This window comes from Coregonus lavaretus (genome assembly GCF_964263955.1).
Source record: "Coregonus lavaretus genome assembly, chromosome: 1".
In the NCBI taxonomy this organism is placed as follows: Eukaryota; Metazoa; Chordata; class Actinopteri; order Salmoniformes; family Salmonidae; genus Coregonus; species Coregonus lavaretus.
In genome coordinates this window covers 51,816,930-51,889,018 of record NC_139988.1, presented here as the reverse complement: position 1 = coordinate 51,889,018, position 72,089 = coordinate 51,816,930, and the positions used below count along the sequence as shown (strand labels likewise).

The following is a 72,089-nucleotide window of genomic DNA, read 5'->3' as shown; positions in this document are numbered from 1 at the left end:
GTAGAGAGCTAGAGGAGGAGGGAGCAGCAGCTGACATATGGGGAGATTGCAATCAAGGCGTAAGAGAAGAAAGATATAGGAGAATAGGAGTAATAGGAGAACATTGAGAAGGCCTGAAAAATATAAGGGACAATATCCAATTCTGATAAAAGGTACCCAGGCTCACTATGCTCCGTGGGGATCACAGGACCTGGAAGGATTGGTTGCCCGTCTGCCAGATTTGCATGATGGGGCGGGAAAATGGATTAGGATTTTTGAGGAACAGACCATGGGGAAACTGCTGGCTGTGGGGGATCTGAAGGCACTGTTGGCAAGGGTGGTTGGAAAGGCAAAGATGGAGGATATACTGGGGAACAGTGACCTGAGTAGAGAAGTGAGTGACCCACAAGGAGATGGGATGGACTTTGATTCACACCGCCCCGAAGTCTGGCAAGCACTAAGACTGGAATACCCGGCGAGAATTGACCCCAAGTCACTGAAAGGGGGGACACTGGGAGAAACTGAGAATCCAGCTGCCTATCTACATGAACAGATGAAACAATGGAGACTGGAAACGGAACGAGATCCAGAAGGGGACCCACTGATGACAACTCTATTCCGAAACTCCATAATAGAGGCAATGGCCCAATCTGTAAGAAGCAGGCTGGAGGATGTGGTGGGACTAACCTCAAAGACACACAAAGAATTCTGTGACCATGTGATACATGCAGTAGAAAAACACAGAAAGGATGAACAGAGACTTATGGAGCAGGGGAGAGACATTCAGAGGAAACTGACACAACTCCAATTGGAAGAACTGACAAACAGAGGGAAGAAGAAAATCCAGGCCCCAGTAACAGCACCTGCGAATGAAACAGGAATGATGGCTGCAGTTACTCCAGGAGGGCCATATCTGCCTCCCGCGCCACAGGCCCAAGTACAACCCACAATACCAGTAGTGAATGTGTATGCACAACAACCCCGGCAATGGAATAATAACAATAAACAACAAAAATTTCAGCAAAATAATCAAAAAGGAGGAAATCAGGGCCCACAAGGGCAACCTGGAATTTGCTGGGGATGCCAGCAGCAAGGGCATATCAGACGAAACTGCCCCACAAAACCCTGGCAACAACAGGGGAACAAAAACCAAAATAATTGGAAGCAACCTGACGGCTGGCAACAAAATCAGCAACAAATCCAAGGTCCTGTGAATCCATGGGCTGGGCCTAATCAGGGGTACTAGGGGTGCCCAGAGAATCCTACCGGGGAGGGTCAGTTTACAGTACTAACTACACAAGCTGATCAAGAACCTATGCTGCAGGTTCAAATAGAGAACAGAGGCACACCAATGATGGTTGATACTGGAGCCACTTACACTTGTGTAAGTCCAAATTATGCCTCTCACCTCCCCATGTCTGGCAAATATGCAAAAACTATAGGATTCTCGGGACAAACGCAGTTAATTCCAATGACAGCTCCAGTTCGCCTGACAGCGGATGACAAATCCGCAACCCTCCCTATACTTGTATCAGAACACACCCCTGTCAATCTATTGGGAAGAGATGCCCTATGCAAAATGGGTATACAAATTCGATGTTCCTCTGAAGGAGTAATTATAGAAAGGGCAGGGTTGAACTTACAAATGGTAATGAAACAGGATACAGCAAATGTCTATTGGTTAGGGGATATTGAGACAGAAGTAGATAGAGTAGTAAAGAAATGGGGTAGGTTTATTCAGGCTCAGATACCAGAAGCGGAAAGAGGAAAGTCAGAATTTCACTGCACCATGCAATATGATCCCTATCGTGATGATCTTTTAGAGCAACTGTGGTTGTTAAATACAAATGGGAAATCAGTACCTATAATGTCTCAGTACATAATTATAGGAAATCAAGGAGCAGCAATGGAGGTGACGGACATGGATGGCTCAGACTTTGTGGCAAAATGGTATAATGTTTCTAAAGCTGCCGCACACATTACCTTGCTGGTGAACAAGGGAATGGAGGCTAAGGATTTGGGCACCATGATGATGCGAGCAAAAACAATTCAATGGAACAAAACAGAAAATCCACTGATTCATCACTCGAAAGATAAAGCCTTAATCAAAATACACCATACTACAATAATGACTGGGGACCCCAGGGCAGTGGAAGTTACATCCCAACAGCTAACACAGCTAGGGGAAGTAACAGAATTGGAGGACAAGCTAAAACAGGAAATGGAGAAAAACATACCTCAGGAGGTATGGTCACAACATGATACAGATGTTGGATTGGTAAAATCGGCAAGTCCTGTGTTTGTCAAAACAAAGCCACATGTTAAGCCCCCTTGGAGGGCTCAATACCATATGAAACCTGAAGCAGAAGAGGGCATCAGTGGCACAATTGAAGGACTGATAAAAGCAGGAGTACTAATAGGAACACAAAGTTGTTGTAATACACCTTTGTTGCCGGTCCTTAAAGCAGATGGGAAAACGTGGAGGCTGGTACATGATTTAAGGGCCATAAATGAAATAGTACAAGATTGGCCTGCTGATGTTCCAAACCCTCATACGCTACTCACCAATGTTCCCCCAGAAGCAAAGTACTTCACAGTGATTGACTTATGTGGAGCATTTTTTTGTGTGCCCCTGGCAGAAGAATGCAGACACTTGTTTGCATTTACCTACAAAGGTAAACAACTTACGTATACTCGAACTCTACAGGGATTTAAGCATTCTCCTCATTTGTTCAATCGGGTGTTAAGAGTAGATCTAGAAGATCTAATACTTGAAGGAACATTGATCCAGTACGTGGATGACTTGTTGATCTGCGCTACCTCCTTAGAACAATGCCATGCTGATTCTATAAAGGTTTTAAAGCGACTGGCAGAAGGAGGACACAAGGTGTCAAAAAAGAAACTTCAGTATTGCCAATCCCAAGTTGAATATCTAGGAAGAACAATTGCACATGGAACAAAGGCAATAGCACCAGGACAATTGGAAGGAATCGGCAAGGCACCACTACCTCAAACAGTTGCTCAGATGATGACGTTCTTAGGGATGACTGGATTCAGCTCAGACTGGATAGAGGAGTATGCGGTTAAAACAGCTCCTCTGCGAGAAATCATGAAAGAAGTAGGACAACTAGGCCTTAGAGCAAGCCTGGAATGGAACACTGATGCATTAACTGCATTTGAAACAGTGAAGAAGGAAATGCAGTCAGCTCCGGCTCTAGCAGCCCCAGATTACACAAAACCATTCTTGTTATATGTGGCAAACAGATGTGATAGGTATGCAACAGCGGTACTTATGCAAGAGACATGCAGTGGAAGACGAAAACAACCTATTGCGTATTATAGTTCTAAACTAGATTCTGTTGCCCAGGGATATCCACCCTGTTATCAAGGTCTAGCTGCATTACAATATGCATATGACAAAGCGTCCACAATTACTATGGGATACCCGGTAATAATATATACACACCATAAAATAGTGGAACTAATAGAACAAGGGAAGTTTGTCCTTACCAATGCTAGAACTTTGGAATACTTGACTCTATTGACACATCCAGATGTTTCCATTAAACGATGCAGTACAGTAAACCCAGCTGAAAGAATCCCCTTAGAGTTTGAGGGGCAAGCACATGACTGTGTAGCAGATTCATTGACATTTACTCGACTAAGGCCAGATTTAGAGTCAACCCCGTTGTCTGGCCTAGGGGAAGAGTGCATAGAAGAGTATTTTGTTGATGGATCCTGTTATAAAGATCATGTGGGAAATCATGCAGGCTATGCAGTAGTGCAAAAACAAGGAGAAAGTTTCAAAGAGGTGATAGCAGAGTACTGTCCACAGCCATGCTCAGCCCAGTTGGCTGAACTAAAAGCACTCACTGCAGCTTGCATCCTAGGAAAACGAAAAACTGTTAATATCTATACTGATTCAGCATATGCACATGGGGTGTGTCATTTATTTGGGGCGGTCTGGAAGCAGCGAGGGTTCAAGAAAAGCGATGGTACACCCATACAACACCACGAGCAGATTGTGGAATTAATGATGGCGTTAATGTATCCCACTAAATTGGCGATAGTGAAATGTCAGGCGCATAGAAAAGGAAAAGGATTTATAACTAAAGGAAACAATGCAGCTGATGAAGCTGCAAGAAAGGCATCTAGATGCACCGTCCCAGTGTTAACAGCACCAATGGTCATTATTGAATCCATACCACAGCCAGATGATATAATAAGGATGCAGGAAAGAGCAGGACCTTATGAACAGACTATGTGGCACCAAAGAGGGGCCACCAAAGATGTGAAGGGATTATGGAGGTCTCATGAAGGAACCATAGTAGCACCCATTGTGTTGCTCAATTTACTGATAACTGATGCGCATGGTTTTGACCATTGCGCAAGGGGGGAAATAGTAAGGAAAATTAAAAAACAAGGATACTGGTCTCCATACCTACAGGCAACAATAGATGAGGCATTAGCAAGATGTGAGGTGTGTGCACAAAACAATGTAAGGAAAGGGATAACAACGCCTATAGGGCACATACCGGTTCCTGAAGGACCATTTCGACATTTAGTCATGGACTATGTAGATATGGTAAAAAAAGGTGAATGGCAAAAGGTACATGCTAGTGATCATAGATAGATTCAGTAGATGGGTAGAAGCGGTACCCTCAGTAGATCTAGGATCAGGAACAGTAATCAAATTTCTAACTAGAGAAGTAATACCCAGATTCGGAATACCAACAGAAATCAGTTCAGACAATGGATCAGCGTTTATTCAGAAAACAGTGAAGCAAGTATTACAGCAGCTAAGGATTAAGCAAAGATTAGGGTGTGTGTATCATCTGCAATCTCAGGGGATGGTTGAGAGAATTAATGGCACCCTCAAGGCTAAACTGAATAAAATCTGTGCTAGTGCAAAGCTCAATTGGGTGGATGCACTACCACTAGCATTGATGAGTTATCGCATGCAAACTAACAGAAATACGCATCTAACCCCGCATGAAATGCTTACGGGTCGACCCATGCCAGTGCCAGGTCTAAGAGGGCCCTACAAAGGACCCTCATTGGAACAATTAGAGATGGAACTTAAAGCATATGTAAGACAACTAACTGCTATACATAAAGTGATCTATCTCCAGGAAAAAGGGCGAGAACCGGAACCTGGACCAGAGGAGCCAGGACCGGTGATTCCAGGAGATCAAGTCTACATCCGAGTGTTTCGTAGGAAGTGGAACGAGCCCAGGAGAGAAGGACCATATACGGTGATCCGAGCGACGCCCACAGCAGTACAGGTGGAAGGAAGTACGACGTGGTACCATCTAAACCACTGCACCAGGGTCCCGAAGAGAACCAGTCTGCCATCGGCGAGCCATGGGGAAGAGGAGGATGTCGAGGCACCAGATGGAGTCCAAGAAGAAGAAGCAAGCACGAGTCCAAGTGTCAACGTCGAAGGACAACAGGTACTCCCACCTGAAAATCCGGAGAGTCGGGAGGTGGGGCCTGATGATGTGGGGAATACTGCTGATAGGATGCCTGCCATGGCAGATCCCCCAAACACAAGCAGACACCCAGGGAGTGGAGGGACAACAGGAGAAGGAGGAAGAAGCAATCTTTCTACCATTGAAGGAAGAGACTCCCCTGCTGTTGAGGAAAGAGACTTTCCCACAATTGACTTCTCTGCCCTCACATGATCTCCGACAATTTAAGAACTGTGGAATTGCTCTAACGGTAATAGCAGTTAACCTAGGAGAGATGGTGGTGGGTCTGCCTACAACTATACAATATTCTAGAGATAGTCTTACTGAGCCAGGAAGAATTGCTGTTGTAAACAAAGAACAAGTATTGTATACAGGATGGCCTAGATTGGGGAAATGTCAGATTGAAGGATATGTAATGTTCAGAATAAAATGTCTAAAAAATCATTGTGTAGAAGTTGAGCCAAAAGTAAATAGACATGGAAAAATAATGGATATAAAACAAGCTAAACATCTCATGATTCCATCAGTGCTTAAGAAATTAGCCCCTAAAGTTAGATTGAAGAATATAATAAAAAAGCATGTACCATTGGGGATAGCTCGAACTAGTATTTCTATTCCAGCGCAAGTACTGACAGTTGAAGAAACTCAAAGATCCTTTTCAATACGTAGGATAAAACCTCTGCCAGAAAAATCACTTTGTGGGTGGGCTAAACATCAAACAAGAGGAGAAGCAATATGGGATGAATATGGCTGCCAAATAGAAGTTAACAAAGGAGACACTAGTTGGGAAATTACCTTTAAGGAATTGACTCAAGAAAATAACGCAAAGTACATATTGGAAATAGATAGTGTTAAAGGGTTAGAAGGAAATAGTATAACAACAATGGACATTGATCCTATTTCCAAACACCAATCTAGACAGGAGGAAGAACCTGAAATAGTTAATGTAACTATGACCACTACCCAAGGACCACTAATTACTATAGCAGTTGAACCTACAAAGACAGGATTAGAAAAAATAGGAACAAATGGGTTTTTTCAAAATGTATGGGATTCTTTAACAAACTGGGGAAGTCAGGAAAATAGACAATCTACCTCAGCCCCAACATTAATACCGAAAGTAATAATAGCATCACCAAAAATAGAAAGGCTATGGGAGGGAGCCATGCAAAATGATTGGTACAAATGGGCACAATATTCAGCTAAAATAATTAATAGAAAAACAAATTGTTTAGTATGTGCTCCTTCTCTATTAAAAGAATTGATAGTAATACCAAGTCCACACAGTTACAAGGACAGTGCTAACTTCCAACGAAGCTACTGTCATCTTAAAAGAGGAGAAAGGCCCTACTGTCCTGCAGAATGTTTATCATTTTTGGGAAATCCCTATCATTACAGATTCTATAATCAAGCAGGATGGGGAGAGTGGTGTAAAAAATTAGATATCAGAATAGAGCCCAGAAAAATGGAAGCACCGGAAAAATACCGTATAGACTATAATCTAAATTATGAATGCTACAATAAAACGGATGGGGAACACGATTTGGGAAAATTTAAGGGAAAGTGTGAGACCACATGGCACCTAAATAATGATACGTCCTGGAATGCAGATACCCCCCACAGAGCAGTTTATCAGGCAGCAGGATCAAGTACTGGGGTAATAGCTACAAATGGAGGGCCGGGTGACCCTGGGGAATGTGAGAAGCAAACACTGGCAATGCCATTGATTTCTCCTTATGAGGATCAATCGGTGGCAGTGGCAGATTTATTTTGGGTATGTGGAGAACAAAAGATTAGAGCTACTTTGCCTAAAGGATGGAAGGGAGTATGTGCTAGAGTACAAATGCTTCAGGAGGTGGTTATATCAGAGTGGGAGGTAGACAAAACAACAAATAGGGATGCACAGAATAATAATAAAAGGGTAAAAAGATCATATGAACATGACCCCAATGTATACTTAGATGCAATAGGTCAACCCAGAGGAATTCCAAATGAATATAAGGCAAGATGAAATTAAAGCAGGATTTGAATCAATACTTGTCTGGATTTCAGCCAACAAAAACCTAGAATGGATCAATTATATTTATTATAATCAACAAAGGTTTATTAATTACACAGACTCTGCATTATCAGCTCTAGGAGAGCAAGTACAGGCTACCAGTAGAATGGCATGGCAGAATAGGCAGGCTCTAAACTGGCTATTGGCAGAAAAGGTGGAGTTTGTGTTATGTTTGGAGATGAATGTTGTACTTTTATCCCCAATAATACTGCTCCGGATGGTTCATTCACTGAAGCAATGACTAAGCTCAAAGGACTACGAAAAGAGGTTAAGGATAATGCTGGGTATGATGCTCATGTTTGGGACTGGATGGAATTAACTTTGGGAAAATGGGGTGCAATGTTTACAAAAATGGCAATAATGATAGGAATATCACTTGTAGTAATGGGAGTAGTGTTTTGTTGTATACTACCTCTGTTAAAATCACTTTTGATTCAAACCACAGTAAAACAAATGACTGTACAGACAATTGTTACTAGTTCAGCCAAAGAAATACACCCAGTTCAGGGAGCTCCAGGACAGTATGTTAATAAATATGGGAAATCTTGTAATGTTAAAGGAGGACCAATGGACTGTCCATTTGGGAATCCTCAATGTCTGTATGGAGTTGTTCCTGGGGGTGGATGGGCCTGCCATGGTTACAAAGCCCAACAGGAAAATGGGGAGGTTAATTTAGAGAAAAACCTTGCAGACTTGTATCCAATACCTGACTGGGCTATGGGTCCTCATCAGGATGGGTCAGACAATGAGGAAGATACATTGGTCTGAATATATATTCTTATAAAATGTAACCACAGATGGCAAGGCTAAGAATAAGTATATGCACATGCTTACACTCATTTTATGTTATCTTTTGTTTTATTGGTTGGGACTTAAAAGTCCCAGAGGGGGGAAATATATAGATGATTTTCAAGTACATATGTTGTAGAATTAAACACCTATATGCCTTAAAATGTTTATGGATTGAGAACCAGTTGAAAGGTTAATACAGAGCAGAGACATTTATGTGTTTATCATAAACTCCCTGCAGATGGTCTGGGCATGTCAATGACATGTGATGGAGATACAACTCCTCGTGGTGGCTGTGTGGAGATTGGAGTAACAATGGAACTAGTGTTATCATTTCTTTGTGCTTATGACCTTATGACCTGACACATGGCCACATGCACATAATCTCAAGGGCCAGGGAGGATGGTAAATGATAAATGTTTAAATCATGTTTAAGTATTAATGGATATGTTTTATAATGTGTTATGAAATGATAATGGTGAAACAGAATGAACATGATTGATACTTTGTACTCCAGATGCATGCCTGGATAGTGAATATAGTCAATACAGAGTGTGATTGTTCTTTAACGTACGTATGTGCATAATTTTTTGAGTCATGCCACTAATAAGACACAGTGGCCCCACTTAGAGAAGCGCAAGTAGCCCTCGTGAGCAGCCAACATGTGATACTGAAAGATGCTATTGATTCACATAGGGAGGAGTAACCATCAGTTGTATCAATGTTTCTGTATAAAAAGGAGCACTCCAGTTCAGGACAAGCAGTTGCTTCATGGAGCAAACTCTGGCTTTGTTATGCAATAAAGTCTAATTCTTGAATTCACAAGCTCCGGTGTCTTGAGAGATATTTTTGAGTTGATTATCTCTTAGTCAAATATTTCTACGACACAATATAATTGATTAGGCCTAGTCCCAACAATGCACTATAATGCGCACAGACTATTTTCTGTTCAGTTTGAGAAGGAGAGCACGAAGATGAAAAGGAGGACCGTAGGTAAACTTTGATAGCTTGCTACTACTATTATATATTTTTTTTAAACAATATGTTTCTTGCCAATGATGTATTTATCAGAGTTATTGACCTCACAATAAGCCAGATTCGACTAATTTACATTGTGGTGCTGAAACTTGAAACAGCATCCATGGCACAATCCCTCGGAAACGGACAGCTCAGGTGCTTCATTTTAATTAGACTTTACTAACAACAAGAGGGCTTTGTGTTGGAGACTATTTTCTTCCTATTGAAGAAATAAGAGCTAGGCCTACCTATTTGACAGATGAAATTAGGCTATAGGCTGCCATATCCATAGATTTGTCATCAACTCCTCCACCCACCATGCACTCTTTAAATAGCCTACCTCCGTGTCAGTGACGGGCTGTTCAGTTAAAACCAAAACTCGAATTGAGGTGGTATGAGAGGTCTAACTTTTATTAAAGAAAATGGCAAAAAGCATAGGCCTATCTCTCTGTCCATTCTTAGCCTGTATTTTCAGTCATTTGTGTTGTAGGCTATTAAAAAAGATTCAGCCAATTTGTAAAATTATGTAGAATTGCATGACATTTTTATAAATGGCAATTGTTTCTCGGACCTACAAACACGATGATATACAGTGGGGAGAACAAGTATTTGATACACTGCCGATTTTGCAGGTTTTCCTACTTACAAAGCATGTAGAGGTCTGTCATTTTTATCATAGGTACACTTCAACTGTGCGAGACGGAATCTAAAACAAAAATCCAGAAAATCACATTGTATGATTTTTAAGTAATTAATTTGCATTTTATTGCATGACTTAAGTATTTGATCACCTACCAACCAGTAAGAATTCCGGCTCTCACAGACCTGTTAGTTTTTCTTTAAGAAGCCCTCCTGTTCTCCACTCATTACCTGTATTAACTGCACCTGTTTGAACTTGTTACCTGTATAAAAGACACCTGTCCACAAACTCAATCAAACAGACTCCAACCTCTCCACAATGGCCAAGACCAGAGAGCTGTGTAAGGACATCAGGGATAAAATTGTAGACCTGCACAAGGCTGGGATGGGCTACAGGACAATAGGCAAGCAGCTTGGTGAGAAGGCAACAACTGTTGGCGCAATTATTAGAAAATGGAAGAAGTTCAAGATGATGGTCAATCACCCTCGGTCTGGGGCTCCATGCAAGATCTCACCTCGTGGGGCATCAATGATCATGAGGAAGGTGAGGGATCAGCCCAGAACTACACGGCAGGACCTGGTCAATGACCTGAAGAGAGCTGGGACCACAGTTTCAAAGAAAACCATTAGTAACACACTATGCCGTCATGGATTAAAATCCTGCAGCGCACGCAAGGTCCCCCTGCTCAAGCCAGCGCATGTCCAGGCCCGTCTGAAGTTTGCCAATGACCATCTGGATGATCCAGAGGAGGAATGCGAGAAGGTCATGTGGTCTGATGAGACAAAAATATAGCTTTTTGGTCTAAACTCCACTTGCCGTGTTTGGAGGAAGAAGAAGGATGAGTACAACCCCAAGAACACCATCCCAACCGTGAAGCATGGAGGTGGAAACATCATTCTTTGGGGATGCTTTTCTGCAAAGGGGACAGGACGACTGCACCGTATTGAGGGGAGGATGGAATGGGCCATGTATTGCGAGATCTTGGCCAACAACCTCCTTCCCTCAGTAAGAGCATTGAAGATGGGTCGTGGCTGGGTCTTCCAGCATGACAACGACCCGAAACACACAGCCAGGGCAACTAAGGAGTGGCTCCGTAAGAAGCATCTCAAGGTCCTGGAGTGGCCTAGCCAGTCTCCAGACCTGAACCCAATAGAAAATCTTTGGAGGGAGCGGAAAGTCTGTATTGCCCAGCGACAGCCCCGAAACCTGAAGGATCTGGAGAAGGTCTGTATGGAGGAGTGGGCCAAAATACCTGCTGCAGTGTGTGCAAACCTGGTCAAGACCTACAGGAAACGTATGATCTCTGTAATTGCAAACAAAGGTTTCTGTACCAAATATTAAGTTGTGCTTTTCTGATGTATCAAATACTTATGTCATGCAATAAAATGCAAATGGATTACTTAAAAATCATACAATGTGATTTTCTGGATTTTTGTTTTAGATTCCGTCTCTCGCAGTTGAAGTGTACCTATGATAAAAATGACAGACCTCTAGATGCTTTGTAAGTAGGAAAACCTGCAAAATCGGCAGTGTATCAAATACTTGTTCTCCCCACTGTATTAACGCTTTTACTATAAAGGAGATCTTTCCACCCCTACTCTTGTCCGAGGTGGTCAGCGAACCCACAACCTTCTGGCCCGCAGCCCTGTGCGCTATCAAAATCCCCGCTGTGACATGTAATGCTACATGATGAAGAACAGATTCTAAAAAACAGAATATCCAAGGCTCTGGTCTGTGTCCAAGAAGTGAGAGTAAACAGTAGACATATTCTCTGCTATCTACTTTGTTTTAATTTGCCTATTATTTTGGGTATAGGGGAGGGTCATTTTATTTTATTTTTTTCAAGCTGGAGTGTTTAGGTAAAATATACTTTGCTGAAGGGAGGGCCATCCTTATTCATTTCAGAGAGGTCCGATTTTCACCATGTAACCCTTATTATAAATAACGTTTACTCCCTAAGCTCCTAATTGTCCATCATTTCCAGTCTGATGGATTTTCCCGCCAATGAACCTTTTACGTAGGGTTTCCACCACTTCTGAATTCGCCAGACGAAGTTCTGCCCCCATTCATTTTCAACGGCAGCACACGGAGCAATACGCAGGGGATTGTGGGAAGGGGAGTGGCGTGAACCCTACTAGCGGAGCGATAGAGAAAGTTCAGCTCTACTCTAGGCTACTTAATGCAAATTACACGCAACCACCACTGCTGTTAACCAATCAGGTGAGGAGCAGATGTTTGCTTGAAAATCTTCCCTTCATGAAACATAGTTCCGCCTGTCATTAGTTCCAGGCAAGCACAACCAAAAATGATGGAGGAAAGCCAATCAGTCTGGTTTTCCAATTCTATATGTGTCACGCCCTGGCTCTGGGGACTCTTATATGTTGAGCGAGGGTGTGTAGGGTCTATGTTTTGTGTTCTATGTTCAGTTTCTAGTTCATGTGTTTTCTAGGTTGGCCGGGGTGGTTCTCAATCAGAGGCAACGAGAATCAGCTGTTGCTTGTTGTCTCTGATTGGGAACCATACTTAGGCAGCCTGTTGTGCACTTGTGTTTTGTGGGATCTTGTTCCGTGTTGGTTTGTATTGTAATACCGAGGACTTCACGTATCGTTTTGTTGTTTTGTTATTTGTATCGTGTTTATAGTACACTATTAAAGTAAGATGTACGCATATCACGCTGCGCCTTGGTCCACTCATTATAACGATCGTGACAATATGATTTTGCTTTGCTATATGATTTTGCTTTGCAACAGAGACAAAATCATAAGGTCAATGGCATGGAGGAGGATTGCAGAGATTGTTGGGTGAAGAGAGATTTGCACACAAATGTTTGCTTGTGCTGCCTGCTAGCTATGAACATCAAACAACATAAACCTCAAAACTGTGATCAAAGCCACCATTTGTGAATGTGTTGAGTGACTTAAATTGGGAAATTTGCCCACCAAAGGACAGACATCACCAGTAACACGCATTATAACATTGTAAATGATACACTAAGCTTGAATTTCCAATGTAATATGCTACCAATTAGATTATGGTATCTTAACATTATGATTCTCATATATTATAGCTTATGGCTCTTTCATTATACTTGTGTCATGACATTGATGATTATAGCTCACTTCCTGTCAAATACATAGGCCTACATGGACATGAATGGGTACTTTGGTAAAGGAAATTGTGGCTTTGACTTGCAAATATTGTTGTGCAAATCTCTCTTTTCCCACCATCAACACCAACATCTCTGCAATCCTCCTCCATGCCATTGACCTTCTGACTTTGTGTCTGTATTCAATAATCATTCTCGGCAAATAAACGAGGTAGAATTACAACGCCACATTTTTTTTTTTACATTTTTTATTAGCCTACAAATTGTTTCTGTGGAGATGGGATAAGCTTCCAGAAGGACAAACATCTCTGCAGCACTCCAACAATCAGGCCTTTGTGGTAGAGTGGCCAAACGGAAGCCACTCCTCAGTAAAAGGCACATGACAGCCTGCTTGGAGTTTGCCAAAAGGCACCTAAAGGTCTCTCAGAAATTGAGAAACAAGATTCTCTGGTCTGATGAAACCAAGATTGAACTCTTTGGCCTGAATGCCAAGCATCACGTCTGGAGGAAACCTGGCACCATCCCTACGGTGAAGCATGGTGGTGGCAGCATCATGCTGTGGGGAGGTTTTTCAGCAGCAGGGACTGGGAGACTAGTCAGGATCGAGGGAAAGATGAATGGAGCAAAGTACAGAGGGATCCTTGATGAAAACCTGCTCCAGAGCGCTCAGGACCTCAGACTGGGGTGAAGGTTCACCTTCCAACAGGACAATGATCCTAAGCACACAGCCAAGACAATGCAGGAGTTGCTTCGGGACAAGTCTCTGAATGTCCTTGAGTGGCCCAGCCAGAGCCCGGACTTGAACCCGATCGAACATCTCTGGAGAGACCTGAAAATAGCTGTGCAGCGACGCTCCCCATCCAACCTGACAGAGCTTGAGAGGATCTACAGAGATTAATGGGAGAAACTCCCCAAATGCACACCCAAGAAGACTCGAGGCTCTAAATGCTGCCAAAGGTGCTTCAACAAAGTACTGATTAAAGGATCTGAATACTTATGTAAATATGATATCAGTTGTTTTTGTTTTTGTTTTTTTGTGCAAAAAATTAAACTTTTTTTGCTTTGTCATTATGGGTTATTGTGAATAGATTGATTAGGGAGAGAGAAAAAAACAATTTAATCCATTTTAGAATAAGGCTGTAACGTAACAAAATGTGGAAAAAGTCAAGGGGTCTGAATACTTTCCGAATGCTCTGTATTGCTGGCTCATCAATATGCAAATGATGTTTGAGTTTAGCTGTTCTCTGCTTCAGATGTACAATGACAAGGGGCACGTTGATTGCACATGCCCATTAGGCCAGTAATGTCATCATACTGTAGGCCTCTTGGCTGCATTGGTGATGCATGCCATTATGATAAACTGCAAAATGGGTTCACATGGCTGATATCTTGAGACAGAGTGACAATCAAATAAAACCGATTGGAGAGCTCACAACTGGACAAAAAGGTCATGTTCGTTTGCGAAAGCAACACAGAAACAGACAAATTAGAGCCAGATCCTCTTCACACCTTTTTATTGCAGAATTGTGATCTGTGATGAATTAACATTGACACTAGTCTGCAGTGTAGCTCAGTTGGTAGAGCATGGCGCTTGTAACGCCAGGGTTGTGGGTTCGTTTCCCACGGGGGGCATTATGAAAAATGTATGCACTCACTAACTGTAAGTCGCTCTGGATAAGAGCGTCTGCTAAATGTTTTTAAGTTAACAATTAAAACAAGTTTAAACACTTCACTTCAACGAATCAACATTGAATGAATCAAAATAATTTCAAAATGTACAAGTTTGTACAAAACCTGTTTGTAAATGTTAGACATCTTAGTAAGTAGGACATTATTTCTAAAGCCTAATTCCAGGTGAACAAAAAAGCAATACCAGAGGTGGCCAAACCTGCTCCAGTCCCTGACCTAATGGGTGAGCAGACCTCTATTCCAGTCCAGCAATAATACACATTAATTATCAACTCATTGGGTTTGAATCAGGTGTGTTATGCTTTGAACACACCGACTGTGAAATTACGCAAAATAGTATGCAACATCCTCTAGATATGTGTGCAACAAAAGTTCAACATTCACCTTCTGCTGCCATTTCTGTCAACCCCTATCGGCATACAGTTTGAGCCATACGTTCGTTAAATCCAACGTACACACGACACAGAAGGCTCTGCAACGCAAAGCTGCAAGGCAAACACAGCGTTCCATTGGAAATGAATGTACTTCTGGTGTACCAAAACGCAATAACACAGTCGGTGTATTCATAGCGTTAGTGCTGGGCTTTAACAGAAGCCTGCACATCAACCATACCTCGAGGAGAAGGATTGGCCTGCTACAGTTGTAATACGTTTGTAGCTGACATTATGTGTGACTTTTAACTGTATTGTTGTATACAACGCTTGCTAAAATAAGTACACATACAACCCATGGCATACAAGGATGTGCCAGCAGTCTCTTAGGACATTCATTGGGACCTCTTCTTCTGCAGACAGTCTTTCGCTGCTCTCCATATCTGAGTAGACATCACACGTAACGTCGAAACGTACCAAACTGCTTTTAGAGACAACTTCCTGGGACTGTAATCGATCTAATCCAAACTATCTATGTCTGAACTTTTGTTTAGGCGACCACACATTTGTCCTAAAGTAGCCTGTAGAATATTTGGCCTAAACTACAGTAAACTCACCGGCTTAAGAGGGAAATGTCTTATTTTACCTCATGGACATGCTCTGAATATGGTAACTCCCCTGTAGCTCAGTTGGTAGAGCATGGCACTTGCAAAGCCAGGGTTGTGGGTTTGTTTCCCACGGGGGGGGGGGGGGAAGCCAGCTAATTTAACAGTTTATAACTTCTATCATGTCACATGAAAACTAGTAGATTATACTGAAATTGAATTAGCTTATTGAGTATTTTTTCAGCCATTATCTGCCAGGACACATCCATTAGCTAGTCTTTTTCATTGAAAATCCAAAAATTCTGGGTAGGCCTAAATAAAGGCTTTCTGATGGATTATAAACAGCATCACATGACTTCACAAGAACATCGGCTACCCAGCTAGCACATAACATTCTGAGAACCATATGTTTCTTAGAGCTTGGTGAGAGTGTGGTTGTCCAATGGCTATTTTGCATATAACCTTCCCACAACTTCCTGGGACTGGTGCAGGATAGTTGCTTGGCTTTGGAACATTCTCAGCACATTTAAGGAAATTGACAAAAAGCATTACCTTAACAGAAAGTTTCCTAAAAGTCCAAACATGGTTACATTTCATTTCAATTTTGGTAATGTTCTAGGAACGCTCTCCAACTGGTTTGACATTGGGAGGTTCTCAAATTGTTCAGAGAACATTAAGAAACAACGTTCTTCTGTGGGAATTTCAGTACCTCAACAGAAGATTCCACACAAGTTCCCATGTGGTTCTATTAATATTTGTACTACATTCTGGGCAATTTCTCAAAAATGGTTTGACTTAAACTCTACGGGATCGGTGTCCCGTAGACGGGACGGTTGAGTTAATGTGCGCTAATGTGATTAGCATGACTGTTGTAAGTAACAGCAAACTTTCCAGGACATAGACATGTCTTATATGGGCAGAAAGCTTACATTCTTGTTAATCTAACTGCACTGTCCAATTTACAGTAGCTATTACAGTGAAAAAATACAATGCTATTGTTTGAGGAGAGTGCACAACAACAAAAAACGTATCACGCCAACTGGTTTGATACATTCACATCTGAAGGTAAATAATGTACTTACATTCAGAAATCTTGCTCTGATTTGTCATCCTAAGGGTCCCAGAGATAACATATAGCATAGTTTTGTTTGATAAAATCATTTTTTATATTCAAATGTAGAAATCAACACAATTTGAACCCCTGCTGTCTCTGGCTCCACACCCACCCCACCCGGCCATCTAGATGTGTGAAAGTTAGTGTTTAAGCAAATGATCCATCATGTATGACATTCCTGCGAATGTGTAAACTTACATTTTGTATTACCATATCCTTTTTGTATGTTCTCTATAGTTATGTACTTGAAAATGTATCAATTGACCAATTCGGCACATTTGGGCAGACTTGATACAAAAATAGTCCAGTATTGCAACGCTTCACTGGATCAATCACACACACTGCTGCCATCTAGGCCAAAATCTAAATTGTGTCTAAACTGCATTATTATATTGTGGCCTTTCTCTTGCATTTCAAAGATTATGAAAAAATTAATAAATTTGAAAACGCATTTTTGTTTTGTATTATCTTTTACCAGATCTAATGTGTTATATTCTCCTACATTAATTTCACATTTCCACAAACTTCAAAGTGTTTCCTTTTAAATGGTATCAAGAATATGCATATCCTTGCTTCAGGTCCTGAGCTACAGGCAGTTAGATTTGGGTATGTCATTTTAGGCGAAAATTGAAAAAAAGGGTCCGATCCTTAAGAGGTTAAGTGATGTTCTCAGAACGTTCAGAGACTGTATGGTTGGTTCTATTTTATGTCCGTTCTTGGCAATATTCAAGGAATGTTGTAAAAAATGGAATTCTACACATTAACATCAATAAGCTCTAAATTCTGTTTTCAGAACATGAAGAAAACGTTCCATAAAAACCACAAGAAAACTTTAGTAACGTTCAGAGAACGTTCTAAGAATGTTATTTAAAAACATATACATTCCATTCTCAGAACATTAAGAAAACTTTCCATAAAAACCACAAGAAAATTTTAGTAACGTTCAGAGAACGTTCTAAGAATGTTATTTAAAAACATATACATTCCATTCTCAGAACATTAAGAAAACTTTCCATAAAAACCACAAGAAAACTTTAGTAATGTTCAGAGAACATTCTAAAAATATTTTAAAACAATACATTCCGTTCTCATAACCAACAAACTCTCTTTATCCTCTGGAAAAGGAAACTGCATCAGCCACCTGCAATTTGTCAATTTTATGGAAAGGCCTATGAAAGTTCATGTTCCAAATTGTTATATTTATTGACCCTTATAAACACTAGCAACTAAAGAATTGGAACAGGGTGTGCCTCAGAGTGATATGTGGAGCCAACCGAGAAAGGGCACGTGTATTTGTATTTAACTCCGCAATAAAGATGGTGAAGCCACAACAATACAAAAAGGCATTTTAGGAGATCATTTTGTGCTACATTCTGCCCTACACTAAGACTTTGAATTTAGAGCCTCAAAGGCAGGCAAGGGAGAGGAAGTAATAATACATTACCTTAACCTTAATCCAAACCCTGACAACACAAGAAGATAATGAGGATCCTTTGTTCTTGTTTGCAAGGAATAAATGAAAGATTTTGCTTGGTGGAGAGGCTAAATTATGTTGTGCTGTGACATGTACCTATTGGTCTATTAGGTAGCTCTTTTGGCAAACACCTTAGGCAGTACAGTCTTACTCTTAAAACACCACCCACACTGTCACCCAATGGTTCACACTTGACAATGTAGAAGTTCCTGCGGCCACAAGACTATCTCCCAGGTCTCCGGTCTCCCCTACCCAGTGCAGCCCAGTGCAGGCAGGTAATGGAGGAAGCTGATTCTTAAGCAACAAATCAATTACATGGTAAGACAAGAGATTAGAGCCCAGGGCTCATCTGCTGCAAATGGGATCAGGGCTGATTAGCGGGGTTTAGGATGACGTACTGCAACTTTGTGGCTCGATCACTCTGCTACTCGCCTGGCTACCTCCTTTTGCAGGAAAAAGATCCACCCGGAATAGCTGTGTAGACCACCATCCTGTCATTTTGGGGGATTTTATGTGAATATTATTATTTTTTAATTTTGGGTGGCAGACTCCTCTACCCACCCAGCACTATGGACTTTCCTGATTTGAGGGTGGTCAGAATGGATATGAAGAGGGGAACCCCTGCCAAAACACATTCTGCAGCTCCCTTCTGGAATGGATTACAATTTTCCAACTGAAACTCTCCACAGGAACATAGTTGCTTAAGGTCATCTGAATTGCTTACCTGTTACAGGAGAAAAAACTTTGAAAAACTAGTTTTGAATATTTTGTATATTCAAATTTGTTTCTTTTTTTAAATCCAAGTTTTGATTTGTGAATAGAATACACTGAGGTAAGCATGGCGTTGATGAAGGTAAAGTTTGACTTGCTCAAACGGGTGAAGCTTGCCCAGGGCCTGTGGCTCATGTACTGGCTGGCAGTGATGACCGGCATCCTGGTCTTCAGCTTGGGGCTGTTCTTTAAGATCGAGCTCCGGAAGAGGAGTGAGATGATGGACAACAACGAAAGCCATTTTGTGCCCAACCTGTTGATCCTAGTAGGCCTAGCTGCTTGCGGGCTGAATGTTTTTGGGGGCAAGGTGTGCCACGACTCTCTGGATGCTGTGAAGTTTGCCAAGTGGAAGCCCATGGTCAAGGGCTACCTGATGGGCTGCTTCGCTTTCAACATCCTCCTGTTCTTCACAGCTCTGCTGTGTTTCTGCATGCAGTTCCAGCTGTACTTCGCCCTGGCTGAGGGTCTGAAGAATGGGATAAAATACTACAAGGATACGGATACACCTGGACGCTGCTTCATGAAGAGGACGCTGGACATGACCCAGATCGAGTTCCGCTGCTGTGGCAACAACAACTATAGGGATTGGTTTGAGGTCCAGTGGATCAGCAACCGCTATCTGGACTTCAGCAACGATGAAGTCAAAGAGTGAGTACTGAAATCAGTAGCTGAGTGAGAGCAATGTTGGGTCTTTTGATTGAGAGAAAAGGGCTATTTTAGGAAAGAAACTGTTGTTTAATTCATGCCAAGTCTTATGAAACATATCTATCATTGCTGCTACATAAGAGTCTTCCTCACTCCTAAGAGTCTTCCTTTACCCATATGGTCTCTTGTGATCTTGTGCAGGAAGCTGGGGATAGAAAATGGGAAGAGATAGCACATGCTGTTGCTCGTGTATGGTAGTGACAACTTAGTTAATGTATAACATACAAAACAAGTAGTTTAGTTAGTCACCTACTTTCAATTATTTGCTACATTTAGAAATCAACACTTTTATTGGGACAAAATGCTATATTCATGAAATGGGTGGAGTTTTTTTGGGGGGTGGAGGATTGTACCTTAACCTTTTTCAAGGTGTACCTTAAAGGGGGTCAGGACAGGATATATATGTAGAGAGCATTAAAGAATGGTGAGATGCAGAGGATACCAGTGTAAGTGGAGTCAGGTTCAAGTGCCAAGTTCTGATAAGCAGATAATCCACGTCCTTCACAGTTTACTGTCCCCCTAAATCATAATAAGACAGCCGTTAACTGTCACTAATAGACTGACACTTAACGCAAACACACTACCCCCTCTCCTCTCCCCAATAATGTGCCCTGGTGGCAACTGATACTGTATTTAGTAGATTTAGATTCTGATTTTAAGGCATTGATTAAAGGGATAGTTCACCTAGATTACAAAATGGCACATTGGTTTCCTTACCCTGTAAGCAGTATAAGCATAAAGGATGACAGCAATCCAAGCTTTGGTTTTGTTTACCTGGCCACTGTTTTAAGTGCTAACTTTTTAGCATTTGTGGCACAAATCCAAAGCAAGTCAATGGTACCTATATTAGAATTGTCGCGCTTCACGCCAAATCAACTATAAGTAACTTTGTTGAGATACACAACTATTTTAAGATTCTTTAGGATAATTTGGACATGAGAGAATATAAGAATATAATTGCAAGTGGGTGGCAATGTGTGGATAGTACATGTGTAACAGTGTGCATGTTTAAATGCATTAGAGTGAGTTTATTTACATATGTATACGTGTGTGCATGTACAGTGTAATTGACTGTGGATCCGTGTTTATATGTTAATTTACTTAAGATATACCGGCGGCCTCTCTCACTCACGAATGATCACATCAAGAGGATCCTTATGAACCCGGTTTAAACTCGACACCTGTTAATATTAGCCAGAAGCCCCACAAATTTTTCTCCTGTCAACAGAAATGCAGCCTCTATATGATACACCTGCGAAACACTGATTGATGATTTACTCATACAGTTATAGTCTAAACTGACACTTGACATGTGGCCAGTTACGATCACATACTTTGCCATGTGAGCCGTTACCTTATGTTTACTCTTCCTACCGAGGCTCATGGGTTCACTGTTCATAATCACTGCCCTTACATCATTTAAATCTCCATGCCTCATATGTCTGTGTTATGGCACTGACGTACACCTGTTACTTGAATGACATACTTTATGTGTCACATGGCTGACATTATTTGTGACGGGTCTGACGTGTCTCTCTTGGCCTTTCCACAGCCGTGTCCTGAGCAACGTGGAGGGGAAGTTTCTGATGGAGAGTGTACCATTCAGCTGCTGCAACCCCGGCTCCCCCAGACCCTGCATCCAGCACCAACTGACCAACAACTCAGCCCACTATGACTACGACCACCACACTGAGGAGCTTAACATCTGGACCCGGGGCTGCCGCGAGTCCCTGGTTGCCTACTACGGAGGCATGATGAACAGCATTGGGGGCCTGTTGCTACTGTACATCATACTGGAGGTGAGTAAGAAAATAATACAGAGATGAAAGGGAAATGGCTGGTGGCATTCTCTGGATGTCCTGTCAATGTCCTTCACTTCAGAGGGTAGCTGGCCACAAATGCTAAAGATCAATTGATGTGACCTCACACACAAGACACACAAGTAATTGATTAGCTGATGATTTGTTTCAATTACCGTCTTAAAGGCATGTGTAGGTAAGTAGCAGAGCAGGGCTAGGCCCAGGGGTAGGGAGAAGAGGATTTGAAAAAGAAGGATGTCCATAGGTTTCCCATTGTAGAAGACAACAGCCATTTCTAAGTATCTAGCTCAGTGAGTATTAGGAAAGGTCCAGCTGTTCCAGGTTGGCCACAGCTGAACAGTTCATTGGGCACACATGCCAACCCTCCTGCCTTTGACTTTGGGAGAACACGTGGCACACAACAAGCCAACTATCACTATACCTTTGCCCTTCTGGCAAACAGGAACTAAAACATGCCATTTCATGGTTGGTCTTAGCACTCACTTGGCTCGACTTGACTTCCATCTAACTGACTTTCCAAAAGACGGAAGTGTTGAAAATCTCAAGTAGAGCTCCAGTGTCTGATCTATGATACACAGATATATGAGCATGAATGCCACCCATCCACCTACCCACCAATAAATACGCCTACCTTACCTTTGTTACCATATTTCTCTGTTTTAAATGGAATTTCATTATAAACTTTGATTATAAAATTTGACACTCTTTTTTTCAAACATCCCTATATTCACTGAGTTATAAACTGACAGTGGGGAAAACTACCCTGGGCAGATTATAGCCCATAACAACAGCTAAAGGAGTCTTGGGACTGAAAGGGTGAGGGATTGCGTAACTGTGGGTGTGGTACACGCGGTGAGGGAGGATCAGAGTTTCTTAGAGGGGTTAATCTGGGCAGAGCAGTGAGCAACAGGTAGCCTTCCTGGAAGCAGGATCTCACTGTACTAACTGACAGACTGAGCACTAACTGGGTTGCTATCTGGGTCAAAACAACAACACTAAATTGTCAGTTTGGGCCAAATCCAAATTTGAGATCTGTGTCAATTGATTGATGTCAATTAATGTCCAATTGACATCAATGAGAGATTTGATCTAAAAGCCAAGCTTTAGTGACTATAAATCAATGTTGATTTGGATCAGTGATTAATACATTTAGAATCACTGTTTTCTAAATCTAAAAAAGAATGAATAGCAGAGATCTTTGGGGGTTCAGAGGCCATACAGATTGTTTAATTGCAGTGTGTCTGTGTAGAGGCTCTTTCAGTGATGTAAGTATCTTGTTTGTGTGGTCCTCAGGCAGGAGTGATGGTGGGCTTACAATACCTGACCACTTCTCTGGAGACCATGGCAGACCCAGAGAACCCGGAGAGTGAGAGCGAGGGCTGGCTCCTAGAGAAGAGTGTGAAGGAGACGGTGGCAGACTTCATAGCGAAGATCAAGGGTCTGGCCGGTGCAGGGAACCAGGTGGGGGAGGGTGAGGAGGCGGTGGCCACTGTGAGTTGAGAGGGTCCCACCCAAAGGGACTGAGGCTTGTCCTATCGATGGGACCTCAAAGAGAAAGAGGAGTGAGAGGAGAGAGATCTTCTCAGTGAAACAACACACAGACACATACACTGTAAACACATGAAAACAAATGCATACACAAACATACCTACACAGACACAAACATGGACGCACATGCACACACCCTTTGAAAAGTGAAGAACTAAACCAACTGCTCAGATGAAGTAAGAACCAAACTCAAAAATGTGAATGTATATCCTGTCCATAATAATTCTGTATATATGTTAATCAGTCTCTTTTTTTTAAATAATGAAAAATATATTTGGGTTGTCAAAACATCTGTACAGTATACACGAATTTGGGCTTGTGAATATGAAGAAAATGTAATGAATGAATGAATAATCATCCCCACCCCTGCCTGGCAATCCTCTCCATGAAAAATGATGGGCAGACCCTGAAACCATCAAGCCTGATACAGTTTATCTATGCTCATATCTAATCGTTTTACCCCTATGTCCTTGTTGCACTCCACAACTTGTGTTGTGTGGACATGTAACCCGATAGCTACACAAATATATATGTAGTTCTGTGAAGTAATGAGAATTGAGTCTGCTCAATTCAACTGAAGCTTCTAATCCAAAACTCAACATTACCAGTGCCCAATGCAACCCGGTCAATCGGTCACATGTCCCCTTATGGCAGCTTAAATTGGGCAGCTGCGGAACCGGGGTTCTGGCTGTCCCTCCCAGCCCCCTGTCACAGTGTCCCCATACAGGTCCTGGCAGTGCAGGGCCATATGCATTCACACCTATACAACACACACTTTTACATTTATTAGTTATGTATCAGTGTTGCTATTGGGTTATTTGTCTCCTTCATGTACGAGGCAGATTTAACTCTGGTTTTGTACTCCTTTGAGGGGATACAGTGGGCTGAGTGCCCAGATGAAGTGCTGGGAGCACTTATAAGAAGAATGCTCTGTACTTTTTGGAGAGCGAAAGATGATCAGATTGGCATTTTAAATCAGCATACCTTGTGTGAGTACATAGAGATATGGGTCAGTTTTCAGTGGATACAAAAAGTCTTATCAGTTGTAATATTTTTACTTTCTGTGTGAACACCATTTTTCTTCCTTTGTAATATTGAGAGTTAATATATTCTGTAAATTTGGATTTTGATCAGCAAAACTGTCAGTCTTGTGGGTTGGCTGGAGAATTTAGCAGCTCCATTGTGTAAGATAAAGATATATAACGAGAACAAGAGTGTGATTGTCCGTTTTGTCCATGGGGTTTTGTCTGACATGGGTCATTTCTAAATTGGTACTCCACACTTACAATCTTCCTGTCATAGGCATATTCTGTATGTACATTCATACAGTATTTTTAATTGCAATTTTTCATAATTTGGACAAGGTATTAACCTACCTCTCTTGTTGAGGTCCTCAGCCTTATTTCAACTTATCATGAAGCTAACAGAGAATGAGTGAAAGAATGAGGGGAGAAATGCAAATTGTAGGCAGCATGGACATGGTGAATAAGGAGTTAAGGAAGTTCACAGCAGATGAGTGAGATGAGGGTACATGTAAAGAACCCAGCAGGAGGCCAGCTTTACCTGATGGGATCAGCAGGAATATGTGGATTCCACTCAGCAGGGATCCAGTCCCTAGTCCTGTTCCAGGACAAACAGGTGACTAGTCACTTAAACTGGGCCACCCTCAGAAGAGAGGAAATCTATGGAATCCATGCTAGAAAACAAACAGATATGTTATCTGATAATTCATCTGTAGTTATCAGGTCGCAATTATGAAAGAGGTCTTCTGACATCAATGGGACTTCCTGGTTAAATAAAGCTTCAATAAGTTTAAGTGTTGGATAATGCATATTAAAAGGTTGAGGTACATTTTGCCAAGACAATTGAAAGGATACTTATGCTTACCTATTCCTTTTCAACATGTCCCCTGATATGTCCAACTAAGCCATAATCGGAGGTATCCTTTCCTGAGAGGTGGGTTCAGTTGAGCAGGTACAGTAAAGACACTTGTATACGTGAGTGGTAGTGGGGGGTAACAAGGACATCTGTCATCTGGAATATTCCCTTAATGACCTAAAGCACATAGACAGCAGATGAGGAGATAAGAGCAGTAAGAGGCTTTGATGTGCAGCTTAGCCCCGTCAGGTGATGACAAGGACAGGTGCCTCTGACGCAGGGAGATGCCCAAAGCATCTTGGGCCGGATGTGGCTGGGCAACCACCCCTCCCTCCTGCAGGATATGACCCAATTATTCTCAAATCCTCAGGAGGCCAGGATATCTGTCCAAGTGTCCAGTGCCAGAACATTAGATCTAATGATGGTGCTAAAAAACAACAACTAGGAAATGTAGTGATGCATATTTATCACTGAAGTTTCAAGTTTTATTAGTCATATGTACAGGATACATGGTATACACCGTCCAACAAAATGCTTATTGCAGGTTCCTTCTCGATAATGCAACAACAATAAGAAATAATAAAAGATAAGAATATGAACATAAAGTAAATGGCTCAGTAGAATAGAATAAACATTTTAGCATAAGTATAATACAGGAAGGCACAATTTATTGTCCAATATTTACGTGTTTTGGGTAAGCAGGGATTGGGGGTAAGTGTGCAGAGGTTTTGGTTAGTTTTAAAGAAAAAGCAACTTCTCATTTTGAAAATGGCTTATGTGGCATCGATGTCAGTCAGAAACACTTATTCTAGTGTCAAAATTGACTACAAAGTGTAAATAGGATAATTTTGGTCAAAGTCAGTAGGAAAAATGGTATGTCACGGCAGCACCCAAGTAATCATCAATTCGACGCACAGCTGCACGAGACCTGATCGTAATGCCAATGGTCAATTTGGTTTACATTCGATGTCCCTATGGGGCTAGTTAGGGACCATCAGTAAATTACACAATGCACATGGGACAATATTTTAAAAGGTCAATAGCTCCAAATTTCAATGACTTAAAAACCTCAAACCAACTATAAAATGTAGAAATTCATATATAAATATTGAAAGCATTTAATGAGTCAACTAAAAGATGTGCAACAGGAAAATACTGATAGACTACTCAAAGTCAAACCAACATTGACAGCTGGCTAAAGCTAATTGGCTAATAACTCTTTCCCACCTGCAAACAAGAGACACCACATCAAACCACACCCCAAAACCAACTCACGTCTGAATACAGTCATGGCTGCTAGCATTTCTTAATTAACCAAATCTAAAACAAGACCAAATCAGGAAGTGCAGTCACCCTTTAACCTCGTCCCCAGACTAGTAGCTATGAACGAGATTAGGTTAGTTTAATTGATCTTATATATACTATGGGAGTTAACCAAGGAAACCATATTATTTACCTATTAATAAGAATAGGAATTTATTCTGAACAAAAAAATTAACGCAACATGTAAAGTGTTGGTCCCAGGCTTTAGTTATGTATCGGTGTTTCTATTGGGTTATATGTCTGCTTCATGTACGAGGCAGATTTAACTCTGGTTTTGTACTCCTTTGATGTAATACAGTGGGCTGAGTGCCCAGATTAAGTGCTGGGGGCACTTATAAGAAGAATGTTGGTTCCTGGCTTCATGAGCTGAAATAAAAGATCCCAGAAATGTTCCATTCGTACAAAAAGCTTATTTCTCTCAAATGGTGTGCACAAATTTGTTTACATCCCTGTTAAGTGAGCATTTCTCTTTTGCCAAGATAATCCATCCACCTGACAAGTGTGGCATATCAAAAAGCTGATTAAACAGCATGATCATTACACAGGTGCACCTTGTGCTGGGGACAATAAAAGGCCACTCTAAAATGTGCGATTTTGTCACACAACACAATGCCATAGATCTCAAGTTTTGAGGGAGCATTCAATTGCTCCCGAGTGGCGCAGCGGTCTAAGGCACTGCATCTCAGTGCTTGAGGCGTCACTACAGACCCCATGGTTCGATTCCAGGCGCTCTCACAACCGGCCGTGATTGGGAGTCCCATAGGGCGGCGCACAATTGGCCCAACGTCGTCTGGGTTTGGCCGGTGTAGGCCGTCATTGTAAATAAGAATTTGTTCTTAACTGACTTGCCTAGTTAAATAAAGATAAATACAATTGGCATGCTGATTGCAGGAATGTCCACCAGAGCTTTTGCCAGAGAATTGGCAGTACATCCAACCGGCCTCACAACCGCAGACCACAGGTAACCACGTCAGCCCAGGACCTCCACATTTGGCTTCTTCACCTGTGGGATCGTCTGAGACCAGCCACCCGGACAGCTGATGAAACTGTGGGTTTGACCAACTGAATAATTTCTTCAGAAACAGTCGCAGGGAAGCTCACCAGGGTCTTGACCTGACTGCAGTTAGGCATCGTAACCAACTTCAGTGGGAAAATGCTCACCTTCGATGGCCACTGGCACCCTGGAGAAGTGTGCTCTTCACGGATGAATCCCGGTTTCAACTGTACCGGGCAGATGGCAGACAGCGTATGGTGTTGTGTGGGCGAGCGGTTTGTGGGACAACAGTCCACAGGCCACAATCAACATCCTGATCAAGTTTATGCGAAGGAGATGTGTCACGCTGCATGAGGCAAATGGTGGTCAAACCAGATACTAACTTGTTTTCTGATCCACGCTCTACTTTTTTAAAAAGGTATCTGTGACCAACAGAAATCTATAGAGTAGGGCCTAATGAATTTATTTAAATTGACGGACTTCCTTATATGAACTGTAACTCAGTAAAATCTTTGAAATTGTTGCACGTTGCATTTTTGTTCAGTGTAGTACTAAAATATTACTATGTGACTTTTCTATGAATTTCAAGTTTGAGTCTGAGAATGTTTCAAAGAAGCTTTCAAAAATATCTCACTCACCTCAAAACTATCTAACCTCAGCTTCACTGTAATCCTGGTTAACCGGTTAAATGTTCTCATTACACCATCAGCTCTTTCCTCCAGCTGGGCCTTGGGAGCTTATTGCCGCGTTCAGATGCAAGTCAGAATTAGGAAACTCAGAAATGACCGACTTTCTGATTAGTTGAACGTGCAACTTGTATAACTACAACCAGTAAGCAAGTCGAAAATGTCCAAGTTTCCTAGTTCCGACTAGCACTTGAACGCATAATCCACCTTATTCTCCTGGCCTGTCTCCATGGTGGTCATGCTGGGAGGCCCTGACCGATCTGGGACAAGTGCTTCTCACAGCAATAGGGATATTGATATTACATGGGTCATACACACACATAGGCACTCAAGGTCACACTCAATATACACTGCTCAAAAAAATTAAGGGAACACTTAAACAACACATCCTAGATCTGAATGAATGAAATAATCTTATTAAATACTTTTTTCTTTACATAGTTGAATGTGCTGACAACAAAATCACACAAAAATTATCAATGGAAATCAAATTGATCAACCTTGGAGGTCTGGATTTGGAGTCACCCTCAAAATTAAAGTGGAAAACCACACTACAGGCTGATCCAACTTTGATGTAATGTCCTTAAAACAAGTCAAAATGAGGCTCAGTAGTGTGTGTGGCCTCCATGTGCCTGTATGACCTCCCTACAACGCCTGGGCATGCTCCTGATGAGGTGGCGGATGGTCTCCTGAGGGATCTCCTCCCAGACCCTGACTAAAGCATCCGCCAACTCCTGGACAGTCTGTGGTGCAACGTGGCGTTGGTGGATGGAGCGAGACATGATGTCCCAGATGTGCTCAATTGGATTCAGGTCTGGGGAACGGGCGGGCCAGTCCATAGCATCAATGCCTTCCTCTTGCAGGAACTGCTGACACACTCCAGCCACATGAGGTCTAGCATTGTCTTGCATTAGGAGGAACCCAGGGCCAACCGCACCAGCATATGGTCTCACAAGGGGTCTGAGGATCTCATCTCGGTACCTAATGGCAGTCAGGCTACCTCTGGCGAGCACATGGAGGGCTGTGCGGCCCCCCAAAGAAATGCCACCCCACACCATGCCTGACCCACCGCCAAACCGGTCATGCTGGAGGATGTTGCAGGCAGCAGAACGTTCTCCACGGCGTCTCCAGACTCTGTCATGTCTGTCACGTGCTCAGTGTGAACCTGCTTTCATCTGTGAAGAGCACAGGGCGCCAGTGGTGAATTTGCCAATCTTGGTGTTCTCTGGCAAATGCCAAACGTCCTGCACAGTGTTGGGCTGTAAGCACAACCCCCACCTGTGGACGTTGGGTCCTCATGGAGTCTGTTTCTGACCGTTTGAGCAGACACATGCACATTTGTGGTCATTTTGCAGGGCTCTGGCAGTGCTCCTCCTGCTCCTCCTTGCACAAAGGCGGAGGTAGCGGCCCTCCTACACGTCTCCTGATGTACTGGCCTGTCTCCTGGTAGCACCTCCATGCTCTGGACACTACGCTGACAGACACAGCAAACCTTCTTGCCACAGCTCGCATTGATGTGCCATCCTGGATGAGCTGCACTACCTGAGCCACTTGTGTGGGTTGTAGACTCCGTCTCATGCTACCACTAGAGTGAAAGCACCGCCAGCATTCAAAAGTGACCAAAACATCAGCCAGGAAGCATAGGAACTGAGAAGTGGTCTGTGGTCACCACCTGCAGAACCACTTCTTTATTGGGGGTGTCTTGCTGTTCCATTTGCACAACAGCATGTGAAATGTATTGTCAATCAGTGTTGCTTCCTAAGTGGACAGTTTGATTTCACAGAAGTGTGATTGACTTGGAGTTACATTGTGTTGTTTAAGTGTTCCCTTTATTTTTTTGAGCAGTGTACTAAACCCAGTAGGATCTTCGTATTAAGGCTGGGTATTGGCCTCATGACACTAATCATATGCCGATATGTCACAATTCGATACATATTGAGATCCTATATGTATTGTGATTGGATTTTGTTAGTCACTCTCACTCAGATATATTAACATGGCATAAATCATGGCAAAATGTGGAGCATTGCAGGAAATTAGCTTTAAAAATGTCTCACCACCCTATGGCAACATTTGTAGATTGCAGGACATTTGCTGCAAAACTGCAAAATGCTCTCTACGCCTCATGGCAGTGTAGAATTGCAGCTGTCAAGAAGGGGGCCATTTAAATGTTTTGCCCCCCCCCCGTTAAACGAACATAAGCAAATATCACGATTCCAAGATTCGTAAGCCATTGAATCGATTCACTATCGCAAAAACAAGTATCATAATATTGATTTCCTTAGTATACATAGTACCTAATCCAAAGCCACCAGCCCACAAATAGACACTTAGACCTTCCTTTTCCTTTTTATTTTGGTATTCTTTTACAATATAGTACAATGTACTCATTTATACAATAATTCACATATTAACAAGTCTGTGACAATAATAATGATACAGCCTCGATATTGGGAGCGTGTCAAAGAACGGGGTGGGGATGGTTACCATGAAAACATGCCAACGGAGTGATGGGAGGAAGAATATAGGGCTTCAGGTCCCAGCATCAGAGAGACCCTGCATCAGAGAGCAGTGTGTGTGTGTTGGTTCCTCTAAAGTGCCTTGCGAGCCTGACTAATCTATTCTGTTTCCGAGGTTTAAGGATGATATTTGACCCAATGGGTCAGTCCACCCAACAGTAGCTGTGGTAATGTTACAATCCAGATGATTAGGGCTAAGACTTTTACCTGACCAAAAGATTATAACTAAGATCGAGAGTTGTATTCCAGGTCGGGTCAGGCAAACCCACTGGTCCATATATATAAAACAGTTGAGGGATATGTTTCTGCATTCTCTTCTCATACAGAAAAGAAAACATTGTTTCTGCTGAACAGTTTTTAAAAAACCAATACAAAAACAATTACCAAAACCAACAAACAAACAAACCTCATCAATGCACATGAGATAAAAAGTCAAATGGATTACAACCAACCAAACACACACATTAGCAAAAAAGGAAGGGACAGCCTTGGCGTAAAGGCTAATTTCTGTGGGTTAAGGAGTTCACTTAAATAGTGTTAAAAACAAAGCACTGACAAACAGATAGATTCAAAACGCACACATACTCAACCTGCAAAAATACTTAACACACTCCAACATAAACACTGACAAAACGAAAAACCAGAACACAGGCACTAAGGAGTAAAACACGGAAACATTCACACCAGTGTGTTACTGCACACTTCCTTACATCGGCTTGTATTCTCTGAGCACTGTGTATTTGGGTGACCATCAGACTGGAGAAAGTAACTAATGGATTGCAGCAAGGGGGATAATATACCTTTTAAACCCCCACACTACCTGTGTGGGTCAGCAGTGTCTCTGTCAGAGTAAGGACCAGTGTTTGGGTCTTTACATTACAGGACTTTAATTGAAATTCCAATTCAAAGCTGAAAAGCACAATTTATTTTCAATGAGGATTTTTCAGCTCTTGGGTTGAAATTTCAATTCATGGGAATTGAAATAGAATGGATCCCAATACCGGTAAGGGCACAATCTGGCCTCACCTCAAGACCTATCAGATGAGATTTTGGCCCAAACTCTGAAATGAGCAGTCCCTGGCTGACAAGAGCAAGAAGGAAAACATTGTGCTTACTCAAAATGTTTAGTATCAAAGCAATCCAACTGTAAATAAACCAATACATCAGCCATCTACCTTAGAAATAATTTAATGGTATTTGAATAGGCAGAAATTAAATAGCATTCCTATAAAGAAGTTACTGAGTATTCATGTTACACCCGAGCCAGTCATCAGCTGCCCAATGTGTCGGCTATATGCTTTATACATTCTCTTTTATATTAAATTACAAAGAAAATAGAGGAACAGCAAAAAGAAAAGGAGAAAAACCTGCATCCATTCATCCACATAGAGGGGGGGGGGGGACGATGACACACCCCCTTCTCCAAATGGGGGGTGAAAGAGGTGGGGCTGTGTTGCCTAGACCACCATCCCCTTTCGGTTTGGAGAAGGGGTGTGTCCAACTCCGGTCGATGTGACCTATGACATCACAGGTGCTGCCAGTCGATGCCAACCAGAGTCTGGTTGGCTTCCTGGGCATGGCCTATCTCCTCGGTGATGCTGTGCTGGCGCCACAGCTTCTGGATCTTGCGGTAGCGCTCGCGGCACAGGTGCAATGGGTTCCCCCGCCTGGAAAAACACAGAGACAAACTGCTTTAAAAAAGCGGAGCACAGCAATCCCACTACTGGGCATCTTTCAGCACAGACCAATAACATGTACAGCAATGGGTCTTAATGTTGGTTCTGGGAGACTAGTGCGCGCAGGTGTTTGTTCAAACCTTTTGAGAAGCCATTTTGAGAACCACTACTCTACTGTAATGAGTGAACGTGCAGGGTTGTTCACCTTAGGCCCTGGTCCGTCTCTCCATAGTCATCCAGGTATGGAGGAGCGTAGAAACAGCCCTTAGTTTTACCAGCCAGGAACAGAACCTGGCTCTCTCTCACTCTGCAACAGAAGGGACAGCATTAGACTTGCACACTCATGAACGGAGGCACACACACATGCACAAGGTCGGGTCTGTACCTAAGGAAGATGCCTACTCCGGCTCCGCAAGCGAAGGTGTGAGCAATGCAGGCTCCCACGTCCTCTCCCTCCAGCTCTGTCTGGCAGCAGTAGCTCTGAGAACATAGCATGGAGCCACACACCAGACACAGGGTGGGCGCACGGGACTTATCCCCACCCGACTTAGGGCACCTGGGGGGAGAGAGGAGGGCATAAACACATTCACTCTAATTGGGTCTTCTATAGCAGGGTTTCCCAAACGGGAGCCCCCCCCCCTGGGTGCACGTGTTTTTTTTATTGTCCTAGCACTACACAGCTGATTCAAATAATCAAAGCTTGATGATGAGATGGTTACTTGAGTCAGCTGTGTAGTGCTAGGGCAAAAAACGAAAACGTGGAACTGGGGCGGCAGGACCGAGTTTGGGAAACCCTGTTCTGTAGGACAGTGAGGAGAGCAATGACATCCAATCGCTCCTGATTGTCATTTTGTAAGGCTGTTGTGTTATGACATCTTCGTAGCACCAATGACAGTTGTTCTCTGGGCACTCACGTGAAGCTGGAGGCTTGGTTTATGAGGGCACTGTAGTCATCTGGGAGGTCAATCAGGCTGTTGGACTCCCGAGGATAACTGGACAGAGGAAGAATTGGTCAGCCCTAGAGCTCTTAACAATATCAACAACTAATTGAACCGTACAGTTCTAATAACACTCCGGACCACAAAATCATTTATACCAATATCCAATATAAGTAATCAGAGTTCCCCCCGGTCATATCAGGAATGCAAAGAAGTGGAGGGTGCTCAACCAACGCGAGTCGAGGTGCAACCAAAAATATATATATAATTGAAAAGGCTCAACGCTCGCTCACAATTAAACTCAGTTTTTTATATTTTTTGTAATTTAGCTTATCCAGACCGACTTACAGGTGCAATTAGGGTTCAGTGCCTTGCTTAAGGGCAAAATGACAGATTTTTCACCTAATCAGTTTGGGGATTCAAACCCGCAACTTTTCGGTTACTGGCCCAATGCTCTTAACTGCTAAGCTACCTGCCGCCTTTTATTTAAGCAAAGGTAAAAAGTTTGACCTTCATTAGAATACTCCCCAATCTTATCAGACAGTAAAATAGCAGGACTGACCTCACAAGAACGCCACCTCCCTGCAGGGTCTGCTGTACACCTGGATGAGTGCACCACCTACAGGACAGGAGGACAAAATGCAAGACAAACTTTAATCCAAAAAGTGTTACATTGTGTGACTATGACACTATCACTGAAGACACTTGATATATATATTTATTGATTTAGTGGTATGCCGATGTGTTGTTTATGACTCATTGATGATGCACTGTCCATATAGTTGGGTTGATCTTATCTTTTTACTTTTATATTGTACGACATCACATTGTATGTACGTTTCTGCATATGTCGTTGGTTGAACGCAATATATTCAAATAAACCAAAACAGTACATACAATCGGTCGCCATGTAGCTGGCACTTCTGAACCAGTCAGAAGATACAAGAAGAGAAAAGACAGGTTACTGGTGAGTGTGAGTGAGTGTAGGAGACTTTTACCCCTGCAGCAACGGCTCCAGTAGCTCCCGTTGACTGTGGAAGAGCTGCAGCAGGTTGGAGGGCAGACTGAGGTATCCACACAGCACCTCCCACTGACCAGGACACAGAGCTGAGAGAGACACAGAGAGAACGTCAACACCCACATGGCTATGCTTGGTACCGTGTACGTGTTCAAAGTGGAGTAAAAGAGAGTGTGAGTGTGTTTGTGCGCGGGTGTATGTGTGTGAGCGCACGCGTTGTATTAACCATGCAACTCTGGGGGTGTAGGGACTCCGTTGAGGTGGTGGAAGAAGAGTGCTGCTCCTCTCAGGTAGGGTAGGATACCCGTCTTCACACAACGCCACAGATGCCAACCAGACCCCACCTCAGGTAGGGAACTGTCAACACACACGCTTATTATAAATCACAGCATGGTTTAAGCACAACATGTGTATTAACATGAGAATACTGGGGAAAGGCCGGCTGCTTGGTGGATATGATAGGCGAGTTCCCTGAATGTGTCATGGCTACAGGGTTAGTGTTGCCTCACCTGCCCACGTGTGTCCTGAGGGTGTTGTAGAGACAGCAGATGGCCTCCTCCTCCTCCCGCTCTGCTTCCCCACTCTCCTGCTCCATGGTCACCTCCTCTGTTGACGCACAGAATGTCATGTTAGTTCCTTTCTCTATGCCATACAAAAGACGTTTCGCATACGACAGTGGTTAACTGCAATGACTTGGAACTACCCTCTCTTCAACTATCCAAAGGCAAGATCTTAACTGGTGTTTAGACAACTTTCCAATGGTCTGGCAAGCACACACACACAGGTATTGGGTTCGCTCTCTCCTTACCTGGGCCAGAGGTGAGCAGTATTTGGACCATGTGAGCCACAGTGATGAGGTGGAAGAGGTGCAGCTGGACAGCGTCCACACTCAGCCCTGACGAGTCCTGGTAGTGGACCGACCCGTAGGACAGCACCACACTCACCTGAAATCGGGTGAGAGGGATAGAGAGAGAGAGAGACATAGGGATTAGTGTTGACCTTACACTTATATACAATGGAAAAGGTTTTATGGTAGTGTCAACAATGGGTTTGCGTAGGATCTGGCAGCCCAGGAGATGTGATATGCCACTGGTCATGTATGCCTGTATTATTGATGTGTTGATGAGAATGAGGTCAGGGGCTCAGGGGGCACTCACCAGCAGGTGCAACATGTCTATGTCCAGGATACATGGAGTGGCCTTCACCTGGGGGTCTGGAATCAACGCTACACAAACATACACACTCCATCAATATAACTCAACACATAAAAAGTGAAGGTGGCTTCAGACACTGAATAGGCCATCCTAAATGGAGTGGTCCTGCAGGTCCCTGTTAATCGTGTCTGTCCTACCTGCTAACAGTCTGATGAAGTGGCCCTGCACGGTGGGCTGACAGGCTGCAGTCCAACACGCTGAGCCAAACCTGGCCAGGGAGCTCAGGCAGTCATCCTGTACACAGAAACACACTCAACACTGGCGTCAAATCTCTCTCTCCACCTCTCCACAAGGAACTGTTCTTACAAGACTCCTGTCCATTGATTCAAAGGTAGGTTGGAATTAAAGGAAGAATATGTTACCTGTCTGCAAGGTAAACTTCCAAATAAAGGCTTCTTCTCGTCCACCAACAGTCGCTCTGCAAAGGGAAGGGGGGAAAAAATTTAGTTGAACGGTGCATTTCTAAAATGGGAGTCTATGCTCTAGTTGTGTTTGAACATTGTGGACCATTGGCAGCATTTGAAACATTCATTTACTCGTTAAATAATGAAGACATAACTCAATCCCACATGTGTGCCTTTGATATGAGTTTTATATCACTGTAAACTATATTTGTTGCTCCAATTCTATTATTATCTTGTTTTCTCTCGGTGTGTGCGTTTTTGGTTTTACCATCCATGTGGGGACCAGAATTCCTCACAAGGATAGTAAAACAAGGATGATTTGTACAAGTGGGGCCATTTTGCTGGTCCACACGAGGAAATCGGCTATTTTAGGCTTAGGGGTTAGGTTTAGGGTTACAATTAGGGTTAGGTTTAAGGGTTTGGGGTTAAGGTTAGGGAAAACAAGATTTTGAATTGGAATCAATTGTTTGGTCCCCACAAGGATAGTAAAACAAATGTGTGTGTGTGTGTGTGTGTGTGTTGTTCTCACCTATGGACTGGATGGTGTAGGCACAGCTGCCCCAGCACATGATGGGGACACGAGGGTCCTGCTCATTGGGGTGTACCTTAAGGCCAACTTTGTAGGTCGCTGTCCCAAAAGTGGTCAGCATCTCCTTTATGGTGCTGGAGTAGGGATTCCTGTAAAAAAAAAAAAAAAAAGACACAGGCAAGTCAACATACAAGTCATTCAAACTAATCTCAAGACTTTGTCAACTGTCCTGTCCCCAAAGCATTTCTCTCATATTCCCTCAAGGGTCACTTACATGGGAATGTAGTCCACTCTGAAACCCTCAGGAGCAGGGCACTCCTCTTCCACCGTCTCTTCAACAGTGTCTGCACCTATACACACACAGTTTAGTGACATAACATGAAGGCATACACAGACATACAGTAGTGTTTCTAGCACTACTTCCTCTCTACACCGGTGTAACGGGACCTCGGTGTAATAATGACAGACATTTGTCGGACGACAAGAATGTGTGTTGCGGTAATACAATGATCTGTGTTCCAATACTCACTGATGGGCTGGAGTTTCCTGTGGGCAGAGTGCATGGCCTTAATCTGCTGACCGCTGGTAATTAGCCACTGACCCAGACTAGGCTGCTCACAACTGGAGAGAGAGGGAGACAGTCAGTGGACTGGACAATGCCTTGACCTACTCATTAATACACTTATGGACAGCATATGAATACGGGCTGGCCCTTGCTTCTTCATTTGACATGCTAATAACAAGGCTGTTGGTATAGATGAATCAAAGCCGTTCTTTGATTGATATTTATCTATTTAACCAGGTAATCACATTTTATTTTACAATATTGACCAGAATTGTATAAAAAGAACTAACATATACGTTTGCTAACTTTTTCTTTTGTTTTTCAATCTTTGAGACCTTTTCTCAGCCCTCTCTATGTAAAAGTGTGAATGGCCTGAATTACCTCTGTGGTTGTGGAGGTGACGATTGAGCCTTAGTGCCGAGTGAGCCTTGACCTCGTGTGAGAGTGGTACCAGTGACATCAGAATGCTCAAGGGGATTACACTGGTTTAACTGGGGGGATGGACTGGGGAACCGGTGAATGAGAAGCGAGTGACCAGAGGGGATTAATCTTGTGACAACCACAAAGCAGTCTGTGGTTGCTGTGGCCATGTACCCACTACCAGTCAAAGGTTTGGTTTCCTGACCGAGGGTGCATCTCAATAGTCTTAAGTGGCTTCCTCTCTTAGTCTCCTTCATCTGTACTAATCTAAACGGTATTGGACGGGGAAAGTCAATTACCATTGAGAATTCACTATAGACCTTCTGCTTTCACCTATCCATTTTCAGATCAGCACAGATAAAGGAAAGGAGGAAACAACATGAGACTATGTGTGTGTGTGTGTGTGTGAGAGAGATTGGGTACCTGCTGGAGCCCTTAGTGCGGGGGAGCAGGGGGATGACGGTGTTACTGAGGCACTCGCACAGCGGACACAGGAACTCCCCGTTCCCCACATCGTAGCTGGTGTGGACACGCAGTCGCTGCTGACGCCGCTGCTCCTTGGCCTGCACCGCCTCAAAGTACCTGCACACACGAGATGAAAACTATTGTCCAGAGTTTTTCATTTCCAGAGACCATAACCCAACCCCTCTGCAGGCCCACGGAATCCTTTCGACCTCAAGATCCAAACCTTCAATTTTACACAATCCCCTGTATGTGGCATAATGCCAGTTAGAGATCTTCACGGATTCACCTGTACCCGAATACCCGAGACCCGATCCAGAATTCTAAATAATGTCACAGGTCGGATTGGTATGTGTAATTTTAACCGACTTGTCCGGAAGGACCCATACAGATCCGAATGAGACTGCTGAGGTAGAGGGAGAAATTGTATAATTTATGCTGCTGCGCTTTGCTTTTCAAGAGAGTGGCGGGTGTAGCATGTTGTTGGCCAATCATAAGTCATCAAAGCGGCAATAGGCTACAGTCAGAGTGTCCATGTGGCAAAAGTTAGGAGATATCTAATCAATGGAAGATGGAATTAAAATGATCAAATTAAAAGTTAAAGGAGAACTGTGTAGGACGAGAAAGCGAATGCATCCTCAATAAACCTAGCTAGCTAGCTTAACTAGCCTCTCCCGGTTTGATGCAGTAGTCAAGACAGGTACTACGTAATCATATTGGATGATAAATAACCTAGCTATGGCAGCTATTAGTCTACTATAGCGCGAGTCGGCTTGGTTGGTTGCTGTCTCTCCCTCCGTCCTCCCTGTTCCCCGTGTCACTCGCTCAGTAGCCTCCCCACTCAACACGGCCCCTACCTCTCATCTCCTCTCCCTCGCGCTTTATCAGCTCTGGTTAATAAAGTAGCTTTCATTTTTTATTTTCCGCTGCTTTTCTCACTCAGATCGGGTCTGGATCCGACCAGGTATATACGGAACAGTCTAGTTATCCTCGGAACGGGTCTCCCCCAAAACATATTTATGCATATCGGGTCCTCTACTACCAGTGTGTTGTAGAACCATGAGCCTGGCTCACCTCTGCCAACAGTGAGAGTGCATGATGTGGCCACAGCTGCCTGTGTGTGTGCCAAACGACAGGTCAGGGTGCATGAAGAGAGGGTCGTAACGCTCTGGAAAACACACACCAAAGAGGTAACTCAAGCAATGCTAGTATATCATTCACAGACAAAACCCAGAAATAGACAAGACCATGGAAGGGATGTAGGATGAAGATGCCCGTTGACACTGATCTTAATCGTTAAAGTAACAATTTGGAGGAGGGAAAGCTGATCCTAGATCTGTACCTAAGGGCAACTTCTACCCATCTGTGACCTAAGGCCCTCCATTCTCTCTTTCTCTCACCGGGGTCGTGCGGTGGTCTTTTGCGGTTCTTGGACATGACGGTGGAGCGCTGGACGAAAGCAGCCAGCACCATGGCCTTGCCGTCAGCCCGGATCTCCTGCTCCTCCTGGCACAGGATACACGTAACAACCTGCCTCTTCTCCCCGGGACGTGACCGCCTGGGGCCCACACACACCAGGGCTGCATCTGACGACGTGGGGCTGCATGAGTGGGGGGGGGGATGAGAGACAGGCTTATAAAGTTTGATTGAGTTTAGGGTGGGGATTGGGTGGTGAAATACAAGTATTTGTGTGGTGGGGGATAGAGTTTAATACTGTGTGATGTCAGTACCTGTGCTCCAGTGAGGAAGAGGTGGAGGCATCCAGCTCCTCCAGACTCTGCTGGAACAGCTCCTTGTTCTCATTGATAAAGTGTCTCTGCATCTCTGACATCTGGGCCATGATCTTCTCCCTGCGAAGGCGAGCCATCTCCGCCTTCCTCTTCCTCTCTGCCTTGTCCTTATCACACACTGTCTGAAGGAGGGGAGACGCAGATGTGTCAATATATTTTTGAATTAAATTCATGAGAAACCAAAGAAATGGTCATAGATGCACTAGACCCACCTCTTCCTGACTGTGGCTGCCGCTGGCGGTCACTGTAGAGGTGGAGACGGTACGTTCCCGCATTGTCTTAATGCTGGCCACCGTCTGCACAGGGACACAATAATATTACCTCGGCAAATAGTAAAGGTACAGAATAAATTATAATAATAATAATAATATATCTTTGTACTCTGACATTGGAAGTAATCGTGGATATGTATTAGTCATGAGGACCACTGGTTGCATGCTGTCTCTTGGTGGCCATGGCATGTACAATATTGCAGTGTACCAACTCAAATGCTAGATGTCACCCTTGGATAAGATGTCTACTGTGAGTAGGGTGCCCACATGTCCCAGATTGTGCGGGACAGTCCCGAATGTTGACCCTTTGTCCCGCAACCAAACAAACGTGTCCCGGATTTTATCAACAAATAATTTTTTTTACAAAAACTGTTGATTTGTCCCGTATTTTAGGGAAACATCCAATTCATTTGACGAGAATAGACATTCCAACCTGTATCTTTTGCAGTCACATTGCACTTATGACAAGATATATCATAAGGATGTGTTACTGGTGATGTTAAACACTTCTCCAATCGTTGTTGAGATCTGATCTTCTGCACAGTGCAGGAGGCCAATGTCATATCGTCACCCAATCACATTTGTCAAATCCTTTCGGGGTAAATTCCAGATAAACTTGGAGAGGATAGTTAACTACTTACAAAAAGTGTGCGTCTAACGAAGAGCTACAAAAATAAGTAAATAGCCGTATTAGACTGAAAGATAAGGTCATTTCAGGCTCTCCATGCTCATTCAACGTATTTGCTGCTACTTCACTCAAACCCATTTCTTTTAAAAGTCTCCCTTCCTAACTGTTTACATTCCCTGAGACCAACCAGAAATGTTTCCTTGGCCAAATATTCCCAGATTTTCATAAAACAGCCACACACACACACACAAGTGGTCTCATTTATGCATCACAAAATTTTGCGCAAGGCAAAAGAGAAGGCAAAAGAAAATTATTCATGTATAGGCTACACTGTCCAGCAAAATCTTCCCGTTGTCCCACATTTGGGTAATTCAAATGTGGTCACCCTAACTGTGAGAGTTGTATTGGTAGTGGAGGTTGTAATAACGCTGCACCACCTTGAGGATCCAGCGGATCATATCCTTGTGGACCTCCAGGTGAGGGGCATTCTGTAGGTTCTCCAGGAGGGCCAGGACACTGGCTGTGTTACTGGGGGCTTCCCCTGGGCCTAGGATACACACAGGGCAGTATATACACTAGTTAAAAAGTAGTGGAAATATTACAAATGGTGCTATTTTAAAAATCTGGGTCGTTCAAACTGTCAAACTTCACAGTGTGCAGGTATTCTCCCTTTTCAGTTTCACAGATACAGTTTCAGAGTGACAGAGAGGGAGAGAAAGTTAGCAAAACACGTTCTGGATTTCAGGCTAACAATCCACTCCTTGTACTCCGCATCATGTTTAGCATGACAAGGAGTGGCAAGCAGTGGAATGATAACTCAAACAGACTGGTCCCCAGGCTAAGAGAGAGAAACTTACAGGACATTTTGAGGGTGAAGTTGAAGCAGACGTCACTGTCTTCACTACTGTTCTCTAACTGCTGCTGTTCCTCCAGTAGAGCCATGCCTATTAAGTGGAGCACCTGGAGAGAGAGACAAAGTTATGTACAGAGATACCTCTAATGGTCCCGCAAATAAACTAAGTAGGACACTAACACACACACTTTCTCTAACACATGTACACGCACACACACAGTGTGGTCCTGGTCTCCCTCACCCTCTGCAGCATGGACTCAGACCAGTGTCCTGCGCTGGGCTCCACGGCCCACTGCAGCACGGCTCCCAGCATGCCCAGCAGCACGTCACACTGCAGAATGTTAACCAGGCTGGCAAACAGCGGGCAGAACGGGGGCAGCACCGGAGGAGGGAGGGCTACAACACACACAGACTTAAACTGAGTGTACAAAACATTAAGAACACCATCCTAATATTGAGTTGCCCCCCCGCACTCAGAACAGCCTAAATTCGTCGGGGCATGGACTCTACAAGGTGTCGAAAGCATTCCACAGGGATGCTGGCCCATGTTAACGCCAATGCTTCCCATAGTTGTGTATAGTTGGCTGGATGTCCTTTGGGTGTTGGACCATTCTTGATACACATGGGAAACTGTTGAGCGTAAAAAACCCAGCAGCGTTGCAGTTCTTGACACAAACCGGTGCGCCTGGCACCTACTACCATACCCCGCTCAAAGGCACTTTTGTCTTGCCCATTCACCCTCTGAATGGCACACATTCACAATCCATGTCTCAATGTTTAAAAATCCTTCTTTAACCGGTCTCCTCCCCTTCATCTACACTGATTGAAGTGGATTTAACAGGTGACATCAATAAGGGATCATAGCTTTCACCTGGATTCACCTGGTCAGTCTGTCATGGAAAGAGCAGGTGTTCCTAATGTTTTGTACACTTAGTGTATATAGTCAGAACAAAGCAGCACTCGATTGACACAGCTGAAAGACCACAACCAATCACCACAATGTCTGCAATAATCACATATAATACTAATTTCAAGATGTTCTTGTATCCCACGACCAACACCACAGGGATGAAGGAAGTGTTTCTGGTTGAGACTCTCTACCTGTGTCCTCTCCATTCTGTCTCTTCAGCTTTCTCTGGGCTTCCTCTGCCTTGGACTGGTCAGCTCGGGAGTAGTGGTGGAAGTAGAGGTTGAACTGCTTGGCACACTCTGGCCTGAGCTCATACAGCCCTCTGCCTGTCACGCCAGGCTTCCTGTGGGCACAAAGGGCATGCGTGATCAACATGTCACACAACTGGACACAATGAGCGCATCATCCATATCCAATTTTCTGATCTTCATTTAGCCAAGTAAACAGGAACAAACTATTTTACATTAACAACCTGGGTGGTCAGTTGAATCTTAATGTAACATCAAACAACTAAAGAAAGCTACTTACTTAAACGAAGCAACACAGTCGATCACTCTCTCCATACCAGTCTCCTTGTTCTCCTAAGGGACAGAGTAGTGTCAGACACATACTGGGGTTCGCTTTAGAATAGCCTTGTTCCAAGCCATTTGTAGAGGTAATTTGGCCAAGCTTAATGGACAGACTATGTAAACATATCTGACCAAATCATGCAAGATTTTAGTTCTGGGTTAACCGTCCGAGATTACTAGCTTTTGACTTGCACTTGTTCTGCACTGCCTAGATTCACCACTAGGTGACAGGCTAGTCAAATAGATACACTATTAATTCATTTGCAGTGAAATCGTCCAACTCAAAAGTCCAGATTATGTGTAGATCATGGGAAATGGGAGCTGTCTAAGCAGATGCCAGGACAGCTTATGTCACCAGTGAAATATTTTTGCCTATAACTCGTTGTTGAGCTATTCCAAGTGAAAACTGCAGCCGGGAAGTCAGCCTGATCTAGGTGTGGTGAGACAGAGACAGAGAGAGAGACAGAGACAGAAGAAAGAGAGAGACAGAGAGAAAGAGAGAAGAGAGAGAGAAGAGAGAGAGAGAGAGAAGAGAGAGAGAGAAGAGAGAGAGGAGAGCGAGAGAGAGGATAGAGAGAGAGAGGATAGAGAGAGAGAGGATAGAGAGAGAGAGGATAGAGAGAGAGAAGAGAGAGAGAAGAGAGAGAGAGAAGAGAAGAGAGAGAGACACAGACAGACAGAGAGCTAAATGCCTTACGTTCTCAGGCAGGGCTTTGACCAGCTCGCTGTGGGCCATGGGTCTAATACACAGCTGGTGAATAATCTCCCGCTTGATCTCGTCACAGCCTTCCACCTGGCCGATACCAGCTTCAAAGCGCTCACCTGAAACAACACACATACCCATCAGGTATTGTACCGCCAGCCAAACCACAACCATTTACCCACCTTTAAAAAAGGTCAATAACATAAAGGAAACAAGTCAAACAGAGGCTCAGAGTACTCAAACAATGTATGCTGAAACAAAACAAGTCCTAATGAGCAGTAGCATAGTGTGGCACTCACCCACAACCATCATGATGAGGTGCAGCATCTCCTCTATTAGAGTGTTGTTCTGCTGGACCAAGTCCTAACAGACACAGGTCAGTCAGAGATGGACACACACTGAGTTTAAGCAAGAGTATAAAGCCTAATCTAAGTTGTCATTGTCAGTGAGAGAGCAGACCTTGTTGGTGTTCTCCCTGTTGTATCTCTTCCTGCAGTCGGCGGAGCTGAAGATGTGGTAGAGCTCGAAGCGGCTCAGGACTATCATCAGGAAGTGGTTGGGATCCATCATGGAAGCTCCGGCCTGTAGAGAACACACGAACATCGACAGACACGCACACTTGTTAAAGCCTGTAACACGATGTTTAACATTAGCATCATTATGTTGTCAGCTGAAGCAACAAACTGACCTGCAGCATAATGAGGTCCTTGTCAAACATCTCCACTCTGCACTTGACATTGTGGTAGTAGTAGATCTGCAACCAGAGTACACTATGAACTATCTTCATTATAAATGCCACAAGAACAACAACAACAACAACACACGTGTTAGTGTTCTGATAACTCTACCCACATGTACATATTACCTCAATTACCTCGACTAACCGGTGCCCCCGCACATTGACTCTGTACCGGTACCCCCTGTATATAGCCTCCCTATTGTTATTTTATTTTACTGCTACTCTTTAATTATTTGCTATTTCAATTTTTTTACTTAACTTACTTTTTATTTTCTTAAAACTGCATTGTTGGTTAAGGGCTTGTAAGTAAGCATTTCACTGTAAGGTCTATTCCTGTTGTATTCGACACGTGGCAAATAAAATTTGATTTGATATACAGCGCAGAGTAAGAAAGGTAATATAGTGATGGAAGGGGAAATGTTACCTGATTGACCAATGAGAAGCCGTTTCTCCTCCACATCCCAGCGTGCACTTGGGCACAGAGGACCAGGCAGCGAAGGGGGTGTTCTATTAGCATGGGGGGGCTTAGCTCACTCTGTAGACAATGAGATATATTTATTAGAAGACACACACGTTTTGCCAAGGCAAGCTGTTACAACAATACACAGATACACTCCTGCAAGCTTCCCACTAGGGCTGTGGCAGGCATTACATTACAGTCAAGCAAATAACTGCCGTCTCACGGTAATTGAAAAACACATTTAGCATCACCTGGCTTCTACGCATAGCCTACAAGCCATTGACGCAGACCTTTGGAACATCCACATTTTAACAAGTCTAATAAATCAATTTAATATAGCCTACACCATCACAATAAATCCATTATTTATTTTAGCCCGGTCTAAAGAAACATGATATGAAGAAAATGTAGTCCATTTCAGAAGAACAGAATAGCATACTGAGTTGTCCTTATGTTAGGCCCTGATCTGGCTGTGCCAAATGGCTGTGGGCTACTCTAGTTCATTTAGCAGACAAGATTTGCTTAGAATTCCGTGGCATTATTTTATAGTATGAAGAATACAATTGAACAAAGCTGAATAAAATAGAAAGGATATTTTCTCCAAACGATTTGAGGAAGTGCGCACATGCGGCTATTCTGTGTTGAGCGGTTAACAAAGAAACAGGTCCTCCTATATGCTTACTTTACTTATTTATGTAACATTAGTTGTGATACAAACGTTGGGCTATATGTTTTGATTTTTAATACATTCTAAGGCTGCATGATGCGACTAATGATGATTTGAAAAAAGTTTCATGAAAAGACATGAGCTCCGCTTTGTTTTTTGCGCAGGCTGTACACACTTCATCAGTCTCTCACTCACAATTTGACAAGCACTTGATAATGCCTCGAATTTCCTGGCGGCATCCCCTTTGTGTGGCCGTCTCCCTAAACAAATCCATGCCTTTTGCAGCCAGTGGCCGTTGTGCCCTTGGACTAAATATAATAATCATAATTCCCTTCTCCCCACTGTGCTCCGAAGCACCTCTCACTCACATGGCTCTCTCAGATACTGCATCTCAATTCTTATTAACCAATACCTGTCACGTGATTGGGTCCTAGCAGGCATCTAGGGTCCTTCTCACAGGCTACAAGTGAAGACAGACACATCTGTGACGCAACTGCGCGTGTCCTTATCAAATTCCGAGGCGCATATTGAAAAGAAGAACTGTCCACATTTACTTTGTCAGCCAACAAGATGAGCAGGCCTAATGCAAAAGCACTACCCTATGTCAATCTACTATCCCCCATAGTACAAAAGTTGACCTATGCTATTGGTCAACTTGTGCTTCTGTACGACAAATAAATATTCCAAACATAGTCTGGGACAGTTGTGGGATGCGACAGATTAATACAACCACTAGCATCAAAAAAACTTTTAAAAGCAATGAGGCTGACGCAACAGATCAGAACGTTTAGGTTAAAATGTTGATAAACTGGGGCCTCCCGAGTGGCGCAGCGGTCTAAGGCACTGCATTGCTTGAGGCTGACACAGCCAGCTGCGTCAGAGCTGGCCGTGACCGGGAGACCCATGAGGCGGCGCACAATTGGCCCAGCGTCGTCTGGGATAGGGAAGGGTTTGGCCGGGCGCCTGCAAGCTGACTTCGGTCGCCAGCTGGACGGTGTTTCCTCCGACACATTGGTGCGGCTGGCCTTCCGGGTTAAGCGAGCAGTGTGTCAAGAAGCAGTGTGGCTTGGCAGGGTTGTGTTTCGGAGGACACATGGCTCTCGACCTTCGCCTCTCCCGAGTCCGCAGGGAGTTGCAGCGTTGGGACAAGACTGTAACTACCAATTGGATATCACAAAATTGGGGAGAAAAAGGGGTAAACGTACAACAACAACAAACAAAAAAGATTTGAATAAAAAAAAACTAATAAAAGTTAATAAACTATTAGGCTATTTCTTCACATTATAAGCACAGCAATGCGCACACGGCAGAAGGCTATAAGCGTGAATGTTCCAAAATGCTATCAATTAGCCGGAAAACACCATTCTCAAAAGTGACTGCAATTATGCATGTAATGCTTTATTATATAGGTGCATTTTTATGGTAAAATTTTTCTTCCCCAAACTTGAAACTCATGCGCCGCCTATGTATGCCAGTTAGGCTCTACACCGGTTGATTAATCTGCTTAATTTTAAGAAGTTATTTGGCCACTTTAGTTGTAATACAAACATTATCAGAAAATATAGGCCTATGGGCTAGGCTACATGAGGTGTGCGATTAGGATAAGAAAAAGTCTCAAAAGAAAGGCATGCGCTGTTTCTTCCCTTACTGCACACAAGCTGGGCATCATTCACAAGTGATAGGCTAATATTGTCACCCATCAGACTATTCTTGATTTAATCTTGTCTTTACATATACTAAATAATATATGTGTGAAATTTGTTTTAATTTAGAATGGACCATTATCATGCACCGGTCTCGAAACAGGGGCAGGGGGGAAAAAATATGTCATCTATGCACTTAAATTGTGAATGGAGGACGCTTTTCCCATGGTTCATTTTCATGCCAGCCAGGTAGGCTATACTCCTGTTATAAAGGGAAGCAATGTGCTTAATATTAGGAAAGTTGAGAAATAAATATAATAGGCCATCAAAACTCTGTTTTCTCTCGCAATTGCATAGCCTATCGAAATGTTGCGCAACATGGGCTCATGGGCTCTCATTAATTATTAATTAATTAATTTTTTTATTTAGCAGACGCTCTTATCCAGAGCGACTTACAGGAGCAATTAGGGTTAAGTGCCTTGCTCAAGGGCACATCGACAGATTTTTCACCTAGTCGGCTCGGGGATTAGAACCAGCGACCTTTCGGTTACTGGCACAACGCTCTTACCCACTAAGCTACCTGCCGCCCATTGTTTGATTACATTTGCATTGATGTCAGAGTGATTAGAGGGACAATAGAGTGCTGAGTTACCAGGCAGTTAGCAAGTTTGGTAGGCTACTAATGACCATCAGCAGCATCAGAGCTTGGAGAAGCCTAGTTACCATGACTAAACAGTCACGTGGAATTTTCTGCGGTCATGACCCGTGACTGCCGGTGTGGCGGTAATACAGTCACCGTAACAGCCCTACTTACCAGTGGAAGCTGTTCAGGGAATCTGTAGGCCACCTCTATCTTACTGAGGAGAACGTGGAGACCTAAACAGAAAAAGCAGTGACCATATTAACAATGTGTAGACTCTCCATCAATATCATAGCCAAACCATTAATGGTCTGTCATTCAGCTGTGTGCATGTGTCCTACCTGCTAGTAAGCGGGACACAGGCAGGTGGATGCTGACTTTCTCCTGAGAGACACAGTAGCGGATAGTGTCCACAGAATGTCCACATATGCTAAGTGTGATGGGCTGCTCCCCGTCGGTGAAGCCACTGTGGCAGTGTGTAAGTGCTGTCAGGCATTTCTTATAGGCTTCAATCAGCACACGCTCCTGTACACACACAAAAAACAGTAGGAACACAGGCGAGAAAAGGCAGGTGCATGTTTGTGAGTGAGCAATAGAGTGTGAGTTTGTGAGAGAGAAAGTGTGTGTGTTCATGTGCACATGTATATGTCCAGACACTCACATCTGTGGCGCACCACTCCTGCATCATGGAGATGATGTGTGTGAGCTTCATCTGCAGGGTGAAGGCTGCCTCCCACTCAGGCTCCATCTCAATGTGCTGTCCCACCTGCCTCACAACCGGGTCCATTCCCTGATTAGGGCGAGACAGAATGCACAGACTCTCCTTAACACTACCCCCAAATGAACCAGACATGGGGAGGATCATATTAGTCTAAAATGTATTCCTCTAATCTAATTTCCTCTATCTTCTCTGATGTGAAAGAACTGGACAGGTGGAAGCAAGTTCTACTGAAGGCTAGGCTACCATCATAGTTCTTTCACCAATCTTATTTTTTAGGGCAGTGTTAGTGAATGAGGGGAGACAAAGAGAGACCTTTAGACTACCGAGATGCACATAGACACATCATCACTCTGTTCCATAGACCTGTATAGTCTCAATCATGCCCAGAGGGGTTATGGACTCCCAGTCTCCCACCACTATTGATGACTTGTCCTTACCTGCATGCACTTGAGCAGCTCCAGGAAGGTGTCCAGTCCCTCCAGGAACTTCTCCCTGAGTTGGTCACTCCACTCTGTGGGCCGACTGATGAGGACGTACCTGCACACACAACAATATTGTTCACAACACACACTGGCTTTGTACAACACTTACTCAACTAACCAACACACACACATTGCCCAGTGTTTGTGTGTGTGTAAGTGTTCGCGCATTCATCTTACTTGAGGTCTCCGATGAGGCTCTGGACGCGACGGAACTTGAAAGCCTGCTGGGCGGTGTAGCGCTCAAACTGGAAGCGGCCCTGCAGGTCGCGGTGGCGCAGGTGGTCCACAAAGGTCCTGATTATGGTGGTCATTAGGTTCTCCTCTGTGATCAGCATCCGCGCCTGGGCCATGGGGGAGAGGAAGAGGGTTAGAGGCCTCAAGTAGCAGGACATTCTGGAGTCAAATCATCTCGGCAAATCAATCTAGGCAAATCTATGTAAAAATATGACAATATACTACAGCCTTAAAGGGATACTGCGATATTCTGGCATTTAAGCCCTAATTACTCAGTCGTGGATACCATTTTTATGTCTCTGGGTGCAGTATGAAGGACGTTAGCGGTTATGCTACCCTACCTGTAGAGTTAGTCATTGCGCTAACGCTAGTTAGCATTGGCTCGTAAAACTACCACTAACATCCTTCATACTGCACGCAGAGATATAAAAATGGTATCCACGAGTTCATAAGACTCTGGGTAAGTAGAATCTCGCAGTATCCCTTTAAACTACACTACAGCATTAGCCTACAACTGGAACAGCGTACTTTTCGCTAGGGTGACGATCACAAATATTTAACATTTTCATTTAAATAATAGTTATTGTGATAAACACATGAAATGGGATCCTAGCTGTATAATGTTGTTTTACTTAAGAAAAATCACATCCAACATCAACTTGGCATGCAACAGCCTTTTCAATCGTGATTAAGATGGCCATACTTTCTCTCTATGGACATGACATCAATTAACAGTCTAACATTTTTCAGCATGCGTCCCATCTCGGGTGGAACTAACTCACGTCACCCCGACCCGTGCGGCCAGTACTCACCAGGGAGGGCACTGTGAACATTTGCACCGAGAGGTCAGTGACCGAGAACTCCCTGTCGTGGTCATCTTTCACATAGTCGCTCTGCAAGCGCTCATAATTCTAACAGCAGTGGCATGGGGAAGACAAGAGAAGAAGAGAAGGTGTGTGTGTTGAGAGGTGTGCGGTCAGGCGTGGGGTTGGGGGTACTCACCATGGTGGGGACGGTGAAGAGCTGAACTGACAGAGAAGTCACTGACACTACACGCTCGTGATCATCCTCCATAAAATCTGTCTGGAGGCGCCGGTAATTCTAAATAACAAGGGGGACATTCACTTCCTAGGCAAAGGCCGTGGGCCCCCCCTTCCCCCTCCCCCAATCCCTTTCTAAGCTCTGGTGAGCAGTTACCCCTAGACACAGATCTAGGATCAGCTTGCTTGCCAAATCGTAAGCTTAACCATTTTTGGAGGGGGAAAGCAAAACTGACCTCAGATCAGTGTCTAAGGGCAACTTCATCCTACTCCCCCTGCTAAGCCTCTAAAGCCCTCTGGTCCTTGACCACCCAGGTCTCAGAGAGCATAGATATATAATCACAAGATAGCAACAGAGACCAATTGAGTCTAATCAAAGTTTGGATTCAATATTCCTCCACGTAAGATTTTGGCCAGCCAATCTTTTCAAATATCCTGTCTAAGTCTTAGCTCGTGTGATCTAGTGAGTGCATATCTATGCTCTCAGGTTCAGCTCAGGACACCTGTAGAACTTTGGCTTTGGGTGTGTGTGAACAGAGCAGACATCCTAGGATTTTGGGGTCAGCGGGTCCGATAGGGATTGGGAGTGTGTGGGGCTGTTTTACATTCCAAGCAGGCTGAGAGGAAAGCAGATCAGAGGTAAAGCCTGCTGTCTTTCCATCCTCTCAGCTATGCCACCCAGGAGGACAGAGTAAAAGGATGTGATGGGAGCAGTTAACGCCCCATCCAGGCCTGGTGCCAAAACACCCTTGCCAGCCTCAATCTACTGTTGTGATAAGACTATACCCGCTTTGGTGTGTGTGGGGAAACTGGCAATGTGTGTGTGTTTACATGACCAAATGGGTATGGTGTCAGTCTGTCAAGAGAACTCATGGGATGATCTTTTTATGAAACACTCATATATATTCATACATTACATTTGTTTGCCACATCAATCTTCAATTCAAGACAGTATCAAATTCTCTTTAATAGCTATAGCCTAACTGTATGTTTTAGGGATGTTAACGGTTAACCGTTAAATCGGTTAGCTGACGGAAATACATTTGACCGGTCATGCTTATCGGTCTATAGGTTAATTTGCATAATTTTGAGCGGAATTAAATTGCCGCGTGTGTATATTCGTTAGTCGTCAGGCATTTCATTAATCACACGTGCTCAGCATACTCAGCATACTGAGCCTAGTTTGAGGAGCGGAATAGACTACCACCTGTCAGACATCGCGAGAGTACAGTGGGGGGAAAAAAGTATTTAGTCAGCCACCAATTGTGCAAGTTCTCCCACTTAAAAAGATGAGAGAGGCCTGTAATTTTCATCATAGGTACACGTCAACTATGACAGACAAAATGAGAAGAAAAAAATCCAAAAAATCACATTGTAGGATTTTTAATGAATGTATTTGCAAATTATGGTGGAAAATAAGTATTTGGTCAATAACAAAAGTTTCTCAATACTTTGTTATATACCCTTTGTTGGCAATGACACAGGTCAAACGTTTTCTGTAAGTCTTCACAAGGTTTTCACACACTGTTGCTGGTATTTTGGCCCATTCCTCCATGCAGATCTCCTCTAGAGCAGTGATGTTTTGGGGCTGTCGCTGGGCAACACGGACTTTCAACTCCCTCCAAAGATTTTCTATGGGGTTGAGATCTGGAGACTGGCTAGGCCACTCCAGGACCTTGAAATGCTTCTTACGAAGCCACTCCTTCGTTGCCCGGGCGGTGTGTTTGGGATCATTGTCATGCTGAAAGACCCAGCCACGTTTCATCTTCAATGCCCTTGCTGATGGAGGAGGTTTTCACTCAAAATCTCACGATACATGGCCCCATTCATTCTTTCCTTTACACGGATCAGTCGTCCTGGTCCCTTTGCAGAAAAACAGCCCCAAAGCATGATGTTTCCACCCCCATGCTTCACAGTAGGTATGGTGTTCTTTGGATGCAACTCAGCATTCTTTGTCCTCCAAACACGACGAGTTGAGTTTTTACCAAAAAGTTCTATTTTGGTTTCATCTGACCATATGACAGTCTCCCAATCCTCTTCTGGATCATCCAAATGCACTCTAGCAAACTTCAGACGGGCCTGGACATGTACTGGCTTAAGCAGGGGGACACGTCTGGCACTGCAGGATTTGAGTCCCTGGCGGCGTAGTGTGTTACTGATGGTAGGCTTTGTTACTTTGGTCCCAGCTCTCTGCAGGTCATTCACTAGGTCCCCCCGTGTGGTTCTGGGATTTTTGCTCACCGTTCTTGTGATCATTTTGACCCCACAGGGTGAGATCTTGCGTGGAGCCCCAGATCGAGGGAGATTATCAGTGGTCTTGTATGTCTTCCATTTCCTAATAATTGCTCCCACAGTTGATTTCTTCAAACCAAGCTGCTTACCTATTGCAGATTCAGTCTTCCCAGCCTGGTGCAGGTCTACAATTTTGTTTTTGGTGTCCTTTGACAGCTCTTTGGTCTTGGCCATAGTGGAGTTTGGAGTGTGACTGTTTGAGGTTGTGGACAGGTGTCTTTTATACTGATAACAAGTTCAAACAGGTGCCATTAATACAGGTAACATTAATACAGGTAACGAGTGGAGGACAGAGGAGCCTCTTAAAGAAGAAGTTACAGGTATGTGAGACACAGAAATCTTGCTTGTTTGTAGGTGACCAAATACTTATTTTCCACCATAATTTGCAAATAAATTCATTAAAAATCCTTCAATGTGATTTTCTGGATTTTCTTTTCTCAATTTGTCTGTCATAGTTGACGTGTACCTATGATGAAAATTACAGGCCTCTCATCTTTTTAAGTGGGAGAACTTGCACAATTGGTGGCTGACTAAATACTTTTTTCCCCCACTGTATGTGCATCTTGAGATGGGTGTTGAAATACAAGGGCATCGGAGTTTAAACTGACTCACCTTGATTCATTTTGGCACACCGACTCCACACAGAAATGACAAAATGTCAAATGTCAGTTCAATAATTAAAAATTACAGGCCCCTCTCATCTTTTTAAGTGGGAGAACTTGCACAATTGGTGGCTGACAAAATACTTTTCCCCCACTGTATCTCCTCAAAAAGCCTGTAGGCTACTGGAGTGAAACTTGCTTTTGTAAGCCCAGACATAGGCTATAGCCTGCCTACCATTTCATCACCCATCACTTTGCAATGTGAACTTGAGGCAGTATAATTGTTTGAAACCTGATTTTGATTTTATAAATTTTTTAGGAGGTAGATTAGCTTTAATATTGCAGATAGATTGTAACTTCCATCAATGTAATTGTCTGCATCACTTCCAATCCCCCATATGTTTTTTTTCTACTCGCAAATATATATATATACACATACACATACACACATACATATACACTGCTCAGAGAAATAAAGGGAACACTTAAACAACACATCCTAGATCTGAATGAATGAAATAACCTTAAATACTTTTTTCTTTACATAGTTGAATGTGCTGACAACAAAATCACACAAAAATGATCAATGGAAATCAAATTGATCAACCCCATGGAGGTCTGGATTTGGAGTCACCCTCAAAATTAAAGTGGAAAACCACACTACAGGCTGATCCAACTTTGATGTAATGTCCTTAAAACAAGTCAAAATGAGGCTCAGTAGTGTGTGTGGCCTCCACGTGCCTGTATGACCTCCCTACAACGCCTGGGCATGCTCCTGATGAGGTGGCGGTTGGTCTCCTGAGGGATCTCCTCCCAGACCCTGACTAAAGCATCCGCCAACTCCTGGACAGTCTGTGGTGCAACGTGGCGTTGGTGGATGGAGCGAGACATGATGTCCCAGATGTGCTCAATTGGATTCAGGTCTGGGGAACGGGCGGGCCAGTCCATAGCATCAATGCCTTCCTCTTGCAGGAACTGCTGACACACTCCAGCCACATGAGGTCTAGCATTGTCTTGCATTAGGAGGAACCCAGGGCCAACCGCACCAGCATATGGTCTCACAAGGGGTCTGAGGATCTCATCTCGGTACCTAATGGCAGTCAGGCTACCTCTGGCGAGCACATGGAGGGCTGTGCGGCCCCCCAAAGAAATGCCACCCCACACCATGACTGACCCACCGCCAAACCGGTCATGCTGGAGGATGTTGCAGGCAGCAGAACGTTCTCCATGGCGTCTCCAGACTCTGTCACATCTGCTCAGTGTGAACCTGCTTTCATCTGTGAAGAGCACAGGGCGCCAGTGGCGAATTTGCCAATCTTGGTGTTCTCTGGCAAATGCCAAACGTCCTGCACGGTGTTGGGCTGTAAACACAACCCCCACCTGTGGACGTCAGGCCCTCATACCACCCTCATGGAGTCTGTTTCTGACCGTTTGAGCAGACACATGCACATTTGTGGCCTGCTGGAGGTCATTTTGCAGGGCTCTGGCAGTGCTCCTCCTGCTCCTCCTTGCACAAAGGCGGAGGTAGCAGTCCTGCTGCTGGGTTGTTGCCCTCCTACGGCCTCCTCCACGTCTCCTGATGTACTGGCCTGTCTCCTGGTAGCGCCTCCATGCTCTGGACACCACGCTGACAGACACAGCAAACCTTCTTGCCACAGCTCGCATTGATGTTCCATCCTGGATTAGCTGCACTACCTGAGCCACTTGTGTGGGTTGTAGACTCCGTCTCATGCTACCACTAGAGTGAAAGCACCGCCAGCATTCAAAAGTGACCAAAACATCAGCCAGGAAGCATAGGAACTGAGAAGTGGTCACCACCTGCAGAACCACTCCTTTATTGGGGGTGTCTTGCTAATTGCCTACAATTTCCACCTGTTGTCTATTCCATTTGCACAACAGCATGTGACATTTATTGTCAATCAGTGTTGCTTCCTAAGTGGACAGTTTGATTTCACAGAAGTGTGATTGACTTGGAGTTACATTGTGTTGTTTAAGTGTTCCCTTTATTTTTTTGAGCAGTGTATATACATAAATATACACACACACACTTCCTTTTTTAAAAATATATTTCCCTTTATTACTTTCCTACCCCACCACCCCTTCCCTAATTGGAGTAAACTAGTGAACAACAACGCTTAGGCCTTCCAGCTTATACATACTATATACATTTTATGGACAATTTTACAAGAATTCTATTTTGTTTGTTTTTACTCCTGAACTTCCTCTACCCTCAACCTCTCCGATCATTTTCATGATGTCCATCCGGTTTTCTTCTATATGCCATATCTTTCTAACTGTGCTCTTTCACAAAAGCTCTCAACCTACGGTGAGGGAAAAAAGTATTTGATCCCCTGCTGATTTTGTACGTTTGCCCACTGACAAAGAAAGGATCAGTCTATAATTTTTATGGTAGGTTGATTTGAACAGTGAGAGACAGAATAACAACAAAAAAATCCAGAAAAACGCATGTCAAAAATGTTATAAATTGATTTGCATTTTAAATGAGGGAAATAAGTATTTGACCCCCTCTCAATCAGAAAGATTTCTGGCTCCCAGGTGTCTTTTATACAGGTAACAAGGTGAGATTAGGAGCACACTCTTAAAGGGAGACACCTGTCCACAGAAGCAATCAATCAATCAGATTCCAAACTCTCCACCATGGCCAAGACCAAAGAGCTCTCCAAGGATGTCAGGGACAAGATTGTAGACCTACACAAGGCTGGAATGGGCTACAAGACCATCGGCAAGCAGCTTGGTGAGAAGGTGACAACAGTTGGTGCGATTATTCGCAAATGGAAGAAACACAAAAGAACTGTCAATCTCCCTCGGCCTGGGGCTCCATGCAAGATCTCACCTCGTGGAGTAGCAATGATCATGAGAACGGTGAGGAATCAGCCCAGAACTACACGGGAGGATCTTGTCAATGATCTCAAGGCAGCTGGGACCATAGTCACCAAGAAAACAATTGGTAACACTACGCTGTGAAGGACTTAAACCTGCAGCGCCCGCAAGGTCTCCCTGCTCAAGAAAGCACATACACACGCCCATCTGAAGTTTGCCAATGAACATCTGAATGATTCAGAGGATAACTGGGTGAAAGTGTTGTGGTCAGATGAGACCAAAATGGAGCTCTTTGGCATCAACTCAACTGTCAAACATGGAGGTGGAAACATTATGCTTTGGGGGTGTTTTTCTGCTAAGGGGACAGGACAACTTCACCGCATCAAAGGGACGATGGACGGGGCCATGTACCGTCAATGCTTGAGTGAGAACCTCCTTCCCTCAGCCAGGGCATTGAAAATGGGTTGTGGATAGGTATTCCAGCATGACAATGACCCAAAACACACGGCCAAGGCAACAAAGGAATGGCTCAAGAAGATTTTAAAAAAATGGCTCAAGCACATTAAGGTCCTGGAGTGGCCTAGCCAGTCTCCAGACCTTAATCCCATAGAAAATCTGTGGAGGGAGCTGAAGGTTCGAGTTGCCAAACGTCAGCCTCGAAACCTTAATGACTTGGAGAAGATCTGCAAAGAGGAGTAGGACAAAATCCCTCCTGAGATGTGTGAAAACCTGGTGGCCAACTACAAGAAACGTCTGACCTCTGTGATTGCCAACAAGGGTTTTGCCACCAAGTACTAAGTCATGTTTTGCAGAGGGGTCAAATACTTATTTCCCTCATTAAAATGCAAATCAATTTATAACATTTTTTACATGTGTTTTCTAGATTTTATTGTTGTTATTCTGTCTCTCACTGTTCAAATAAATCTACCATTAAAATTATAGACTGATCATGTCTTTGTCAGTGGGCAAACGTACAAAATCAGCAGGGGATCAAATACTTTTTTCCCCTCACTGTATAACCTATATACTTATTATGGACACAGTATGCTTACATTATTAGTTATCTTGTTGTTATTAGTTGTTTTAGTCCCATCCTTCAACTCCATTCAACACCACCCACCTATCTCTTAACACCATCCATATTGGATTTCTATTTGCCATATATTTTTCAACTGTACTGTGATGTTTTACAAAAAAGTTCTGAACCTTTCTATTCTCATTGTTTCTACAGATTGTAAATTGAAAATAAACATTTTTGCTAAAAGTATTATTATATCATTTATGAATTGACTATGACTTTTCAGATCACCCAGTAATGCTATCTGCAGGTTTAGCTCCAGGTAAATATTGCAATCCTTTAGCCATTCCTGGACCTGTGTCCAAAAACAAGCTACAAATGGACAGTACCAAAACAAATGATCTAATGATTCTGTTTCTTCGCAGCAAAATCTGCAGAGCTGGGAAGATTGTATCCCCCATATAAATAACATTCTATTGTAGCAACATTTTTATATAATCATTGAAAGTTTTGAATCCGGCGTCATTTTGCGTATCAGTTCATAAACACTATGCCATGGGATCGGTACGTCAAAAACCTCTTCCCAACTATTTTGCAATCTATATGGGACGGCTGTCAATCCTTTGGTCCTTAAATTAAACTGGTATACTTTGTTATTTATCAAAGTTTTCTTTAATCAATTATGTTCTTTAATGCAAGGCCGACAGACAAGTTCCTTACATTTTCCCCCTTCCACTTTCCTCTTCCATTTTTGCGGTAATGTTGCAATTATTTGGTTGTAATTTTGGGTAGAGCAGACATTTCCATATGTTTTTGTTAGCTGCATGTGCGACATAACTCCACCAGTCCTACCGATGATATCATTTACAAAGATTATACCTCAATTAGTATATTTCAGTTTAACCACAATATTTGTTGCATTATTTGTTCTGTTGTTTCTGGAGGATTAAATTGAAATTGCAACCAACTTTCTATGGCTTGTTTTAGAAATAGTGATATTTGGGAGATTATTTCCTTTTCAAATAACTGAAAGTGTGAGGTTGTAATCTGAATAAAGGGAAAAAGGCCATTCTTGAACATTGGGTGAGACAATCTTACTAATTAGCTAGAGAACCAGTTCGGATTTAAGTACACTGCTCAAAAAAATAAAGGGAACACTTAAACAACACAATGTAACTCCAAGTCAATCACACTTCTGTGAAACCAAACTGTCCACTTAGGAAGCAACACTGATTGACAATACATTTCACATGCTGTTGTGCAAATGGAATAGACAACAGGTGGAAACTATAGGCAATTAGCAAGACACCCCCAATAAAGGACTGGTTTTGCAGGTGGTGACCACAGACCACTTCTCAGTTCCTATGCTTCCTGGCTGATGTTTTGGTCACTTCTGAATGATGGCGGTGCTTTCACTCTAGTGGTAGCATGAGACGGAGTCTACAACCCACACAATTGGCTCAGGTAGTGCAGCTCATCCAGGATGGCACATCAATGCGAGCTGTGGCAAGAAGGTTTGCTGTGTCTGTCAGCGTAGTGTCCAGAGCATGGAGGTGCTACCAGGAGACAGGCCAGTACATCAGGAGACGTGGAGGAGGCCGTAGGAGGGCAACAACCCAGCAGCAGGACTGCTACCTCCGCCTTTGTGCAAGGAGGAGCAGGAGGAGCACTGCCAGAGCCCTGCAAAATGACCTCCAGCAGGCCACAAATGTGCATGTGTCTGATCAAACGGTCAGCAACAGACTCCATGAGGGTGGTATGAGGGCCTGACGTCCACAGGTGGGGGTTGTGCTTACAGCCCAACACCGTGCAGGACGTTTGGCATTTGCCAGAGAACACCAAGATTGGCAAATTCGCCACTGGCGCCCTGTGCTCTTCACAGATGAAAGCAGGTTCACACTGAGCACATGTGACAGACATGACAGAGTCTGGAGACTCCGTGGAGAACGTTCTGCTGCGTGCAACATCCTCCAGCATGACCGGTTTGGCGATGGGTCAGTCATGGTGTGGGGTGGCATTTCTTTGGGGGGCCGCACAGCCCTCCATGTGCTCGCCAGAGGTAGCCTGACTGCCATTAGGTACCGAGATGAGATCCTCAGACCCCTTGTGAGACCATATTCTGGTGCGGTTGGCCCTGGGTTCCTCCTAATGCAAGACAATGCTAGACCTCATGTGGCTGGAGTGTGTCAGCAGTTCCTGCAAGAGGAAGGCATTGATGCTATGGACTGGCCCGCCCGTTCCCCAGACCTGAATCCAATTGAGCACATCTGGGACATCATGTCTCGCTCCATCCACCAACGCCACGTTGCACCACAGACTGTCCAGGAGTTGGCGGATGCTTTAGTCCAGGTCTGGGAGGAGATCCCTCAGGAGACCATCCGCCACCTCATCAGGAGCATGCCCAGGCGTTGTAGGGAGGTCATACAGGCACGTGGAGGCCACACACACTACTGAGCCTCATTTTGACTTGTTTTAAGGACATTACATCAAAGTTGGATCAGCCTGTAGTGTGGTTTTCCACTTTAATTTTGAGGGTGACTCCAAATCCAGACCTCCATGGGTTGATACATTTGATTTCCATTGATCATTTTTGTGTGATTTTGTTGTCAGCACATTCAACTATGTAAAGAAAAAAGTATTTAATAAGATTATTTCATTCATTCAGATCTAGGATGTGTTATTTTAGTGTTCCCTTTATTTTTTTTAGCAGTGTATAACTTTTGTATGATTGAAGCTTTTAGTGATAGGTCTAATGCTTTAATATTTAATCATTTCTGTCCTCCGAATTCATATTCATTATATAAATAGGCCCGTTTAATTTTGTCTGGCTTGCCGTTCCAAATAAAATGGAATATTTTTTTCTCATATAATTTTAAAAACTGTTCGCTAGGCGTAGGCAAGACCATTAGCAAATAGGTAAACTGAGATAATACTAAAGAGTTAATCAAGGTGATTTTTCCACAAATTGACAGGTATTTACCTTTCCATGGTAGCAAGATCTTATCTATTTTTGCTAACTTTCTATTCAAATGTATTGGAGTGAGATCATTTATTTCATTTGGGATATGTATTCCATCAGACCATTTTATTGGTAAACTACATGGTAATGTAAATTTTTTACTTTTTAGCGATCCAATACATAATATACTACATTTTTCATAATTTGGTTGTAATCCAGAGAGGTTAGAAAATTTATCTAGATCCTCTATGAGGCTGTGGAGGGATTCAAGTTGTGGATTTAAAAGAAAACATGAATCATCAGCGTACAATGACACTTTTGTTTTTAAGCCCTGGATTTCTAATCCTTTGATATTATTGTTGGATCTGATTTTAATAGCTAACATCTCGATGGCCATAATAAATAGATATGACGATAGTGGACAACCTTGTTTCACTCCTCTTGACAGTTTAAAACTTTAGGAGAAATAGCCATTATTTACTATTTTACACCTAGGGTTATTATACATGATTTTAATCCATTTTATAAGAGATTCTCCAAAATTGAAATGCTCCAGGCATTTATATATAAACCCCAGTCGTACTTTATCAAATGCCTTTTCGAAGTCTGCTATGAATAGCAGGCCTGGTTTCCCAGATTTTACATAGTGTTCTATTGTTTCCAGTACTTGCCTTATATTATCTCCAATGTATCTTCCATGTAAAAAACCTATCTGATTAGAATGAATAATGTCCGACATTACCTTTTTAATTCTATGAGCTATACCTGAACATTTTACTTCACTTCAAATACTGAGCCATGTCTTACCTTGTGAAAATCCATCCATAGAAATGTGGAGGCAATTATTTTATAAAGACATCCTCATGCCATCAACCAGCATTTCTCTGCTGTTCTATTAGTTTTCATATCAACTTTCTTTCATTGTCCAGAAGCCAAAGGCACAATCCTAGTCATATTAGCAATCCATCATAGTAGTTGCTATTAGATACCCACTCTTTCTAAGTTTCTTACAGAGATTTTCATCTCTGTCACATACACTATTGCTCGCATTAGGTGCGCAGTTTAGAATTGTGTTTTCTGCTAATTGCATTTGGGCAAATGTTTGAAAATTATGTTTTATTAGCTGCTTCATTACAGGACATGCTATAGCCTTTTGACTGTAAGTCGACAGGCTTGCTATTGCTGCATGTTTCCATTAAGCTCTTAATGAAAAATGTCAGGTCCTTATATGCAGAGAGGAAGAGGCGAAGCGAGAAGTTGAACTCTCGCCAAAATCTGTCCAAAATAAGTCCAATGCGTTTCTATGGGCTAATTCTGGGCCTATGCCTTGGGACGACTCCCATTGTTAGGGCGGAAACATAAGCATCTCGTCATTATATACAGACCTCTGATAGTATTTTCTGTTGGTCACATCATTTTACTATTTAGATTTTTTTTAACAGTTTGTTGATCGTTAATGAGGCTCAGTTAGTCGGCAGCAAAATTGAACGAAATTTGCATCCCTAGTATGTTTACACTCAAGAAACATTGAGCTAGCACTTATGTACATTAGGACTAAATCCTCACCCCTGCTGATGTGATGTTGACACATTAGTTCCTCATTAAAGGGGGTCAGCTGGAGAAGCGGTTTGACATTAGCCCTTCTCCTAATGCAGAATGCACTATGACTTCCCACATAGCTGTGATAGGCAGCCATACTGGCTCTTCATATTAAGGATCAAAAGAAGAGGCTTACTTTTGCAAACTGGATGGCAAACAGCTTCTTGTATTTGAGGTCCATGAGAAGGCTGCTCATAAAGAGCTGGTGGTAGACATTCCTGGCTCCTGGAGTGGAAATTGGGTGTTAGAGTCAGAACAGTGTTCATGGAAGTGTTGTTTATGTTTTATGTGCATTGCAGGAGACAGGGTTGGGGGTCGGTCAATGCCGTCCTAATTCAGTAAAATCTTAAAGTGAATTAAAATAAAAAAATCTATGAGATTTTTTTAAAATTATTGAGTGAAATTAAAATGGAATTGTTCCCAAACCTGGCAGAAGAACTAAAAGGATGCATTTCCTCCTCACCTTTCCACATCTTGGAGTCACAGAGCATGAGTGTGTCCACCAGGGAGGAGTTCTCTCCCTCTGGCCCCCTCTCCAGGCCCACCTGACACAGGATCCTCCTCAGAGCATCTACACACACACACACACACAACTACTGTCAATGGGCCCTTGCGCAAACGCGGGTTTCCCCCCCAATGAACCATTTATGAGTGGCAATTAATAAAATATTGTGTTAAGTTCTTTATATTTCAAGAGGATACGGAGAATAGCATCCAACGGCAGGTAGACAATACTCAAGTTAATAGTCAGGAGAGCGGAAGGAGACTGACCTGAGTATCCTATTACGTGGCCCAGCCAGTGGAGGGCTTTGAGAGCGAAGCACTGGTGAGCCACCACCGAGGAGTGCATTACCTGGACCCGCAAGGGCTTGGACTGACGACTCGTGTTCCTCTGCACACGCACACACACACACACACACACTGATTAATATATAGACTCTTGAAAAATGACTGTTAACGGTTTAATTGGTGGCAGCGGTGGGATGCGGGTATCTGTCATCTCATGAGATTTCAATGAGATACATCCAGCTCCCCAGACCAGGCTACTCACCACAATGACTGACTTGGCCTGCTCACAGAACGCGAAGTCGCCAAAGCGCACCGATTTCCTTCCCTGTATAGTAGGAGATACAAAATAATGATTACACACATATCAAGCCATTAGTCATTGATGCCGTAGGTTTGCAGGTTACACACACACGACTCACATCTCTGTCTACTGTTGTGGCGAAGCTGACTGCTTCTTTCTGGGTGCAGTTGACCGCCTTCTGGAGGGTGTAGATGACTTGCTCGTATGTGTGCACCTCGTCATTGAAGAGCATGCAGTAATAGGTGTCACTTCGGTCTCTGAGAAATAAAAAGACAGACAGACATGAAATGTCAACTGGCTATAGATTGAAATCATCGGGTTGTCATGACGACCAGCAAGAACGTGAAAACTGATCAGAAATTACTTCCTGTGTGTATACGTACGGAGGCTCCAGGCCCAGGGGCAGCTCGTCCTCCTTGTCCCAGGTCAGCATGTCCACGGCATATTTCAGAACAATGGAGAAGACATTATAGCAGCGGGCAATCATGTCTGTTGAGAGGTAGGCCAGGGGATCCTGCAAATAGACAATGAAATAATGTTGTGATCAGCCAAATATAACTATGGGAGTGTCGAACTCAAACGATGATTAAATCTAATGAAATAGCCTATTTTAAAGTGGCAATTAGCAATCTGTAACAACTTGTAACGCAATATTGAGTGTAAGAGCAACAGCAGTGAATGAACTGTGTATTGTTATTGGATGTCAATGAGACGTGATATAGCTGGGGCTAAGAGATGCTCACCTCCTGACAGGAGTCACTGATGTTGGGCTCATGTTTCTGACAGTAAGGGCCCTTCTTCCAGGCCTCTGTGTCTCCACAGTCACAGAATCCCCCTCCCCCGGAGGTTGTCATCTGGAGGGCAGACGAGATGTGAGGCAAGTCAACACTTGTGTACACACACACAGTAATATGCAGCAGACAGAGAAGCTTCTGGATCATTTACATTTGGAAGACGACAACAACTAGAACCTTCTACATAAACTGTAACAGACATACGTACATCTGCTGCCCGGAACTAGAATGTTCTACAATGCTCTAGAACACAAACACAAGTAAGAAAGACCAGAATGCATGAGTCAGCATTCAAGGTCAAATTTGCCATGGATCAATTCACGCTACCCCCAACCTTAACCGTTAATAGGACTAAAACTATATATCTGACCCTGTATCAGTGCTTAGGGGCAACTTGTACCTACTTCTGGGTAAAAAGAGCTGAGGAGCCTAGGTGCACCCATCCTGAGGCCCACATGGCAGCAGTGGCCAGCCCCAAATGGGATTAGCCTGCCTGATCCTCAGCCTGGATTCAGAGCAGCTACTGAGTGACCCGTCTCATGGCAATCACCCACTCACTTACTCATTCCACGACAGCGCCTCTACTGAAACCTAGCCATAGTTTAGGCTGCTAGTCTGCTAATACTGAACCATTTTGTGTGTGGTGGAGGTTGCGTTGTCGTTCTTACCCTGTAGCGATGTTCTTTATGCACACTGCCCAGGAAACACTGCATACACAGCACACAGGTGGGGTCTGCAGCACATTCCCTGCAGGAGAGAGTTTGATTGTGAGTGAGGCAGGAGGGACAGCCAGTGTCTAACATTGTCTTCCAACGTTCCATCGGGTCATGTCTTGATCCCATGTTAACATGACCCGGTGACCATGTTACTCAAAGCCAATACAAAAGGAGGAGTTCAGGAAAAATGAAAACAGCAATACTCATGGAATGGATGTACAATTAGGCTATGCAGTACAATAAGCATGGGTATGCATCGCAATGGTTTTCCATTGAACACACAATTGAGTGTAAGGAATTGACTAGTATTGGCAAGCTGATCCTGTAAACAGAAGTGACCTCGACCTTATCCAGACAGTACCGCTTACCAGGAAGCTTACGGTTTGACCTCTGTGACTTAACACAGGACCAACCTGACCCAATTCACCTGGCCAACTCACAGGAAAGGACAGCTAGTATGTGAGTGTGCGCGCGTCTCCGTCTGTCTGAATGAGACCTCAACTACCCCCACCTGCATGAGTAGGTGGGCTCTCCCACTTTGAAGACATGTCCACAGAGCTGTGAGGGCTGGTTGTTCTGCTCGAGCTTGGCCAGGCCCGTGGAGGGGTCCTCCCCACAAAGGTACCACTCCAGAGGGGCCTGCAGCAGCATCTGGGCCAGCAGGTCTTCACTCTGGGGGTTCAGGTTGGGCCCCAGGCAGTAGATCTTTGGGACATAGCGGGCCAGGTGCTGGTACACCTCCTTGTACAGATCAGTCACCTGGAGCCATTTCTGTGTAGAGGGGGGCAACAGTGAGACGTGAATATTATAACAAACCAGTTATTAGACTTTCAGACTTGAGGGCATGTGGCATGTGTGAACACAGTCCAGGTCCAACTTGTACGAATTTGACCTAGTTACAGCGCCTTCTGAAAGTATTCACACTCCTTGTTTTTTCCACACATTTTGTTGTGTTACAGCCTGAATTTAAAATGGAATACATTTAGATTTTTGTCGTCATTGGCCTACACATAATGTCAAAGTAGAATTATGTGTTCCTACATTTTCACAAACTAATTTAAAGAATGAAAAGCTGAAATGTCTTGAGTCAATAAGTATTCAACCCCTTAGTTATGGCAAGCCTAAACATGTTCAGGAGTAAAAATGTGCTTAACAATTCACATTAACTCTGTGTGCAATAATAGTGTTTAACATGATTTTTTGAATGACTCATGTGGTCCTCTGTAGCTCAATTGGTAGAGCATGGCGCTTGTAACGCCAGGGTAGTGGGTTCGATCCCCGGGACCACCCATACGTAAAAATGTATGTGCACATGACTAAGTCGCTTTGGATAAAAGTGTCTGCTAAATGGCATATTTTTATTATCTAAACTCAGCAAAAAAAAAGAAACGTCCTCTCACTGTCAACTGCGTTTATTTTCAGCAAACTTAACATGTGTAAATATTTGTATGAACATAACAAGATTCAACAACTGAGACAAACTGAACAAGTTCCACAGACATGTGACTAACATAAATTGAATAATGTGTCCCTGAACAAAGGGGGGGTCAAAATCAAAAGTAACTGTCAGTATCTGGTGTGGCCACCAGCTGCATTAAGTACTGCAGTGCATCGCCTCATGGACTGCACCAGATTTGCCAGTTCTTGCTGTGAGATGTTACCCCACTCCTCCACCAAGGCACCTGCAAGTTCCCGGACATTTCTGGGGGGGGAATGGCCCTAGCCCTCACCCTCCGATCCAACAGGTCCCAGACGTGCTCAATGGGATTGAGATCCGGGCTCTTTGCTGGCCATGGCAGAGCCCTGACATTCCGGTCTTGACGGATCCTCCACCCCGCTCCAGAGTACAGGCCTCGTGTGTAACACTCATTCCTTCGACGATAAATCCAACCATCACCCTTGGTGAGACAAAACCGCGACTCGTCAGTGAAGAGCACTTTTTGCCAGTCCTGTCTGGTCCAGCGACGGTGGGTTTGTGCCCATAGGCTTTCTGATTTCAAAATCATATCGCGGGAAAGCCTTTGAAGAAACTACAGTTGTCACTGTTGAAGACAGGTACTCTGCTTTCTGTAGGTATAATTTGTATTTCTCCTCTCAATATTGAGCTCTGTAGCAAGTACCTATTTTACCACTGAGATATTTGATATAGCTTTAGGAAGAGCGTGCAAAATGTGCATCTGCCATTGTGAGTGCGCATAGGCCTCATTTTGTAAAACTGCAACGTTTTGTAGGACATTGAATTTACTGTTAGAAGAATACATGGCTACCAGCAGTGGGTATTATAGAGTTCCAGACAGTGACCAAAATACCCTTTGACTTGGCAGTGCAACAGCGATTTTTAATTGGTCACCAGGGTGGTAGTAAAAAATTTAAAAAAAAGTAGCTGGTCACGTTAGTTTAGTCAGAGAGGAAGAGGTGAAGCGAGAGGGTCCACACCCGTCAATCTGTCCACTAATGGTTATCATAGAAAGAATGTAGCCAGCTACATTCCCTAATGTTTTGCTTAAAGTTAATCTTGCATTTTACTGGAGAAAAGTAGGCTACACAGAAAAAAGTAGCTGATAGGATGCCTGTTTGTGAATTCTCAGAGTGGAGAAGTGCAACTGAAGCACAAGATTTGTCTGATGCCGAGCAGAAATTAAACTAAGAAGCATTTTAGATCTGAGTTTCCAAAGATATTTCTTATGCGTTCTCTTTTTAGTTTTTGTGTGAAAAACACAGAATTCTGTGTTAATGCAACCCCTGAGACCATCTCGCCATTATATACAGTACCTCTGAATTACAGTCAATGAACTAAGTAGACCAGACCCAGCTGCTACAGCACTGGTATTTATGGGAGAGCCACCCCCTTAAGCAGAACTGACCATTTTTTTCAATGGTAAACAGCCTGAGTGAATTTCTGATTGAAAAAGGACCAAGTCTGGCTATCAGCACAGCCGATGTTCCCTTATAACGCGAGAGCACCGTGCCTGCTCCACTTTCTCATTGCTAGCTCTAGCATGTCCTGAGGAACATTGGGGTAATACAGTGGGGGAAAAAAGTATTTAGTCAGCCACCAATTGTGCAAGTTCTCCAACTTAAAAAGATAAGAGAGGCCTGTAATTTTCATCATAGGTACACGTCAACTATGACAGACAAATTGAGAATGGAAGACATACAAGACCACTGATAATCTCCCTCGATCTGGGGCTCCACGCAAGATCTCACCCCGTGGGGTCAAAATGATCACAAGAACGGTGAGCAAAAATCCCAGAACCACACGGGGGGACCTAGTGAATGACCTGCAGAGAGCTGGGACCAAAGTAACAAAGCCTACCATCAGTAACACACTACGCCGCCAGGGACTCAAATCCTGCAGTGCGAGACGTGTCCCCCTGCTTAAGCCAGTACATGTAAAGGCCCGTCTGAAGTTTGCTAGAGTGCATTTGGATGATCCAGAAGAGGATTGGGAGAATGTCACATGGTCAGATGAAACCAAAATAGAACTTTTTGGTAAAAACTCAACTCGTCGTGTTTGGAGGACAAAGAATGCTGAGTTGCATCGAAAGAACACCATACCTACTGTGAAGCATGGGGGTGGAAACATCATGCTTTGGGGCTGTTTTTCTGCAAAGGGACCAGGACGACTGATCCGTGTAAAGGAAAGAATGAATGGGGCCATGTATCGTGAGATTTTGAGTGAAAACCTCCTTCCATCAGCAAGGGCATTGAAGATGAAACGTGGCTGGGTCTTTCAGCATGACAATGATCCCAAATACAACGCCCGGGCAACGAAGGAGTGGCTTCGTAAGAAGCATTTCAAGGTCCTGGAGTGGCCTAGCCAGTCTCCAGATCTCAACCCCATAGAAAATCTTTGGAGGGAGTTGAAAGTCTGTGTTGCCCAGCGACAGCCCCCAAACATCACTGCTCTAGAGGAGATCTGCATGGAGGAATGGGCCAAAATACCAGCAACAGTGTGTGAAAACCTTGTGAAGACTTACAGAAAACGTTTGACCTGTGTCATTGCCAACAAAGGGTATATAACAAAGTATTGAGAAACTTTTGTTATTGACCAAATACTTATTTTCCACCATAATTTGCAAATAAATTCATTACAAATCCTACAATGTGATTTTCTGGATTTTTTTTTCTCATTTTGTCTGTCATAGTTGACGTGTACCTATGATGAAAATTACAGGCCTCTCATCTTTTTATGTGGGAGAACTTGCACAATTGGTGGCTGACTAAATAATTTTTTTCCCCACTGTATGGGTCATATTTTTTTTACCCGTTTGGGCTAGAGAGATGCCATTCTTTGCTTTAAAGCTGCAAGCATGCCTGTCGCGAAGCTGTGCTCCATTTTCCTCTCACTCAGAGGCTGCGTGACAGCGAACGTGCAACTGCAAAGCCTACTCAGACTGGCCTGTGCTCTTGGTTATACCAGGCAATGAAATTATACAAAGTATCAACTTTGCTCGCACTGCTCCAACGTATAAAATGTAGAAATGTAACAGAAGACTTATTAGAGTCTGTATCTCCGCTTGTGTTTCGGAGGACGCATGACTCGACCTTCGTCTCCCGAGCCCGTTGTGGAGTTGCAGCAATGAGACAAGATTGAAATTGGGGAGAAAAAGGGGGCAAAATACAATAAAAAATATTTAAATAATTATCCCTTCGTCTCTCTCACTGCAGTGCTTATCCTATATTCTTTTAGCAACGGCATGCCGCCAATACAAAAAAAGTACAATAAAAAAAATGTTTTGCATAGTTTTCGGGATTGTAGAACATTTTCAGTGTGAACTTAAACGACTAAAACCAGATATAAAGTATGTAGAAAAGATAATGGAGTAATATATTTTTAATAAGAATAATAAGAATAAAAACTAGTCAGAGAGAATCTAACATTTCAAAAAAATGTCATGTCATTGGTCCCCCATTGATTGTGAAGTCACTCAGATAGCATAAGAAACATGACATAGTCCATGGCAAAATGTGTAGAATTGCAGGAAATTTGCTTTAAAAATGTCAAATGTGCTTTCCGCCTCATGACAATGCCCATGTGTACAAAGCGAGCCCTGACCTCAACCCCATCGAACACCTTTGGGATGAATTGGAAAGCCGACTGCGAGCCAGGCCTAATCACCCAACATCTTTGGTATTTTATTAGGATCCCTATTAGCTGTTGCAAAAGCAGCAGCTACTCTTCCTGGGGTCCACACAAAACATGACATAATACAAAACATTAATAGACAGAACTACATACATTTAAAAAATTTTAAGGCACACGTAGCCTACATATCAATACATACACACAAACTATCTAGGTCAAATAGGAGAGAGGTGTTGTGCCATGAGGTGTTGCTTTATCTGTTTTTTTTAAACCAGGTTTGCTGTTTATTTGAGCAATATGAGATGGAACGGAGTTCCATGCAACAATGGCTCTATATAATACTGTACACTTTCTTGAACTTGTTCTGGATTTGGGGACTGTGAAAAGACCTCCTGGCGGCATGTCTGGTGGGGTAAGTGTGTGTGTCAGAGTTGTGTCTAAATTGACTATGCAAACAATTTGGGATTTTCAACAACATTGTTTCTTATAAAAAGAAGAATTGATGCAGTCAGTCTGTCCTCAACTCTTAGCCAAGAGAGACTGGCATGCATAGTATTTATATCAGTCCTCTGATTACACTGAAGAGCAAGACGTGCCGCTCTGTTCTGGGCCAGCTGCAGCTTAACTAGGTCTTTCCTTGCAGCACACAACCGCACGACTGGACAATAAACGATAAGACAAAACTAGAGCCTGCAGAACTTGTGGTGTCAAAAAAGCAGTGCCCAACCTCACTAACGCTCATGGCTGAATGGAAGCAAGTCCCCCAGCAATAATCCAAACATCTAGTAGAAAGCCTTCCCAGAAGAGTGGAGGCTGTTTAAGCTTCAACTCCATGTTAATACCCATGATTTTGGAATGAAATGTTCGACGAGCAGGTGTCCACATTATTTTGGTCATGTAGTGTAGTTACATGAGAAAACATGTAATGTAACATCGTATACGGTCCCCTGGGAAACACTGACCAACACTTTGGATCCTACCCTGTCACAATAATTCCTCCCTGGCTTAGTCATTTGTTGTCATGTCAAACAACAATGTATTCAAAGTGCTGCCCACTATATTCCAACTATTGAAATACAATAATAATTATATTTCCATGATTCCAACAGTTCACCAATAAACTAGGCCTAGATTGTTTGCCCATAATGCATATATATAATGCAGCCCTACGTGGCAGTGTGGAAATGATAACAAAAGTGCAGGAAACGCAGAAATTGATGAAAATACTGAAAAGTAGATCGAACAGTATAAAACAATCAGAATGGAGAAAGCCCCATTGAAATCACTTCATTTGTGTGTTGCCACACTAGAGTAGAGTCCCATACTAGTCATATTTAGAACTTAAGCATATTTGGAACTTTTATTATTTAAAACCATAGTTAAAATAACGGCAAATACAATCATACATTTGAAAGATATCGCCCAGCACTAATGTTACGGGGTTTTGGTTAGCAAGCTTGCCAGGATCGCTACTGCTGTGTTAGCTATGGAGTTAACAACAGCAGCAGCAGCAACAACAACAACAACAACAGCAACAACAGCAGCAGCAGCAGAGACGAGCAAATTAATATTGTTTTGTCTGCCAAGTGAACAGCTAGCTTTTGCTAGCTAGCTCAGAAAAACACTAGCTAGTTACCGGTAGCTAGCTAGCTAAAGTTTTTTTTTAAATATATAATCCTGGACACATCTCTCAATATAAAATATCTGGTATATTATCACATCCAATCATTCTTACATTTATGCTGTTCCATATATTAGCTAAAATGCAATTTTCTAGAAGGCTAGTTAACGCTAGCTAGCTAGTAAGCGTTCGCCAAGTTCCCGTACTGTTAGCGAGGCCATCATCGCATCGAAGAAAAACAAATCGAGATGGAAAAATAGGGAAATAAATATGATAGATGAAATTGGTGCGCTCTGATCCCTTTGATAAGAAAAATTACATCAAATATATACACATATGAAAACTGTCGCTTACCGAAGCTGTGTCTTTGACAGAGAAATTCAGAAATTCAGTACACAGCGCAGACGGTACTTCACGATCAGATTCGGCCGCCGCCATCTTCACTCCCTCTCCCAGTGTCGAAGGAAACGGATATCAGCCGTTGCTTAGTAGCGCGAGCGAGAGAGTTGGGGAACTTTTAAGCTGACTAATGGGAAATGAGAGGCTGTGTAGGATCAACGCTGACACAACTGGGTCAGGGAAAGCCAACCTAGGTTACTTTTTTTCTAAGATGCACTGGGGACATGAGACAGGCTGTAGTTGTAAAATCAGAATCGTTCAAAGGGTGAATAATGATGATGAGGATAATGATGCTGCTGCTGATGGTGATGATGATGATGATGTTGTTGTGATGATGATGATGAGGCTGATGATAATTGTAGTGACATACTCCATAAAGTAATTGCAAAAGGGCATATGTGCAATAGCTTTATTTACACTGTACAATAATAATATTGAGATTGTATAGACAGACTGCCAGACATTAGTGGACCATTGCTAATTCACATTTAAAGCCAGCATCATAATCTAAGCTTCATCCTTATTTCCTGGTCCTGTATCTCTGGTTGCTGGTGCTGGTGCAGTCTCTGTGGTTACAGTCATCTTCAGCATCGAGGAGTCAGCCTGTTGAGGCCCTGGAGGACTGGAGATTACAACACTAATGAGTTCAAAGTAAACAGGTCAAATTAGACAGACTTCTGAGACACACTGTGGCCATCTGCAGAGTGCACCATGCAATTACAGGCTTACAACAAAGAGACACTACAGAAAACCAAGATGCATAAACCAGTGATACCTCACCTGTATGGTGGAGCTTCGACGGTCTCTGACCCAGTGCTTTCTGCTGCCTTCACACCACAGCCCACGCCTGCACAGAGACACAATAATGTAATCTATCAGCTATGGACAGACAGGAGACTGTGAAACATATACTCTAGCACAGATATACACAGAA

The 72,089-nt window shown here is 43.3% G+C and overlaps 2 protein-coding genes across 4 annotated transcripts; one reads left to right on the top strand and one right to left on the bottom strand.

Moving 5' to 3' along the window:
* Positions 1-19,152: 19,152 nt before the first annotated feature.
* LOC311126910 (peripherin-2-like) lies at positions 19,153-23,110 on the top strand (the record flags this gene model as incomplete). Its single annotated transcript, XM_084158607.1, has 3 exons — positions 19,153-19,733; positions 21,343-21,589; positions 22,904-23,110. The coding sequence occupies 3 exons, from the start codon at positions 19,153-19,155 to the stop codon at positions 23,108-23,110; spliced, it is 1,035 nt and encodes a 344-aa protein (XP_084014733.1).
* A 7,262-nt stretch (positions 23,111-30,372) lies between these two features.
* LOC311132303 (E3 ubiquitin-protein ligase UBR2-like) lies at positions 30,373-71,196 on the bottom strand. Of its 3 annotated transcripts, XM_084165547.1 has the most exons (47): positions 71,111-71,196; positions 64,558-64,817; positions 63,999-64,077; positions 63,280-63,390; positions 62,920-63,050; positions 62,655-62,793; positions 62,498-62,560; positions 62,218-62,338; positions 61,910-62,017; positions 61,583-61,671; positions 50,098-50,196; positions 49,908-50,006; positions 49,039-49,202; positions 48,817-48,916; positions 48,320-48,448; positions 48,000-48,183; positions 47,833-47,894; positions 44,673-44,783; positions 44,198-44,263; positions 43,969-44,091; positions 43,809-43,872; positions 43,504-43,628; positions 42,766-42,818; positions 42,429-42,580; positions 41,569-41,723; positions 41,332-41,434; positions 40,912-41,021; positions 39,787-39,870; positions 39,515-39,696; positions 39,185-39,384; positions 38,859-38,952; positions 37,746-37,904; positions 36,867-36,958; positions 36,612-36,687; positions 36,338-36,486; positions 35,767-35,822; positions 35,542-35,638; positions 35,348-35,415; positions 34,999-35,134; positions 34,700-34,796; positions 34,417-34,547; positions 34,171-34,279; positions 33,735-33,791; positions 33,149-33,226; positions 32,620-32,790; positions 32,440-32,541; positions 30,373-32,225 (listed from the first exon to the last, which is right to left on the bottom strand). In XM_084165547.1, exons 1-47 carry the CDS (start codon positions 71,192-71,194, stop codon positions 32,084-32,086), a joined length of 5,364 nt encoding a protein of 1,787 aa, XP_084021673.1. In that variant the 5' UTR covers positions 71,195-71,196; the 3' UTR covers positions 30,373-32,083. The 3 variants fall into 3 exon arrangements, with proteins under 3 accessions (XP_084021673.1, XP_084021674.1, XP_084021675.1); XM_084165548.1 differs by lacking the exon at positions 49,908-50,006; XM_084165549.1 differs by lacking the exon at positions 50,098-50,196.
* Between the last annotated feature and the right edge of the window lie 893 nt (positions 71,197-72,089).

What these genes read in the sequence shown, in the direction of transcription:
- LOC311132303 (XM_084165547.1), bottom strand. Translation starts at nt 71,194, where the DNA reads ATGGCGGCGGCCGAATCTGATCGTGAAGTACCGTCTGCGCTGTGTACT. An exon ending in CACTCTCACTGTTGGCAGAG is followed by an intron (nt 37,905 to 38,858) that starts GTGAGCCAGGCT and finishes TCGTGTGTGCAG; the next exon opens with GTACTTTGAGGCGGTGCAGG. An exon ending in GGAGTAGGCATCTTCCTTAG is followed by an intron (nt 32,542 to 32,619) that starts GTACAGACCCGA and finishes CTTCTGTTGCAG; the next exon opens with AGTGAGAGAGAGCCAGGTTC.